This window comes from Eurosta solidaginis, chromosome 2 (genome assembly GCF_040869045.1).
Source record: "Eurosta solidaginis isolate ZX-2024a chromosome 2, ASM4086904v1, whole genome shotgun sequence".
NCBI lineage: Eukaryota > Metazoa > Arthropoda > Insecta > Diptera > Tephritidae > Eurosta > Eurosta solidaginis.
Genome location: NC_090320.1, coordinates 240,358 through 312,446, shown reverse-complemented (window position 1 = coordinate 312,446; position 72,089 = coordinate 240,358). Strand labels below are relative to the sequence as shown.

Below are 72,089 nucleotides of genomic sequence, written 5' to 3'. Positions count from 1 at the left end.
GTATTTAGTAAAAATTTATGACTTATTTCAAAAATTAATTTCTCAAAAAATGTTATTTTCTTGTTGTTTAAACTTTTTCTATATTGACAAGACACCCGGTCCGCGCAGGACATAATTTTTGATTTCGATGAAATTTTAGTATGTTGTTCTTTGGTCAAAATAATGAAACACGTGTTTTTTTTGCCTCAAAAAACATTTTTTTTCGGATTTATCGGCAATTGAATTCCATAAAATGCAATCGGTATTTTATTTACCTATTTTTTCAATGTCAATAACTTTGTCAAAAATTAACCGATTCTCATGATTTTTTCTTTGAAATGTTCGTTATTATATTTACTTTTATATAACTATATAAACAATAGCATATAGGTCAAAAAAAATTGTTTAGTATTTAGTAAAAATTTATGACTTATTTCAAAAATTAATTTCTCAAAAAATGTTATTTTCTTGTTGTTTAAACTTTTTCTATATTGAGTGAACAGTTCATATTTCTACTTGGCTAAATGCCCATTAGCCAAAACTCGTTGTTTTCGAGATATGAATTTTTGAATATTAAACATTTTGTCCCCCATTTATTGATGCAATCTGTAATGCATACAATAACTTTGTCAAAAATTAACCGATTCTCATGATTTTTTCTTTGAAATGTTCGTTATAACTTTTAATTTTATATAAATTTATAAACACTTGCATATTGTTACAAAAAAATTATTTTTTTAGTATTTAGTAAAAATGTATGACTTTTTTTCAAAAATTAATATTTCCAATAACGGTTATTGTTTTTTGTTTAAACTTTTTCTATATCGAGTTAGCAGTTTATGTTTCAACTGGGGTAAATATCCATTGGCCAACGTTCGTTGTTTTCGAAATATACATTTTTGAATATTAATCTTACTGAATAACCAGGCTTTTTGTGTTTTACAAAATGTTATATATATAAACAAGTAAGAATGGGACTGTCTTCGGCTGTGCCGAAGACTTCATACCTTTCATGAATGGGGCTGAACAATAATCTTATCCCGTTCGTAATCTCCGAATAATCGGATGTATAAGATAAGAAATATATAGTGAACAGATCTACATACCTTAAAGATTTTTAAGATAAATATAAAATAAAAAACGGGTAGGTACTTTGTGTGAGGATGCAAAGTTTCAGGTTTTTTGTGGTCTGCGTGTAAAAACTATGACTACGAATCACGTATTTCAAAAATATATGACGAAAACGTAACTATTTGATGAAATTTGATGAATTTTGAAGATTCTAGCCGTAAAAAAGGGGTCAAAATGACAGTTTATATGAAGTATATAATATATATACGACCGATCTCTATGATTTTTTCAGACAACAATATATGCTATATACGTAAGCAGTTGGTGAAATTTGAAGCTTCTAGCTGTTAAAATGGGGTAGAAATTGCAAAAAGTTTCTTATCTGAACAATCGGTTGTATGAGATATATACTATATATAGAACCGATCTCTATGATTTTTTCAGACAACAATATATGCTATATACGTAAGCAATCGGTGAAATTTGAAGCTTATAGCTGTTAAAATGGGGTAGAAATTGCGAAAAGTTTCTTATCTGAACAATCGGTTGTATGAGATATATACTATATATACAACCGATCTCTATGATTTTTTCAGACAACAATATATGCTATATAAGTAAATATTCGGTGAAGTTTGAAGCTTCTAGCTGTTAAAATGGGGCTAAAATTTGCGAAAATATATATATATATACTATATATATATACTATATATACCACCATATATATACTATATATACGACCGATCTCATAAATTTTTTCAGGCAACAATATGTTCAATATACGAAAGTATATGGTGAAGTTTGAAGCTTCAATCTGTTAAATTGGGTAAGATATTACAAAAATCCTCTTTTTTCTGAAAAATCGGTTGTATGGAGGATATATGCTATAGTGGTCCGATCCGGTCGGTTCCGACAAATGTCTAATCGGACACCCAAATACACCTGCTCACCAAATTTTATCAAGATATCTCAAAAATTGAGGGACTAGTTTGCATACAAACAGACAGACGGACAGACGGACAGACGGACATGGCTAAAACAACTCAGCTCTTCAACCTGATTATTTCGGTATACTTAATGGTGGGTCTATCTATTTTCCTTTAAGGACTTACAATTTTCGGTTTCGTGACGAAATTAATATACCATTTCATTTTCATGAAAGGTATAAAAACAGGTAGGTACTTTGTGTGAGGATGCAAAGTTTCAGGTTTTTTGTGGTCTGCGTGTAAAAACTATGACTACGAATCACGTATTTCAAAAATATATGACGAAAACGTAACTATTTGATGAAATTTGATGAATTTTGAAGATTCTAGCCGTAAAAAAGGGGTCAAAATGACAGTTTATATGAAGTATATAATATATATACGACCGATCTCTATGATTTTTTCAGACAACAATATATGCTATATACGTAAGCATTTTGTGAAATTTGAAGCTTCTAACTGTTAAAACGGGGCAGAAATTGCGCAAAGTTTCTTATCTGAACAATCGGTTGTATGAGATATATACTATGTGTACCACCGATCTCAATGATTTTTCCAGACATCAATATATGCTATACACGTAAGCAGTTGGTGAAATTTGAAGCTTCTAGCTGTTAAAATGGGGCCGAAATCGTAAAAAAAATATATATATACTATATATATATACTATATATACCATCATATATATATTATATATATCACCGATCTCTATGATTTTTTGACACAACAATACATACTATATACGTAAGCAATCGGTGAAACTTGAAGCTTATAACTGTTAAAATGGGGAAGAAATTGCGCAAAGTTTCTTATCTGAACAATCGGTTGTATGGGATATATACTATATATACCACCGGTATCTATGATTTTCTCAGACAGCAATATATGCTATACACGTAAGCATTTGGTGAAATTTGAACATATCTAAACGATTTTTAAGATAAATATAAAATAAAAAATAGGTAGGTCATCTGTGTGAGGATGCAAAGCTTCACGTTTTTTGTGGTCTGCATGTAAAAACTATGGCTACGAATCACGTATTTCAAAAATATATGACGTAAACGTAACTACTTGAAGAAAATTTGATGAATCTTGAAGCTTCTAGCCGTAAAAAAGGGGTCAATATGACAGTTTATATGAAGTATATAATATATATACCACCGATCTCTATGATTTTTTCAGACAACAATATATGCTATATACGAAAGCATTTTGTGAAATTTGAAGCTTCTAACTGTTAAAACGGGGCAGAAATTGCGCAAAGTTTCTTATCTGAACAATCGGTTGTATGAGATATATACTATGTATATCACCGATCTCAATGATTTTTTCAGACATCAATATATGCTATACACGTAAGCAGTTGGTGAAATTTGAAGCTTCTAGCTGTTAAAATGGGGTAGAAATTGCAAAAAGTTTCTTATCTGAACAATCGGTTGTATGAGATATATACTATATATAGAACCGATCTCTATGATTTTTTCAGACAACAATATATGCTATATACCTAAGCAATCAGTGAAATTTGAAGCTTATAGCTGTTAAAATGGGGTAGAAATTGCGAAAAGTTTCTTATCTGAACAATCGGTTGTATGAGATATATACTATATATACAACCGATCTCTACGATTTTTTCAGACAACAATATATGCTATATACGTAAGCAATCGGTGAAATTTGAAGCTTATAGCTGTTAAAATGGGGTAGAAATTGCGAAAAGTTTCTTATCTGAACAATCGGTTGTATGAGATATATACTATATATACAACCGATCTCTATGATTTTTTCAGACAACAATATATGCTATATAAGTAAATATTCGGTGAAGTTTGAAGCTTCTAGCTGTTAAAATGGGGCTAAAATTTGCGAAAATATATATATATATACTATATATATATACTATATATACCACCATATATATACTATATATACGACCGATCTCATAAATTTTTTCAGGCAACAATATGTTCAATATACGAAAGTATATGGTGAAGTTTGAAGCTTCAATCTGTTAAATTGGGTAAGATATTACAAAAATCCTCTTTTTCTGAAAAATCGGTTGTATGGAGGATATATGCTATAGTGGTCCGATCCGGTCGGTTCCGACAAATGTCTAATCGGACACCGAAATACACCTGCTCACCAAATTTTATCAAGATATCTCAAAAATTGAGGGACTAGTTTGCATACAAACAGACAGACGGACAGACGGACAGACGGACATGGCTAAAACAACTCAGCTCTTCAACCTGATTATTTCGGTATACTTAATGGTGGGTCTATCTATTTTCCTTTAAGGACTTACAATTTTCGGTTTCGTGACGAAATTAATATACCATTTCATTTTCATGAAAGGTATAAAAACAGGTAGGTACTTTGTGTGAGGATGCAAAGTTTCAGGTTTTTTGTGGTCTGCGTGTAAAAACTATGACTACGAATCACGTATTTCAAAAATATATGACGAAAACGTAACTATTTGATGAAATTTGATGAATTTTGAAGATTCTAGCCGTAAAAAAGGGGTCAAAATGACAGTTTATATGAAGTATATAATATATATACGACCGATCTCTATGATTTTTTCAGACAACAATATATGCTATATACGTAAGCATTTTGTGAAATTTGAAGCTTCTAACTGTTAAAACGGGGCAGAAATTGCGCAAAGTTTCTTATCTGAACAATCGGTTGTATGAGATATATACTATGTGTACCACCGATCTCAATGATTTTTTCAGACATCAATATATGCTATACACGTAAACAGTTGGTGAAATTTGAAGCTTCTAGCTGTTAAAATGGGGCCGAAATCGTAAAAAAAATATATATGTACTATATATATATACTATAAGGTAATCTGTGTGAGGATGCAAAGCTTCACGTTTTTTGTGGTCTGCATGTAAAAACTATGGCTACGAATCACGTATTTCAAAAATATATGACGTAAACGTAACTATTTGATGAAATTTGATGAATCTTGAAGCTTCTAGCCGTAAAAAAGGGGTCAATATGACAGTTTATATGAAGTATATAATATATATACCACCGATCTCTATGATTTTTTCAGACAACAATATATGCTATATACGAAAGCATTTTGTGAAATTTGAAGCTTCTAACTGTTAAAACGGGGCAGAAATTGCGCAAAGTTTCTTATCTGAACAATCGGTTGTATGAGATATATACTATGTATATCACCGATCTCAATGATTTTTTCAGACATCAATATATGCTATACACGTAAGCAGTTGGTGAAATTTGAAGCTTCTAGCTGTTAAAATGGGGTAGAAATTGCGAAAAGTATCTTATCTGAACAATCGGTTTTATGAGATATATACTATATATAGAACCGATCTCTATGATTTTTTCAGACAACAATATATGCTATATACGTAAGCAATCAGTGAAATTTGAAGCTTATAGCTGTTAAAATGGGGTAGAAATTGCGAAAAGTTTCTTATCTGAACAATCGGTTGTATGAGATATATACTATATATACAACCTATCTCTATGATTTTTTCAGACAACAATATATGCTATATACGTAAGCAATCGGTGAAATTTGAAGCTTATAGCTGTTAAAATGGAGTAGAAATTGCGAAAAGTTTCTTATCTGAACAATCGGTTGTATGAGATATATACTATATATACAACCGATCTCTATGATTTTTTCAGACAACAATATATGCTATATAAGTAAATATTCGGTGAAATTTGAAGCTTCTATCTGTTAAAATGGGGCTAAAATTTGCGAAAATATATATATATATACTATATATATACTATATATACCACCATATATATACTATATATACCACCGATCTTTATGATTTTTTCAGACAACAATATATGCTATATACGTAAGCATTCGCTGAAATTTGAAGCCTCTAGCTCTTAAAATAGGGCAGTAATTACGAAAAGTTCCTTATCTGAACAATCGGTTGTGGGGGATATATACTATATATACGACCGATCTCATAAATTTTTTCAGGCAACAATATGTTCAATATACGAAAGTATATGGTGAAGTTTGAAGCTTCAATCTGTTAAATTGGGTAAGATATTACAAAAATCCTCTTTTTCTGAAAAATCGGTTGTATGGAGGATATATGCTATAGTGGTCCGATCCGGTCGGTTCCGACAAATGTCTAATCGGACACCCAAATACACCTGCTCACCAAATTTTATCAAGATATCTCAAAAATTGAGGGACTAGTTTGCATACAAACAGACAGACGGACAGACGGACAGACGGACATGGCTAAAACAACTCAGCTCTTCAACCTGATTATTTCGGTATACTTAATGGTGGGTCTATCTATTTTCCTTTAAGGACTTACAATTTTCGGTTTCGTGACGAAATTAATATACCATTTCATTTTCATGAAAGGTATAAAAATGGGCGTGGTTATCATCCGATTTCGCTCATTTTCAATACCATTATATTCTGGGTCCAGATAAGCTCGTGTACCAAATTTGTTGAAGATATCTCAATTATATTTACTCAAGTTATCGTGTTACGGACAGACGGACGGACGGAAGGACATGGCTCAATCAATTTTTTTTTCGACACTGATGATTTTGATATATGGAAGTCTGTATCTATCCCGATTCCTTTATACCTGTACAACCAACCGTTATCCAATCAAAGTTAATATACTCTCTGTGCGAAGCACGCTGAGTGTAAAAACAATTATTTTAAATGTTTAAAGAATTTTGATGGTCCACTTAATGAAAAAATGTTGAGTTAAAATATTTCTCAGTGCTACAATATTTTTGAAAAATTTTTTTGTGTCAATTTGTTAGTGTAAATTGGAATATCATACCGAAGTGCCTTGGCTTCATATGGAAGTGCTTTTCTTTGCACTTTCATATGAAATTCAGGCACTTTAATATGAATCGAATTTCTGTATATGTGAGGACATATGTAATATGAACATTTTTTTATATTCAAAATGTGAATTTGTATCTGTGCCTATTCTTCATGGTAAAACAAAAACAAAAGTACTATAAGTGTATAGGGGTTGAGCACCTCTGCCCATGTAGGTGCGTAAAATCGCCGTTGCGGTAGAATCCGCTGAATGGGCTGTAATGAGAGTCCCATTTTCACTTGGTATTACTATTTCTATATTAATTAGAGTATTCGGTCGAATAAGCGGTTGTCATATAAAACCAGCTGTTTCATTAGCTTACTTCATGGTGGGTGAAATGAAAACATAACGGCTTTTTTGTTACGTCGCTGTGCAAATTATGGGTGCCGTAGGTGCTGCATTTTTAACGCGCTTAAATTAGATTCAGTATGCTTGTTTGTAACTCTCTAGGCTAGTTTTTGAAGAGGTTAAATACCTCGCTACAAAACGAGTTGTACTTAATAGCGGAGACACGAACCTCTGCGCTACGGTGCTATCAACATCAAATATCTAAGTCGATTGTAGATACTAAAACGGCACAATATTTCCTTTTTTTTAGTTTTTATACTCAGTTGAGCAGAGCTCACAGAGTATATTAAGTTTGATTGGATAACGGTTGGTTGTACATATATAAAGGAATCGAGATAGATATAGACTTCCATATATCAAAATAATCAGGATCGAAAAAAAATTTGATTGAGCCATGTCCGTCCGTCCGTCCGTCCGTCCGTCCGTTAACACGATAACTTGAGTAAATTTTGAGGTATCTTGATGAAATTTGGTATGTGGATTCCTGGGCACTCACCTCAGATCGCTATTTAAAATGAACGATATCGGACTATAACCACGCCCACTTTTTCGATATCGAAAATTTCGAAAAACCGAAAAAATGCGATAATTCATTGCCAAAGGCGGTTAAAGCGATGAAACTTGGCAGATGGGTTGAAGTTATGACGCAGAATAGAAAATTAGTAAGATTTTGGACAATGGGCGTGGCACCGCCCACTTTTACAAGAAGGTAATTTAAAAGTTTTGCAATCTGTAATTTGGCAGTCGTTGAAGATATCATGATGAAATTTGGCAGGAACGCTACTACTATTACTATATATGTGCTAAATAAAAATTATCAAAATTGGATGAAGAACACGCCCACTTTTTAAAAAAAAATTTTTTTAAATTCAAATTTTAACAAAAAATTTAATATCTTTACTGTATATAAGTAAATTAAGTCAAAATTCAACTCCTGTAATGATATGATGCAACAAAATACAAAAATAAAAGAAAATTTCAAAATGGGCGTGGCTCCGCCCATTTTCATTTAGTTTGTCTAGAATACTTTTAATGCCATAAGTCGAACAAAAATTTACCAATCCTTCTCAAATTTGGTACGGACATAGACTCTATGACGGTAACTGTTCTCTGTGAAAATGGACGAAATCGGTGGAAGCCACGCCCAGTTTTTATACACAGTCCACCGTCTGTCCTTCCGCTCGGCCGTTAACACAATAACTTGAGCAAAAACCGATATATCTTTACTAAACTTAGCCCACCTACTTATCTGAACTCACTTTATCATGGTATAAAAAATGGCCGAAATCCGACCATAACCACGCCCACTTTATCTATATCGAAAATTACGAAAAATGAAAAAAATGCCATAATTCTATACCAAATACGAAAAAAGGGATGAAACATGGTAACTGGATTGGTTTATTGACGCAAAATATAACTTTGGAAAAAACTTTGTAAAATGGGTGTGACACCTATCATATTAAGTAGAAGAAAATGAAAAAGTTCTACAAGGCGAAATCAACAGCCCTTGGAATCTTGGCAGGAATACTGTTAGTGGTATTGCATATATAAATAAATTAGCAGTACCCGACAGATGATTTTCTGGATCACCTGGTCCACATTTTGGTCGATATCGCGAGAACACCTTCACATATACATCTAAGGGCCACTCGCTTTTAAAAGCCTCATTAATACCTTTAATTTGATATCCATATCGTACAAACACATTCTATAGTCACCCCTGGCCCACCCTAATGACGATATCTCGAAAAGGCGTCCACCTATAGACCTAATGCCCACTCCCTCTTAAAATGCTCAGTAACACATGTCGTTTGATACCCATATCGTACAAACATTCTAGAGTCATCCCTGGCCGACCCTAATGACGATATCTCGAAAAGGCGTCCACCTATAGACCTAATGCCCACACCCTCTTAAAATGCTCAGTAACACCTTTCGTTTGATACCCATAACATACAAACACATTCTAGCGTCACCCCTGGCCCAGCCTAATGGCGATATCTCGAAAAGGCGTCCACCTATAGACCTAATGCCCACTCCCTCTTAAAATGCTCAGTAACACCTTTCGTTTGATACCCATATCGTACAAACACATTCTAGCGTCACCCTGGCCCAGCCTAATGGCGATATCTCGAAAAGGTCTATAGAACTAAGGATTACTCCCTTACTCACCCATATCGTAAAAACATTCTAGAGTCACCCTTGGTCCACCTTTATGGCGATATTTCGAAAAGGCGTCCACCTATAGAACTAAGGATTACTCCCATTTAAAATACTCATTACCACCTTTCTTTTGATACCCATATCGTACAAACACATTCTAGAGTCACCCCTGGCCCACCCTAATGGCGATATCTCGAAAATGCGTCCACCTATAGACCTAATGCCCACTCCCTCTTAAAATGCTCAGTAACACCTTTCGTTTGATACCCATATCGTACAAACACATTCTAGCGTCACCCTGGCCAACCCTAATGGCGATATCTCGAAAAGGCCTATAGAACTAAGGATTACTCCCTTTTAAAATACTCATTACCACCTTTCGTTTGATACCCATATCGTACAAACACATTCTAGAGTCACCCCTGGCCCACCCTAATGACGATATCTCGAAAAGGCGTCCACTTATAGACCTAATGCCCACTCCCTCTTAAAATGCTCAATAACACCTTTCGTTTGATACCCATATCGTACAAACATTCTAGAGTCACCCCTGGCCCACCCTAATGGCAATATCTCGAAAAGGCGTCCACCTATAGACCTAATGCCCACTCCCTCTTAAAATGCTCAGTAACACCTTTCATTTGTTTCCCATATCGTACAAACACATTCTAGAGACACCCCTGGTCCACCTTTATGACGATATCTCGAAACGGCGTCCACCTATGGAACTAAGGATCACTCCTTTTCAAAATACTCATTAACAGCTTTCATTTGATACCCATATCGTACAAACATATTCTAGAGTCACCCCTGGTCCACCTTTATGACGATTTCTCGAAAAGGCGTTCACCTATAGAACTAAAGCCCATTCCCTTTTAAAATACTCATTACCACCTTTCATTTGATACCCATATCGTACAAACACATTCTAGAGTCACCCCTGGCCCACCTTAATGGCGACATCTCGAAAAGGCGTCCACCGATAGACCTAAGGCCCACTCCCTCTTAAAATGCTCAGTAACACCTTTCATTTGATACCCATATCGTACAAACAAATTCTAGAGTCAGCCCTGGTCCACCTTTATGGCGATATCCCTAAATGGCGTCCATCCATAGAACTATGGCCTACTCTCTCTTAAAATACTCTTTAATACCTTCCATTTGATACACATGTCATATAACCACATTCCAGGGTTAGGTTAGGTTAGGTTGGGGTGGCTGCCCGAGGGCACACTTAGGCCAGTAGTACTAGGCCCGTTGTGATACCACGAAAAACACCGTTACCTCTCCTCTTCGAACCATTTTGAGGACCTGATGAAATCTACCAGGTCCTTGACGTCATGCTCCACAACCTGACTCATAGTATCAAGAAATGGAGCTCCCAGAAAGCGCTGCCGTGCTCCGCTTAGCGCTGGGCAGTTGCAAATGAGGTGAACCACCGTTTCCTCCTCCTCATCTTCTTTACAACTCCTACAGCACCGACGATAAGGCGCTCCTAGCCTTTCTGCATGCCTACCTATGAGGCAATGACCCGTTAGTGCCCCTACAAGTGTGGAAATTGTATCCCTTCTTAGGTTGTAAACGTGACGGGACCTTTTAGGATCCCATTTAGGCCAGGTTTCTTTCGACGTTCGACATCCCGGTGTTTGTAGCCATCTTTCGTCGGCTTGACGGTAGATGTGCTCTTTTAGCATTAGCTTGCATGTGGACAGGGGCATACCTAAGCGTTCTTGTCCAGGAAGAACCTGCTTGGTTGTACCCTGCCTAGCGAGTTCATCTGCAATACAGTTTCCCTCGATATCCCTATGTCCAGGGACCCATGTGAGGTGTACACGGTTCTGTTGAGCCATCTCTTGAAGAGATCGGCGACAGTTTAGTGCTAGTTCAGAATTGAACGAGTGGGAGCCCAGGGATTTTATGGCAGCTTGGCTGTCGCTGAAGATAAAAATTTCTTTGCCGACAATGTATGTCCCTATCCTAGCTGCGGCTTCCATTATGGCTGCAACTTCTGCCTGGAATACACTGCAGTGGTCGGGTAGTCTGAATGAGAGCTGGAGGTCAAGGTCCCTTGAGTATACTCCACCCCCAACTCTCCCGTTTAGCTTGGAGCCGTCCGTGTATATGGAAATGCTGTTGCCCATAGCAAGGCACTTGTCCGACTCCGTCCAGTCATCCCTGCTGGGTATGTTTATCTTAAAGTTGGTTTCCGCAACTGTTGTGGTCGCACAGCGATCCGTGCTAGGAGGGAGAAAACTGTATTTGTTTAGTATACTTGAGTGTCCTGTGGTACTGTTGTTCCAGCACGACAACTCCCTTAGACGCAGGGCTGACGTTGCCGCTGCTCGATGACCAGCCAGATCCAGTGGAAAGATGTCAACATTCCAGGGTTACCCTAGGTTCATTTTCCTACATGGTGATTTTCCTTATTTTGTCTCCATAGCTCTCAACTGAGTATGTAATGTTCGGTTACACCCGAACTTAGCCTTCCTTACTTGTTTGAACTATATTTATATTATTTTACAATGCCCATACATTTGCTCTGTCTAGTGGTGAAGAAACTTTGTGACCTCTTTTCCCTTAGAACCAAGCATGCATAAACAAACTTTAAATTAATGCAATGTATTTATTAAATAAAATCAATAAGACTTCATTCTTCAGAATAACGCGGTACACCTATGCATGTTTCGAACAAGAAAACTATTTGCTTGTTTAAGTACAAATTTATAGTAAATACTCGACAGAAATATCCTTATTTTAAATCAAAACTAAAGCATACAAGCTATTTGCATTGTATTTAGCCCATAAGGACAATTGCTTTGTTCATCAGCAAAGGCAAAATGTTGAGTTATATTCGAACGAAATATTCGTTAAACGGAGAGATGAGACTTATCAAGAAAGAAATGTGGTTGCATTCTTATGATATATTTTGAACTAAGGTTTTCACTTTTAACGATTTGGTTCATCACGAATAACTCAACCCTTTCAGAAGCCTTGCTCGAAGTCTAAATATATACAAATTTCGATGTATAACACACTACTGCTTCAATTCAGTTTATTACTTTCCGCAATAATAAAAACCATAATGAGCTCATTGCCATCTTGCCCTAATCTGATTACTAAATGTCCAGCAAATTATTTTTATTACTGGCGGAAATTTCACGTTTGCAGTCGTCATGGTGTCTCCCAATGCTGCTGTTCAGAATCTAATCGAAGAGACCTATGGACATAAATTGCTTGATTCGTTTTTATATTGCCCATTTGTTTATTTCTTCCCTTCTGTATCGTCAAATTGGCCGCTAAATTGGCGCTAAAACTTACTCAAACAATTTTTGTGTCACATTAAGTGCAACTTGTTGTTGTGTCTGTTTACAGACTTAAGGATTATGTATCTACTCGCATACACAAACAAATCTATTTATTTTTCTAATTTCAGCAAGAACTTGTTGGGATGTCAGTCCATATGACAAGGCCCGACGGCAGGGGGGATTCCCTGAGCCCATGGTTTCTCAGGGGGGCCGCGATTTAGATGTACTAAGACAGTTTTTTTATTAGTTCAGGATAGTCTTTAGTTGTTCCATGTGCAAATTTTAAGCCGAATTTCAAAAGCAACGAATATTGATAGTGATTTTTTGCCTGAGCCTTCGAACAGTGAGGACACAATAAAAGCATCAAACAAAAAATTATGTTTACATGAATCCGAAATCGTAAAGTTTTCGTGGTGACACCGATGAAGGTTCATCTTCAAAAAGTCTTCCAACAATATTACAGACTTAAGGATTATGTATCTACTCGCATACATAAACAAATCTATATATTTTTCTAATTTCAGCAAGAACTTGTTGGGATGTCAGTCTATATGACCAGGCCAGACGGGAGGGAGGGATTCGCCGAGCCCGGGTTTCTCAGGGGGCCCGCGATTTAGATGTACTAAGACATTTTTTTTATTAATTCAGGAGAGTCTTTAGTTGTTCCATGTGCAAATTTTAAGCCGAATTGCAAAAGCAACGAATATTGATAATGATTTTTTGCCTGGGCCTTCGAACAGTGAGGAGACAATAAAAACATCAAACAAAATTGTATGTTTACATGAGTCCGAAATCGTAAAGTTTTCGTGGTGACACTGATGAAGGTTCATCTTCAAAAAGTCTTCCAACAATACCACCAACTCTGGTATCAAAGCCAGATTATTCAAACGACTTTGATATCGGTATCGTGATTAATGAGTTTTTGTGATCTGAAGAAGTCAACGAAATAATTCGTCGAGGTCATCAAAAGTGTCCTGTTATTCTTCCACGAGATTGTCAATACGAGGCATTTTCTACCTCGTTTTTAGACAGAATCTTGCCAAATGGAGAGAAAGTGGAGCGTGACTGGTTGGTGTGGAGTGCCAGTAGTAATACTTTTCATTGCCTACCATATCGTTTGTTAAGCACCAATACTTTAAATCGACCTAAAATTTGTTGTTTTAGCAGATATTCGAAATTGCAGGTGTGGAAGAAGCTTTACGATAAACTGCCATCACACGAAAATACTCAAGATCACATTAAATATTATGTTCAATTACAATGTTTACAAAATCAAACGGAGGCTACAATTGATACACTTATCAATGAACAGCTAATCACTGAAACTCAAAAGTGGAAAAAATTTTATATTTTTGGTGAAAGAGGCCTAGCTTTCAAAGGCGAAAGTATATATCTTGGTGAACGAAAAAATTGACATTTTTTGGGCTTCTAAGATCTCATAAGCCATTATAATCTGATACTTAGAGATCATTTGCGCTAATTCCATTTCAATTCGAAAGCAACAAATTTTACAATTCAAGAACGGTTTTTGGCTTTCGTGAATTGTAACCAAAAAACTGGTCAGAAAATCGCTGATCTAATTTGCCATACTCTAGGTAAACATGAAATCCCATTAAAAGATTGTCATGCACAAGAGTACGATAACGGCGCCAATATGAAAGGAGTTTACAACGGAGCACTACGTCACATTCTCGACAAAAACTCGAATGCTGATTACTCGCCTTGTGCAACCCACAGCCTCAATGTATGTGGTGTTGATGCTGCAGAATGTTGAACGGCTGCAATTACTTTCTTCGGAGTTGTATAAAAATGTTTTACAATTTTCAGCAGCACTCCACAACGATGGGACATCCTCAAAAAAAAAATGTACTTCATAGTCTTTCAGACAAAAGCCAAATTTGACTGCGCAAGCAAACGGAGATGTTACCGGCATTGTCAAGTACATCAACAAGTTCGAAAGTATCTTGCTGTCCTCAATTTGATTCAAAATACTGACTACCATTAATGAAAGAAACGTGGTCCTCCAAGATAGAGACACCACCATAGATGTTGAGATCCGACATCTAGATGCCTTATTAGCTGATTTGAAATTGATCAGGAACCAATGGGAAACAATTTTAAACGAATGCAAAACAGTTGCTATTCAATTGAACATCTCGTCAAAATTTGCGGACATTCGAAAGAGGAACCCCAAAAGAATTTCTGAAGATAATTTAAATGAGATTATTACGGATGATTCAGTGTCTGATTTTTAAAAATATACATTCTTGGTGATTGTTGTTTCGGTAATCACCTGCATTACTGAGCGATTTGCAGCTATGAGAAATTTTTGAGCGAGACGTTTTCGTTTTTGTGGCAATTTGAAGACATGGATGAAACTACGGTTCGGGCGAGCGCAGCAAAATTTGTCGAAAAATACAAGTTGGTCATTTCTTAAAGCTTAGAATGCGAAATAATTCACTTGAAACACATTTACGAAGCAAATTTTGATAAAGGTCTGTCACCATTGGAATTGCTAAATGCCATCTACATATCAGGTGTATGCATATGAAACGGGTATTGGCGTCTAGCGGTCAGTAGGCACAATTGTAGGAACAGTCAAAACTTACCATTGGCGCTAGTTCTTCTTATGATCTGTCAACAATATCCAATACCAAACATTTCAAGTTTCATACAACATCGTGTTTTTTTTCGCTCTTGAAGATGCGAAATACGTGCCTTCAAACAACGATTTGCGGGGAGCATTAATTTTCTGCTTCCATTTGGGTAAATCGGCGATAGAATCACATCGATGCTTGTTGTCGTACGCAGTATAATGAGTGGTTCAACAAGTTTAAAAGTGGTAATTTTGATATGAGAAACGCTGACTGCGACAAACCACCGAAATTGTTCGAGGACGTCAAATTGCAGGCTTTGCTGGGTGAAGACGATAGTCAGACGCAAAAACAGCTCGCATAACAACTAAATATGTCCCAGACAACTATTTTCAGACGTTTGAAATCCATGGGAAAGATCATGAAAACGGGAATGTGTGTGCGACATGAGCTGAACGACAGACAGCAGGAAAACCGGAAAACAACATGTGAAATGTTGCTCGCCAGACAAAAAGAAAGTCGTTTTTGCATCGGATCGTTACTGACGATAAAAGTGGATTTATTTCGTGAATCCCAAACGCAAGAGATTGTATGTGGACCCTGGCCAACCAGCACGATCGTCTCCAAGACCAAATCGCTTCGGAAAAAGACAATTCTCTGTGTTTTCTGGGATCAGCGTGGTGTAATCTGGTATGAGCTTCTAAAACCAGGCGAAACTGTTAATGGTGAACGCTACCAACACCAATTGGCCAATTTGAACCGTGCTCTGCGCAAAAAACGCCCAGAATATGAAATTAGGCATGACAAAGTGATTTTTCTCGATGACAATGCACCATCACACCGAACAAAACAGAATCGGGAATTGGTTGAGTCGTACAGCTGGCAACCGCTACCCCACCCCGCTTACTCAACATACTTGGCTCCATCCGACTTTCACTTATTTGCATCGATGGGGAACGCACTTAGCGAACAGCGCTTAACTTCTTACGAAAATGTTGGAAAATGACTGGTATGTTTCAAAAAACCAATACTTTTTTCGGCGAAGTATCCATAAATTGCCTGAGAGGTGTTTAAAATATGTAGCTAGCTAGGGCGCTTACTTTGAATAAGATATTCGTTAACATTCTCTTGAAATAAATGTGTTTTTTTTTAATAAAAAATACCGGTTTCACCTGATATGTTTAAAATCTGTATAGAATTTTCCCCAACATTTGTGTTGCTTTACGTATCTTTTGCACTATACCTGTTACTGTAGCTAGTGCAGGACGTTCCTTCAGGGTCATTTCAAGAATCAAAAACTTTCATAGATCGTGTTCGTCTCAAGAGCGAGTTTCAGGACTTGCCCCGCTTTGTGTTGAGTCCGTTTTGGCAAGACAGTTAAATTTTGATATTATTATAAACAATTTTGGTGCGAAAAAAGCAACCGAACCTTCTATATCGAATAATTAAAATTTATAATAATAATTAAATTTATCTGAAATGTATTAAAATGTTACCAAATAACTAAACCAGTTTATTTGAAACAATATTTGGCTGTTAAAAGAGAATTTTATTTCTACGTTACAATAAAATAGGATAAATAGTAAATATTCTGTGTTTATTTTATTTTCAGCTCTTAGTCCCAAAATCATTTAGTTGATGTAACAAACATTTTTTCTGATGTAATCCATCAATAATGATTCATGAATGAGACGTCATCAATTCAAATTAATCAAATGTATTAGTGGATTTTTTATAGGGGGCCCGTTAATCCCGGGCCCGGATTTTCTCTCTACGGCCCTGCATATGACTATATTGTAACGAATTTTCTGCAAATCCTCTTATTTGCCCTTTTACTATGTTCGTATCGCTAAACTGTTGAATAAATAAATCCAATATTGAATAATGGAAAAATGACCTTTATTAAAATACTTCACAATAACACTCAAACTGTGCAACGAAACCAAACTGATAGCTTAAATGAAACTGACTTTCAAAATAATACTGCTATTGCTCGCTAGATATCGTCTTAGTCGTAACTGCTTGACAACTCAAATCAAACTGAATTACAGCGCCTCTACATCTGTCGCCTTTTAGACTCTTTGGTTTCCTCGTATGCTTTTTTCTAGAATCTACTAGCATTGTCCATGAGCTCTCAAACTGCTCAGCTATAACTAAAATTGCACAATTTTATACATCTTTTAGGCGCTTCCAGAATCTACTAGTCCAGTAGCTCTCAAACTTCCCAGATATATGCATGTGTTAGTGCATTGACTCTCCGCTGCTCGTATACGTACATGGTACATATATGTAGACGCAGTTATTGTTTCGTTTATGTAGATACATAATGATTGAATTATTGATGTGCATTCACGTCACTGCTTAGCATCGGCTTAGAGACGATAGCTTCGCTCAGTGCTGCTAACATTCGTTACACTGCCCTCCACCTAAGTCTGATCGTCCCGACCAGACAAATCTTTCGATCTAAACGCTGCTAGTCTCTCCAAATGAACCACTTTCATTTTGGTTCGTGGTTTGCCAATGGTTTTTATGCGGTACACTACATCGTTGATCCGCTTTACAACTTTGTATGGGCCTTCCCAGTTACACTGCAATTTCGTTGTGGGTTGTATAGCAGCACCAAATCTCCTTCCTGAAACCCTTCCGAATTAATTGCTTTATCGTACCTCGCTTTCATCTTGTCACTTATAATCTTTGCTCGTTGCCTTACCAGATCGTGTATCTCTCTCAGCTCTTCTTCGAAGACACCAGTGGATTTCTTGACATTGCTCTCCGCATCGGCATCTATCCCATACTTCAAATCAGCTGGTAGTCGAAGTACTTAGGCGGTTTTTATGTACTACTTTTACTTTGTTTTTAACTTCATCGAAAATAGTTACGTTAGGTTCTTTAATTTTAGTTATAATAAACGGACCTTGATAAATATTTTCGTGTTTATGATGTGGTTCTTTCTGTAAAAGTACTTTATCTTCAATTTTGACAACTAAAGGACGTGCCGTTTTATCATACAGGTTTTTACTTTGTAACTTATTTTTATTTATTAGATTTTGTGCGTTTTCTGCATCCTAAACTTAACTTCTTTGGCATAGTTTTCGACATTATAAATTGGGTAAATTTTTTCTTTTGTCAATTCGTTAGGCAAAGTTGCCTTTTTCCCAAAGACTAACTCGAAAGGCGAAAACTGATTGTCAAAAACTGTGCTACTCGTAGTATTGTGTAGGAAAGTAAAGTATTTTAAATAAACATCCCAATCAGAAAAAGTATCTTTTAAATATGCACGTAAGTATTCATTAAAAACTCTATGATTACGTTCAATCATGCCAACAGTTTCGTGATGGTATGCAGTTTAAAAATTATGATCAATATTTAGAAGTTTAGTTAATTCTTCAAATAATTCATTTTTAAATTCAGTACCTAAATCTGATTTTATGGCATTCATTGTGCCGTAAGTTAAAATAAATCCATCAAAAACTGCTGAAGCGATTGTTTTTGCCGATTTGTCTGGCACATCGACTGTTACCAGGTATTTAGTCATGTCGCAAATCATGGTAAGTGCGAACTTGTTACCATATTTGGACTCAGGTAGGGGTCCTATTGTGTCAATTACTAGTATATTAAATGGTTTACAAGGAGTTGGTGTTAAAACAAGTTTTTTTTTTTGTTTTAGTTTTAACCTTGTTTAAAAGACAATCATTACAATTTTTGATATATTTCGATATATCACGAGTCATATCTTTCCAATAAAATTTTTTTCGCAGTTTTTCGTAAAGTCTTCATTCCGCAATGTCCACCAGAAATGGGATCATTATGGTGATTTTAAAATTTTATTTCAAATATTTTTGAAATTTGTAATGGTATAATGTTCGAACAAAATATCGTTTTTAGGCCATTCAATCTGCTTAATTTTGCGTTAGCCGGCTTTTGATTTAAGCCTCGAAAGTAATTTCTCTAAAGTCATTATTTCGTTAACAAGCTCAAAACTAAGTAACTCGAGTTTCTTATGTTTAATATGCGCAAAAATTCTTAAATTTGTTGTTTTGTTATTTTTATCGTACGTAATTTCAGATCTTATTCGTGGAATCTTTTTTGAAAAATTAAATGAAAATTTGTCGTAGACATGTAAAGTAACTTGTTTTTCGTCGTTTTTGTCTGTTTTCCTAGGAAGGTTATTGTCGTTTTGCCGTTCTGTCATTGATCTTGTCTGTACTGCTAAAATTTGTTTGTTCGATTCCTTAATCTCATCGATTGTAATACGCGATAGTGCATCAGCACCAACGTTTGATTTACCCTTTATGTAAACTATAGTGAAGTTATATTCTGCTAATTCTAACCTAATTCTCGAAAGTTTTGAAGAGGGGCTTTCATATTGAATAGGTATACTAGAGGTCTATGGTCTGATTTTACAATGAAATGGGTGCCATAAACGTATGGTCGAAATTGCTTGATTGCAATGTAAATAGCTAACAGTTCCAATTCTATAATTGGTTTTTTCTGCTCTGCTTTATTAAATGCTTTAGAAGCGAAACAAATTGGTAAATCACTACCTTGCTGTTCTTGACTTAAAAAAGCGCCACATCCAGTTGTGGGGGCATCAATGGTAATAATGAATTGTTTAAAAAAATCTGGATATTGAAGTAATTTTGGTGAAAGTAACGCTGCTTTCAAAGATAAAAATGCTTTTTCGCACTCAAAATCCCATACAAATTTAACTCTTTTTCTACTTAATCGATTTAGAGGCGCTGTCAGAGACGCAAAATTTGGTATAAGCCTTCTGCAATAGTTTCCAAACGCGACGAATCGTCGTACCGCGTCTTTATCAGTTGGCTTTGTACACTTTTTAATTGCGTTTATTTTGGAGTCGTCTGGCAACAAACCTTTGACTGAACATTTATGACCTAAAAATGTAACTTCTGGTCGTAAAAAGTTGCATTTATTTGGGTTAAGTTTGAGATTGAAAGACCTACAAGTATCGAAAACTTTTGAAAGATTTTTAATGTGGTGTGCTTCACTACAACCTATGACGATAATATCGTCGACGTATAAAAATGTGACATTGGGTGGTATACCCGAAAAAGCTATTGTCATCATTCGTGAGAATGAATTTGGTGCTATATTTAAACCGAATGGAAGCACTTTTCATCTAAATGCACCTCGGTCAGTGCTGAAGGAAGTAATGTCACGTGAGTCAGGATGCAAGGGGATTTGATGAAGTCTAAAAAAAGATCCAATGTTGAAAAATACTTTGCTCTACCGAGATTATCTAGAATATCGTCAACTCTAGCTAGTGGAAATTTATCAGCAATGAGTTTTTTGTTTACTGCGCGAAAATCTACGCACATACGATAAGCTTTTTGACCATTTGCCAGCTGTAAGATCGGAATTCGACAAAAAATATATATATTACGATGGAATAAGAGAATACAACGAGCTACCAAATGATATAAAACAATGTCGAAATAGCAATCAATTTAAGAAATTATTGTACAACTACTGCAAATCAATGCCTTTTAGATAATTCAATGATGTAAACACAAAAATCAATTGCAATTACAGAAAGAGATCTCATAGATGAAATTTTAGAAATTTAAGAAATTAAGTCTACAAGACTGTAAATAAATAAAATTAAAAAAAATAAAAAAAAAAAATAGTATCTTTCTTTGGGACTACAATCAAAGAACTATTGTAATTCGAAAAACTGGGTTCAATCAGATCGTTGTCTAACAATTTATTTACTTAGCGATTTATTTCTTCGCGTTGAGAGTATGGCAATCGATAATTTTTAACATATACCGGATCGTTGTCTGTCAATCTTAGTTTTTGCTCGTAGAAGTTGTTTAAAGTCATTTTGTCCATGTCGAGAGCGAAAATTTCGGCATAATCTATGCAAAGGTCAATTAATTTACTTTGAGCATGTTGAGGTATTTGATTTTTTCAAATTGAAATTAGTTTTTTCGTACGTTTGTCTTCTGTTTCAGTCTTGTTAATTGTATAAACGTTATAATTTGAAAGTTTTTCTGTCCGAATGCTGTTTCTTTTCACATACTTTACATCATCCTTGGTGTTAATGACTTTAAAATTTGGGTTACTGGAATTAACAATGCACCTAGCTGTGAAAACACCTTTTTCAATTTCCTTCGGTTAGTATTCGCTCCTGAGGGGCACTCGCGTTTAAAGCGCGAACGTTTGCGTTTCTATCTCTACTGTTGGATGATCTAGAATTGGTACCTCTATTGTTACTGCTATTTGTATTTGAATTGGAATTTGGACGTATATTATTATTGTTGTTATTTTGGTATCTATTTCTGTTATCATATCGATATCTCTGATTATTGCTACCGTTATAGTTACTATTGTATGAAAATGAACTATTATTTCTATAACCAGTATAGCCGCTTGTTGTTACCACGTGATCGAAAAGCTAAAACCTGACGCTCAGTTACTTCGTTGTTTTGTTCTACAATTAATTTTGTTACCACGTCTTTCATAACTATAAATGCCGTTGAGGCTAAAATGGTTTTTACTAAATTGGATTTTGCGTTTAAACGACACACGTTAACAGTTTGTTCGACTGCCATTTCATGAGCTTTCGCTTGAGTGATCCCTTCAATAATAAGAGACCGCTCAAGTGAGTCAGCTAAATCTTCAACTTTTTTGGCAAAATCTGTATAATTGTTACCATTAACGTGCAACGCTGCAATTCTCCCTGCTACAACTTTCGAGTTGTCTGGTTTGATCCTGCTACGAGTGTTTTAGTCGAAAAATTGACCCTTTCGCCATTTTTTTTCGCAGGCTCCAAAATGATTTTTGTGGGTATGCGTAGTGGAACTTTTTTTCCTGAGCCCAAATCCTATCGAAAAATCGATGGCGCGATATCGGTTAAGTTTCGTCCATACAAATCGATCCAGGTTAATGTATGTACATATTTTTCACATTTAATTTGAATATTAATCAGCTGTGATATTGCAAAATTCTTCTTAACATGATATGATTATTATTAAACACTTTTTAAATACCGCTTTAAATAAATTTTCGCTGTTTCACCACTGTTTAAATTGTTTATCGCTTAATCTTCCTAGTGGCTCAGAAATCAAAGCTATTGACTTTCACAGATTAAACATAAATTTACGAGCGCTTCATATCTCGCAAAAGCCTCATAGAGGCACGCAATGGTGTCACTGCTTGATAGTACGTGTGTGTCAGGGATGCACCTTAACGTTAAGCTAATCGTTTATCAAAAAATTTCCACCGTTTCCGCTGAAACACTTCGAAATATTATCGATAAAGAAATTATCAAGATAAATTGTATCTCGTTTTTAACCGAAACGAAAAGCTTTCGTTAACGTTAAAAACGTTAACAAAAACGTGATACTTTATGTTTGAATTGTGCTGGCAATGCTATAGCCATGGTGAAGCCGTAAGGTGGTAACAGCGAGCGGACATACACACACAAACTCCATGTAGTTTGTTTGTGTAATTCGTTGGTGGTAATGTCAAAAATACTCTGAGAAATGTTCGTACTGTCAAAATTCATAAGAAAAGTTAGTCAGCTTGGCTATTGCTTTCACCTTTAATGACTCTGCCACCAATCAGCTTTGCCAGCATAGTTTGAAATTAATAATCAACATAAACGATTTGATTTCGTTTTGATATGGCAGAAAACGAAACGAAATCATTTCGTTAATTTGACGTTCTTAACGTTAATAAACGAAACGAAATGACTTTGTTTCGTTTATTAACGTTAATTATCGTAACGAAATGATATCGGTTCGTTGGTTAAGCATGTCTGGTGTGTGTGTGTGTCAGTGACCATGTCGTCACCCAGTAATTACTTTTATATTATTTAAACAATTTAAAGTAGTTTGAAATTAATTATAACTAACTCGTAGCTTGTCAACCGACATAAACTTTGTGCAACTTCAAAGGCGTTGCAAGTGTCATAATTTTATAGAACTTTTTGTTAGTACCTGAAGGTGAAAGTGTATGTATGCTTGTACATATGTATGCAGTTGGCAGTGCTTGTTCAACCCTCACAAAATTGTGCGACTTATCTTTAAAGAGAAAATAGAAGCACACAAAAGTAATAGTCGGCATTTTAGCAAAGAACAATGCACTAACCACTGAAAATGTTTCTTGGCATACAGATTAATAGCTCATTTAATTCTAGTGTAAACAATTTTAAGTTTTCATTATTGGCTAAATATCAAGGCTGATTTTTAATTTCTTTTTAAAACGTTTTGTGCTGTGAGTTTTTTATGTGACATTTACCTTAGTCACCGGTTGAACTTTTAAAAAATTACTTTCGATTCGTGATGAGCGACCTCAAAAGAGACCACCCTGCAGAGGAAATGGGAGATAGTCACGGAAAGAACCAGTTTCACATTACATTTTGAACGACCACCTCCGAACTGTTGCTAATCGGAAGCAGAGCCAGACAGTTATTAAGCACACTTGTAATAACAATTTTGTATAGCTGAAAGTAATATTTATGAAGGTGAATACTAATTTTAACTTAGCATGTGACGTTGTTTTGCTATTTCTCCTTGAGGGCTCTTAAAAACCCATAAATTTAAGGAAATCTTTGGTAGAACGTTTTAGCATGGATATATGAAGCTTAATAAGAAATTATATTAATTTATATCCTCATAAACAGAAATGGAGAAGAGTAACCCCATACTCGCAATAGGTACTCCCATTCTATTGAAACATTGATATTTTTTTACTGGGATCTTCGGTACGAATGTCTTTTATGATTGAATGTTTACATGAGCATATTATACTAGGTTCAAACACACACCAAATTGGCAATTTATACTATTTGGGCAATTTATTACGCAATTTGTCATATAATAAATTGTAATAATAAATTGCCAATTTAAAAAAAATTGCGTAATAAATTGCTTCAAACTGCAAATGCAACATTGTAAAGTGTGTTTATTGAGTATATTAAAAGTCAGTTTCGCATGGCTGAACTATATGGTTGGTTCATCTCATCAGCTGATTTTATGTCTTTCATTTCACTGGAGTAGGGACTGTCAAAAGAAGATGGCAAAATCAAAATGAAGCCAAAACCTTGAACACATTTTCTTACAACACACATACATTTCAAAGTTTTATGTTTTCATTTCATTCCATGCACCTAATACCAACACGCACATTTTGACAGTCTCAACAAAGATATGTTCTTACTGTATAGATGAGCCAACCAGCTATCAAATTACTATTGTGTAAGCTAAATAGAGTTGTATGAACACCACTCAAGTTAAATCGAAATAGCCTCAATTTATTTTTCTGTTTGAACATAGTATTAGCCGAGTTACTCAATTTAATGTCAGGTAGCCTCTCGAATGGATTAATCTTATCTGTAAAAGCGAAAACGAAATCTGTTGGTAACTTCATAACTCCAGAAAATTAAAGCAGCGTTGGTTTCGTAGGGATGGTGAGTGGGCTTAAGTTCCATATGTGGACCCATTTCCGAGATAATGTGGACAGGGAGATCCCAGAATGTGTTTTCACAATATGGGTATCAAAGGAAGTGTAAATGACGTTTTGGCAAGGGGTGGTGGTTACGAAGAATACGTGAGATGGGGAGGGAGAGGAAAGATAGTGGGAGTAGGAAATGAAGAAAGTGCGGGGAGAAGATTGGAAGGAGAGGAACTTAGATAAGGTAAAGCGAAGAAGAAAAATAGAGATGGTTGAGGGAAAGGAGGGAGTTGAAGAGAGAAAATTCGAGAAAGTGAAAGGGGAAGATACGAAGGAGAGAGGGTAATCAAGCATGGAGAAGATAGGAAGAGGAGAGAATATACAAGTTTTTTTTAGTATTGGGAGTGGAAGTAGAAGTGTGAGGTGGAAGTGGTAGTGGCAATGGGAGCGGTAGTTGGAGTTTGAATGGGTTCGGGAGTGAGAGGAAGATAAATGGAATAAGAGATGTACTAGTATAAAACGAAAAATGAAAGATAAAAAAACTTTTAAAATGGAGGCAAACTAATGTTCGAGCAGATCAAAGTCCGCCGACTGTTTTTAAGCTTTTGTGTAATATAGTTCTTAAAAATCAAAAGGATTTTTAACAATTAGCAAAATAAAATATTCAAATTTAGATTTTTTTTAGAAAAAACATAAACATTGTTAGTTATGATGCAATGCAGAAATTTAAAATTTTTTTCAATGCGCAAAAACGTCAGTAATGTCTTAAAGGTAAAATATCTTGTGAGTATTTTTAGCAAGGCGGCCGCAGTGATGTGGTTGTAGCGAGCTACGCGTGCCGTATCGCCGGTCCTAGGTTTAATTCCGGGCACAGAAAAAAATGAAGAAAAAAATTTCAGTTGGAAGAAAGTTTTTCTAAGCCCTCGGTAATGGTTTGGCAAACACTCCGATTGTATTGGCATGGAAAGCTTATCAGTGAAAATGCATTTGCCTCTCGGAATCGGCATAAAACGTGTAGGTCCCGTACCACCAATTTGTAGAAAAAATTAAAAGGAGCACGACGCAAATTGGAAGAGAAGCTCGTCCTAAAATCTCTTCGGAGGTTATAGCTACCTTGTACCCTAAATTTTTGGTAAACATGTCTCATCTCCTTTCAGGCTTCGACAATAATTCGTTTAATTTCTAGACATAATAATAATAACTTGGCACAACGCAAATTGGAAGAAAATCTCCGCCTTGATCTCCGGAGAAGTAAATTACGCCAAAATTTTAAGTAGAAAATTGTCTTAGCAAAGCAAATATGACGTTTCGAGATTATTAAGGGAAATAAAGTAATGAACTAACAAGTAAGGAAGTCTAAGTTCGGTTGAAATCGAACACTAAATACCCAGCTGTACACTTGAAAAGCTGTTGTTGTTTGTTTTGTGTGCTTATAGTGTTACAAGGCTGCACAATAATACATATACATATGGTGCCACGCCCATTTTTACAAAGTCTATCCTATTTATTGTTATAAATCCACTTGGGAAATTAAATACCATTGCTATAAAGCTCTTTTTTGCTTTCTTTATTCGTCCAAAACCCTTTTAGAAATCTTTTATATAAAAGTGGGCGTGGGCCTTAAGCGATTTCGTTAATTTTTCTTCAAAGCATTCCTTATAGTAAAGACAACCTCTCTGCCGTTATGATAGGTTTAACGATTTTGATTTATGATTAATAATATTTGTAAAATTGATTTTATCACAAGTCGATCTCGCTCATTTTTAATACCAATCTATTATGGGTCCAGATAAGATCGTGTAGCAAATTTGGTGAAGATATCTCCATATTTACTCAAGTTATCATGTTAACGGACAGACGGATGGACGGACGGACATGGCTCAATCATATTTTTATTTCGATACTGATGATTTTTATATATGGAAGTCTATATCTATCTCGATTCCTTTATACCTGTACAACCAAACGTTATCCAATCAAAGTTATAATACCCTATGTACAAGTACAGCTGGGTATAAAAAGATCAACCAATGCAAATATTATACATCGTCTTGCGATTACTGTTACATATGTATGTATATGTTTAAATCCAGTTTTGTGAATAGGTTGAAATAGTTTTTTTAATGGGTTAAGATCGAAGTACGCCATAGATCCTAAAGTAGTCGAATATATGTACATATGTCAAAACGTTGAATAAATTGCTTACTGTTTTTAAAGGATGAAAAGTCTTTCGTATTTGTGTTGCCGGCGAATTTTTTTGTATATTGCAGAACACTTTGCTAAAATATTTACGATTTTACGCATAGAAGCGAATGGAAAATTAAAATAAAAGAAACAAGTAAGGGGGCTGAATTCGGGTGTAATCGAACATTACATACTCAGCTGAGAGCTTTGGAGACAAAATAAGGGAAAACCAACATGCAGGAAAATTAACCTGGGTTAACCCTGGAATGTGCTTGTATGAAATGAGTATCAAATGGAAGGTATTAAACAGTATTTTAAAAGCAAGTGGGTCATAGTTGTATAGATGGACGCCATTTCGGGATATCGCATAAAGGTGGACCAGGGGTGACTCTAGAATGTGTTGGTACGATATGGGTATCAAATGAAAGATTTTAATAAGTATTTTAAAAGGGAGTGGGCCTTAGTTCTATAGGTGGACGCCTTTTCGAGATATCGCCATAAAGGTGGACCAGGGGATGACTCTAGAATGCGTTTGTACGATATGGGTATCAAACGAAAGGTGTTAATTAGTATTTTAAAAGGGAGCGGGCCTTAGTTCCATAGGTGGACGTCTTTTCGAGATATCGATAGAGGTGGACCAGGGGTGACTCTAGAATATGTTTGTACGATATGGGTATCAAATGAAGGGACTTAATGAGTATTTTAAAAGGGCGTGGGCTGAGTTCTATAGGTGGACGCCTTTTCGAGATATCGCCATAAAGGTGGACCAGGGGGTGACTCTAGAATGCGTTTGTACGATATGGGTATCAAACGAAAGGTGGTAATTAGTATTTTAAAAGGGAGCGGGCCTTAGTTCCATAGGTGGACGTCTTTTCGAGAAATCGATAAAGGTGGACCAGGGGTGACTCTAGAATGTGTTTGTACGATATGGGTATCAAATGAAGGATCTTAATGGGTATTTTAAAAGAGCGTGGGCCTTAGTTCTATAGGTGGACGCCTTTTCGAGATATCGCCTTAAAGGTGGACCAGGGGTGACTCTAGAATTAGTTTGTACGATATTGGTATCAAATGAAAGGTGTTAATGAGTATTTTTAAAGGGAGTGGTGGTAATTGTATATGTGAAAGCGTTTTCGAGATATTGACCAAAATGTGGACCAGGGTGACCCACAGCATCATCTGTCGGGTACCGCTAATTTATTTATATATGTAATACCACGGACAGCATTCCTGCCAAGATTCCAAGGGCTTTTGATTTCGCCCTGCAGAACTTTTTCATTTTCTTTTACTTAATATGGTAGCTGTCAGACCGATTTTACAAAGTTTTATCTAAAGTTGTATTTTGCGTCAGTAAACCAATCCAATTACCATGTTTCATCCCTTTTTTCGTATTTGGTAGAGAATTATTGCATTTTTTTATTTTTTGTAATTTTCGATATCGAAAAAGTGGCCGTGGTCATAGTCGGATTTCTACCATTTTTTATACCAAGATAAAGTGAGTTCAGATAAGTACGCGAACTAAGTTTAGTAAAGATATATCGAATTTTGCTGCAGTTATCGTGTTAACGGCCGGACGGAAGAACAGACGGTGGACTGTGTATAAAAACTGTGCCTGGCTTCCACGGATTTCGCCCATTTTCACAGAGAACAGTTACCGTCATAGAATCTATGCCCCTACCAAATTTGAGAAGGATTGGTAAATTTTTGTTCGACTTATGGCATTAAAAGTATTCTAGACAAATTAACTGAAAAAGGGCGGAGCCACGCCCATTTTGAATTTTTTTTTTTATTTTCGTATCTTGTTGCACCATATCATTACTTACTTAATGAGTATTTTAAAAGGGCGTGGGCTGAGTTCTATAGGTGGACGCCTTTTCGAGATATCGCCATAAAGGTGGACCAGGGGGTGACTCTAGAATGCGTTTGTACGATATGGGTATCAAACGAAAGGTGGTAATTAGTATTTTAAAAGGGAGCGGGCCTTAGTTCCATAGGTGGACGTCTTTTCGAGAAATCGATAAAGGTGGACCAGGGGTGACTCTAGAATGTGTTTGTACGATATGGGTATCAAATGAAGGATCTTAATGAGTATTTTAAAAGAGCGTGGGCCTTAGTTCTATAGGTGGACGCCTTTTCGAGATATCGCCTTAAAGGTGGACCAGGGGTGACTCTAGAATTAGTTTGTACGATATTGGTATCAAATGAAAGGTGTTAATGAGTATTTTTAAAGGGAGTGGTGGTAATTGTATATGTGAAAGCGTTTTCGAGATATTGACCAAAATGTGGACCAGGGTGACCCACAACATCATCTGTCGGGTACCGCTAATTTATTTATATATGTAATACCACGGACAGCATTCCTGCCAAGATTCCAAGGGCTTTTGATTTCGCCCTGCAGAACTTTTTCATTTTCTTTTACTTAATATGGTAGCTGTCAGACCGATTTTACAAAGTTTTTTCTAAAGTTGTATTTTGCGTCAGTAAACCAATCCAATTACCATGTTTCATCCCTTTTTTCGTATTTGGTAGAGAATTATTGCATTTTTTTATTTTTTGTAATTTTCGATATCGAAAAAGTGGCCGTGGTCATAGTCGGATTTCTACCATTTTTTATACCAAGATAAAGTGAGTTCAGATAAGTACGCGAACTAAGTTTAGTAAAGATTTATCGAATTTTGCTGCAGTTATCGTGTTAACGGCCGAACGGAAGGACAGACGGTGGACTGTGTATAAAAACTGTGCCTGGCTTCCACGGATTTCGCCCATTTTCACAGAGAACAGTTACCGTCATAGAATCTATGCCCCTACCAAATTTGAGAAGGATTGGTAAATTTTTGTTCGACTTATGGCATTAAAAGTATTCTAGACAAATTAACTGAAAAAGGGCGGAGCCACGCCCATTTTGAATTTTTTATTTTTTTTTTTCTAATCTTGTTGCACCATATCATTACTGGAGTTGAATGTTGACATAATTTACTTATATACTGTAGACATATTAAATTTTTTGTAAAAATTTGACTTTTAAAAAATCCGATTTTGCAAATTTTTATTAAGCTCACATATAGTAATAGGAGTAACGTTCCTGCCAAATTTCATCATAATATCTTCAAGGATTGCCAAATTACAGTTTGCAAAACTTTTAAATTACCTTCTTTTAAAAGTGGGCGGTGCCACGACCATTGTCCAAAATTTTACAAATTTTCTATTTTGCGCCATAAGGTGAACCCACCTACCAAGTTTCATCGCTTTATCCGTCTTTGCTAATGAATTATCACACTTTGCCGGTTTTTCGAAATTTTCGATATCGAAAAAGTGGGTGTTTAGGCCCAATGCCTAACTTTTATCTGATTGACGGCGCCCCTCCCTAGCGTTTTAATAATATTTCCAGCCACCCACACTCACGCCGCATTTGTGTGCATGCATGCACATGCATGCGTTGTCAGTACCCATGCACGCGGCTTAGCGGTTGTCCTCAACGGGATAACCGGTCTCTTTTTCGATTGACCGCCAACCAGCACACATCGCCCAAGATCGCCATCGTCACGTTCAACACCAAGGTAATATTGTATCCACTCTATATTTCCTAACACTCTTAATAAAACATTATTATAACGAGGAAATCCTCTTTGCGTTTTGTTTCTTTTATCTCTTTTGAGCGAACCATCCACTCCAAGATCGACCCGTGTGCGCCTACCCACTGCCGGTTTACGACGCACTCAGGCCGAACATTGGTCCTTACTCCCCGCAAAAGGAACTAAAAGCACCTACAAATTACAGTCCACAACGCAGCACAATTTTGCCTACTAGACAATTTGCCGAAGGATTTTGCCTAAAAAAATTTATTTGCCACCAATTGCTGACAAGGAAAAACTTGGAGCCTTTATATTAGACAAATACCAGAGCCACAGCACATTTTGCCTACAAAAATTTGTTTGCCACAACACATATTAGCAGAGCCACCGGAGCCACAGCACAAAGAGAAGTAAGTTTATATTTCTTGCCACTTTTTTTTTGAGTGTTGTTTTTTTTTTTTGCAAAATAAAGAAAAAAAACCCCGTGCAGTGCGCGAAAAATTGAAAGTAAAAGTGATAACAGTGAAGTGATTTAGTGAGCCCCACTTTATTTTTCTAATTTAAAGGTTAAATCACTCGGTTTGTTAGCCTTTATTTTCAGTCCTTGTGATTATCTGGTCTATCCCCCCACCAGTGGTAAGGTTTTCCAGACACAACACAAGGAAGAGGGCAACCTAACCTCACTTTCCGCACCATACTAAATAGGTTTTTGTTGTTTTTTTTGTACTTCACAAACACTAAATTAAGTTCACTTTAATTAATTAATCCGGTGCTCACTTCACTTTTTAAACACTTTTTACACTTTTTTGGCGCTTGTTTTGCAATATCGCACGCATTTTTTCACGTTCACCAAAATACACCCATTATTTGTGGAGGTGGCGAGTGGTCCCCTTTTTTGTTGTTGCCGCTGAGACAAAAAGTCTGTAAATTAAACCTTTTTTCTGGTGTCGCTGCTGTGACAAAAAGTCCATAAAATAAACCCTTTTCGTTGTCGCAACCAAGAAAAAAGTCTGCAATAAACAAAATAAATAATAAACTCGAAGTTCAATAGTCTTTATTTAGGGCTGGGCAGGCATATTAACTCAAAAGAGTTCTATTTTTCTAATCGGAAATTTTCTCGTTAATAAACGTAAATAAAACAATGGAAACCTACATCCGTTTAGCAGAATCAATCGCAGAGTTTGATAAAGATTACAGCCTTATTCCGGAGAGCGACCATAGCAAACACACCCTTGCAATACAGCAGGAAGAGTTGCGGCTCTTGTGGAAGAAGGTAAAGTCTGCGTTTGATTCGCTATTGGGATCTGATGAGGTGTCAGCGGATGACGTTATGGCGATCAGGAAGAAGCAAAAGGCAGCATACGCAATCTACGTGCGATGTTCAGCGTCTATATCTGCTGAGGCAGAAAAATACAAGAAGGATGAAAAGAACGCCAACCCTGAGCAAGAACCTCATGCGCATAAAATTCGCCTCCCTGCTTGCGACACGGAAGTTTTTAAAGGGGATTATCTGTCTTGGCCAACTTTTCGCGACCTTTTCACGGCAATTTATATAAACAATTCCAGCTTGAAAGGGGTGGAAAAGTTATTCCATCTCAACAACAAAACGCAGGGCGAAGCAAAAGATATCGTTAAAAAATGCCCCCTCACAAATGAAGGTTTCGAGATGGCCTGGAAAAACTTGTGTGAAAGATACGAAAACAAACGTATCTTAGTTAACACACAACTACAAATTTTATTTAACTTAAAAAAGGTAGAAAGTGAGTGTGGCAGTTCAATAAAAAAGCTGCAAAATGATATAAATAATTGCATTTCGTCCCTCAAATGCCACAAAATTGACACTTCCAATTGGGCTGCAATCCTGACCTATCTATGCTCAACCAAGTTACCAGAGAGCACGCTGGCGCAGTAGAAAGGATTAAATTTATAAAATCCACAAGTGGCTGCCTGAATTGCTTATCCCCAGGACACACCGTGACGAAGTGCACCAGTTCCTACAACTGTTCCAAATGCCACTCTCGTCACCACACGCTCCTGCATGCGGATACATCTCAGCACACGGCTGTACGCAATCCTTTCAAAGATGCGGATAATAGCCCAACAACACAGGCGCGACAATCTGCGAACCAGAATGTAAAATCCTGTCTTGCCAATTCCAGCACAGGCGTGCTATTAGGAACTGCTCGCGTACACATTCGCCATAATGGTACCGACTTCTCCGCACGGGCATTAATTGATTCAGGGTATGAATGTTCCTTTATAACTGAAAGACTGAAACGCAGAATCAATTTGCCAGCGAGAAAAATGCATGCCCAAGTTTCAGGCATCACAAATTCGGTGTCAGCCCAGGTGAAAGAAGCATCCAAAATTGAATTACGTTCACCAGTGGATGCCTGCTTCAGCCTGACTACACCCGTTCTAGTCCTAGCCAAACTCACTGGGAATCTTCCATCCTGCCATATCAACGTCATGACTATGCAGGCATTCCCAGACTTGGTTTTGGCAGACAAGAGGTTCTACATCAACGAAGATGTAGACCTCATACTTGGAGGAGACATATATCCCCAAATTATACTGAGTGGTCTGAAAAAGAATGTACTAAATACACTTTTGGCCCAAGAGACAGTGTTCGGTTGGATACTAACCGGTCGCATCGAAGCACCGAGTCCAACGAAGAGCATCATGTCATTCTACAACGAGGTTGCGTTGGACAACCAATTAAAAGCTTTCTGGGAGGTAGAAAATGTTCCCAAAAACAAAATGCTTAATGAAGAAGAAAAGTATTGTGAACAATTATTTAAGGACACAACAAAACGTGATGAAAGTGGAAGATATACAGTCTGGCTACCATTCAGGCAGGATTACCCTGAGAAGATTGCATTAGGACCGTCTCTAAAGCGCGCATGTTCACAATTCTTCAGAAATGAGGGGCGATTACTGAAAAACCAAGAGTTAGGGAAAGAGTATGTTCGGGTGTTATCCGAATACGAAACGTTTGGACATATGAGAAAAATTAAAAATAATGTACCATCCGACGATTCGGATAATTATTTCCTGCCCCACCACGCCGTTGTAAAGGCGGAAAGTACCACTACCAAGGTGCGCGTCGTCTTCAACGCGTCAAGTCCGACAGCAAATGGCATTAGTCTAAACGACATACTCCACCCAGGTCCAGTACTCCAAGCAGACTTGCCTATTTTTATTTTACGTTGGCGACTGTATCGCTTTGTCTTTAATAGTGACATAGAAAAGATGTATAGGCAAATTTGGGTGACCGATAATCACGCCAAATTTCAAAGAATTGTCCATCGAACATCCCCCAACGAACCCATCAGTCTTTACGAACTAAAGACTGTCACATTTGGTGTAAACTGCGCCCCCTACCTCGCGATACGGTCACTTCTACAATTGGCTAATGATGTAGAAAATACCCACCCAATAGCATCGGGTATATTACGCGAAAGTATGTATGTCGACGACGTTTTATCTGGAGGGCATACAATAGCGTCAACTATCAAAGCAAGGAACGAGATTCGCGAAGCATTACACTCAGCTGGCTTTCCATTGCGCAAGTGGACATCCAATTGTGAGGAAGTCCTTCAGGACATCCCCAAAACGGATTTGCTCAGCGAGGACTTCCTAGCGTTTGAAGAGGCTAGCTCGGTGAAGGCACTCGGAATACGATGGAACGCGCATTCAGACATGTTTTACTTCACCGCAGGAGTTTTAGAGAAGGGCGAGAACATCACCAAACGCGCAATCCTATCCGCGATAGCCAAACTTTTCGACCCTTTAGGCTGGCTTGCACCAATGGTCATAGTAGCAAAAATATTAATGCAGAATATTTGGTTAGAAGGCACCGGATGGGATGAGCCTGTCTCGCCAAATACATTAGAACGGTGGAAAACCTTCACCCAACACTATGGCGAAATAGATAACATACGGATACCGCGGTGGGTAAATTTTTCCCCGGAAGGCGAAATAGAAATCCACGGCTTCTGTGACGCTTCCGAGAAAGCATATGCTGCAGCGATATATATGCGCGTAAAAAGAGACGATCAGGTTTTCATTCACTTACTCTTAGCAAAAACCAGAGTAGCTCCAGTGAAAACCATCTCGCTACCACGTTTAGAACTCTGCGGCGCCGTGCTTCTCGCAGAAATGATGGAATCAATATTCCGAAATATTCATTTGGGACCCGTAAAAGTTCACCTCTGGACGGATTCAACCATCGTACTTGCATGGATAAGAAAGCCGCCCTGTTCCTGGTCAACCTTCGTCGCACACCGAATCACTAAGATCATCGATATGGTCGGTAGCAAGGACTGGCTTCACGTGGACTCGGAATCTAATCCAGCGGATCTAGGAAGCAGAGGACTGCTGGCATCAGAGTTGACCAACAATTCGTTGTGGTGGCAGGGACCTTCTTGGCTGCAAGAAGACAATTCCCACTGGCCAGCACAAGAGACCGAATACAAAACGTCCGTTGAGGAAAAGAGGGCACAAACATATGCCACGACAAGGGTAGATCATGTAGATATTCTCGATCGTTTTTCAAATTTACCCAGGGCTTTGAAGGTTCTATCCTATGTTAGGAGATTTTATAAGCGAACTCACCCAAAAACTAAAGCAATGTTCCCCGAAAGGTCGTGCATAATCTCAGCCGATGAGATTAAGGCAACGACTCAAGCATTAATACGAGTCTGCCAGAAACAATTTTACGGTACAGAATATTTAAAATTAAAAAATAGGGAACCTATTGATCGGAAGAGTGAAATCCTGTCACTCAACCCATACATCGACATAGATGATATTATCAGAACAGGAGGGCGTCTAGGGGCTTCAAAGACATGTCATACAACGAGCGGCATCCGATCATCTTGCCTTACAATTGTAGGCTGTCTCGCCTTACAGTTATGATGGCTCATCATGACTCCCTTCATGGCGAGAACCAGCTCATGCTCCGTCTTATCCGAACCCAATACTGGATACCGAATGTCAAGACCATGATCAGAGCCATCATCCACAATTGCAAAACCTGCATTATTCATCGAAAGCAGGCGGAGTCCCAACTTATGGGTACCCTTCCCTGCGAACGGACTACTTTTACCCGCGCGTTCACCAATACCGGGGTAGACTTTGCGGGGCCTTTCGACATCAAAAGCTACCGCGGTAGGGGATGTCGACTGTCAAAAGGCTACGTATGCCTTTTCGTCTGTTTTTCCACTAAGGCCATCCACTTAGAAGCCACTAGTGACCTTAGTACCCCAGGCTTCCTCGCGGCTTTTTCGCGTTTTATCGCGAGAAGAGGATGTCCGAAGAACATCTACTCCGACAATGGTACGAACTTTGTCGGAGCTTCCAGATCTCTACGATCGGAATTCAAAGCCTTCCTGGCCGAAAGCCGAGACAAAACAGTCTCCAAGTATAGCCATCAAGCATTAACTTGGCATTTTATTCCCGCTGGCGCTCCACATATGGGCGGCTTGTGGGAGGCGGGAGTGAAGAGCTTCAAAAGCCACTTCAAAAAGATCGCATCTCCCCATAAGTACACCATGGAGGAGTTCCAAACCATTTTGTGCAGGATTGAGGCGTGCCTCAACTCGCGCCCACTCAGTCCAGGGTCGAATGACCCAACGGATCTGGAACCACTAACCCCAGGACATTTCCTAACGGGCAGCCACCTACTGGCTCCGCCAGAACCAGATGCTAGTGAGAGCTCTGCCTCGATGACAAATCGGTGGCAGAAACTCAAAGCCCTCCATCATACTTTCTGCAAGCGATGGAAGGTGGAATATCTATCCGAACTTCAAAAAAGAGTGAAGTGGAAGCATCCCAAAGAAAATATAAAAGTGGGAGACCTCGCTGTCCTCAAAGAGGACAACTTATCTCCCAACGAATGGAGGTTAGGTAGAGTCGTCAACGTGCACCCCGGCGAAGATAACCGAGTACGTGTAGTCGACCTCATGACCGAGAAGGGTCAAGTCAGACGACCTTTGGTCAAACTGATCCTTCTTCCTACGGAGATAGATTGTGAGAGGACGACGAGTTCCTCTTAACAGTCCTTCCGCTCCTCCACATCCCTCCGTTCAAAAAATCAACCCCAGCTCTCGTTCACCCGGAACGAGGCCAACCAAAAACCCTAAGGCAGATCCGCATCTGCCACCGAAACTAAAGGCATTCTCCGGCCCATTCAATTTCTAACTTTCAAAAAAAAAAAAATCTCCCCACTCCCTCGTTCTCACATAACGAGGATACCAGAAAAGCCCTAACGCAGATCCGCATCTGCCACAGAAAACAAAGGGACTCTGCCCATTCTATTTTTATTTCATACCAATCCAACCCAAAAATTCACTCGCTCACCCCGAGCGAGGACACCAGAACCCTAATGCAGACTCACGGTCTGCCACAGAACTCTTTATAAATAAATACTTCCTTTACTTATCTCTCCAAATTTAGAAGGTCAAGAACGTTATTTTACTCGTAAAAGGAATTGATCGGGTCTTATCCTAATTAGAGGATTTAGCATGGCCTTATGTACACAAAATTCTTCTCGTAATTGAACCATTACTTATAGATGAACACTATTCAGCACGCGTCGAATGACGTGAAATTATATCTCGTCTTGATTCAAAACATGAATACGTGTGAAGAATTCACAGTATAAGTGGACTAAAATCAAAATTCTTGTTTGGGAAACTTGAAATATATCTTAGAAATTATATTTATATAATTCCGTATAATTACAAAATCTTTATTTTAAAAAGCAGCAACACATATTTTAAAAATTGCTGAAGTCATATATGAGTTCAAAGAAATGATTGTAGCCATGATACAACATGCCTGAATCGGCGCGTTTACTTTTAACGTTTAGCAGATCAAAAATTGTTTCTATACGCGATATGCGCCTGATATGCTTACGCGTCATATGAGTCATTTATGACTCTCACATGACTCATACATGTACAAATCTTTGTAAAGAGATTAAATTTTTCCGTCTGCGATGGTTGTCTGATATGAGTCTAAATATGTACGACATATGAGTCGTTTCTGCCTCGGAGTGCTCTTGTTCGTGTGAATTTTGAACTCGTTAACAGACACATTTCAATTTATATTCTGAATAGTAAAGAATATATTAAACCAGTAACTAAAGATTTAAAAACGATTTTTCATACAAGTTTGCAAGGTTTACAGAGGTTACGCACCTGGCAAACATTAAGGTACATTTCTTCGTATTAAGTTTATACGTTTCCTCATTGAAGTCTTGTGACGCACGCATTATAAGGGAATAAGATCTAGGTGCCAGCCCTTTATGATCATACATATGTTTTAACTGGCAAGGCTAAGATGGTCGACTTATAAGCGGGCTGCTTACTATCTGAGCACTCATTTACATGTATACGAAATTTGAAACTAGCGGTAGAGTTGATCCCAGGTCCATTGGGCTTTGTGGTTATTCTTATGATATCCCGTAGCCCGTCTATATACACCTCAGAGCGGGGCAAATAGTATGAAAAAAAAAAAAAAACAAAACTTCAGACTTCAAGCTTTCACATCGATTTCTAAGATTCTAACCGCTCTCAATATGCTTGATAGTTTCAGTAGAATTTAATTTTTTTTAACTAGACAATATCTGAAAGCTGCAGTTCAGATATTTGTGGTTAGTACGCGGTATATCAGATTGCCTTACGCTCTCTAATTTTCACTATTAAAGCTGGGCTCAAGACTGGGTCGAAATAAGTTACAAAAGCCCGCCCCTAGATTTGAAGCTTATATTCCGAGGGTGTCGGAAATTGCTTTATAAATTTGTTTGATCCGTGCAAATTTGAGCGAATAGGTTATTTCTATACATGAAAAATAATATATTTATATTAGTGCTACGAATATTATATTTGTTGAACTGAGCTTCGTCAAACTTTCTTTATTCACTGAAGCTTCAAAAGATAAGTAAGATTTGTTACATTGCTATATACGTACACATAGTTATATGTATTTTTTTTTGTCAACGTTACAAATTTAAACAGATATTGTGTGAGATCTAAGCAGGTAAAGGTGCCAAGTTTGAGCCTCTTACTAAACTACCGTGATTTCGTTCAACCAACTCCTTCATACCATTGTACCATTTGCCTATTTTAGTATTTTCCATGCAAACCTTAAAAGCTTGACATCCTTCCATACTATTAAGTACCCCAAATACGGATAAATCAGCTAAATTCGGTCGATCGCCACTCACACATTTTGTTTACTTTTTCCAGCTCTTTCGTCCACTTATCAAGCGCTGCATAAATGCGAGATCGCACATCATCGGTACGAGTATGTTGGCGTTGCAACATCTTACTTATACCCACAGGGCAACAGTGCCCACATTTGCCATTAAATCGCGTTCCCATTTCGGGGAATACATATCCCACTCGTATGCCTTCGCAAACCGTTCAAATGTTTCACGTGATTCACCCAATGTACGATAGCAATTGGGTGACATGAGATGCATAAGATGCACATTTACGCTCTTTTTCTTGCATCTCTTTTAGTTAGATTTTTTGGCGATTTTTCTAGTCAGGGGAAGTATTTATTTAGTCAGCCGGTATTAAGTAACACATTTTATCTCATTCGTGAAATCAAACTACTTGAAAATGACAACTTTACGAGTTGCATTATGTCGGTGCTTTGTGGCTCACAAAGAGCTTCGTCGTTTGCTTTACTTTAACTTCGAAAATCATGGCATAATGAATTGTATCCATGCCCATATACTATACAATGCAGAATTGCATGAGTAAACATTGCTAGAATAATTAAGTAATAAGCGCAAAATATTCCAAACCTAAGCCTAATAGGGACCGCAAATATCGTTAAATATTTTGAAGCTGTGGATTAAAGACAGCCGAGGGATTTCACAAAGCTTAAGTCAAAATTATTACGTCTTAGACGATAAAGCCTACGCCGAAGATGACCTTCCCGTTTATACTGTCACTGCATATCGACTGCATGGCAAAGTCACTGAAACAAATTATCAAATACTTTAAATAATTTGGTGAGGTATGCAAAGTGTATTTAATGCGCGATAAATATGCGACAGGCACGTCAGAACCACCAACTGGTGTAATAGATTTCGCGCAACCAGTAGCTGCAGCAAGAGCTCTACAACGTTCAAGTCATGAGTTGCAGGAAAGCGTTTCTTTGTGAGTGCCTGCGAGAGTTAACAACAAACTGAAGCATAAAAAAAAAAGTAGCGTTGATTTCAATGCACGTATTGCTACACTGAACCTGAATGGCGATTCGATTGATCTCCATTCACCTATGTGTACAAATATTTTGTAATGGAAGGCATATGTTTGCACTTACCCTTACGCGATCAGATATGCTTCGCGGGTATGCCGACGTCTTCGTAATATCTTCAAGCATATCTGCAAGTATGCATCCGAAACCTTCAAAATGAACCACTTGACTGGTATGACTCTGTGGGATATATCTACGAGAATTTTTTTTGAAATGACTGGTGCTAATATATAGGAATTAATTGGTGCGTTGCCTTACAACTATCAAGATCGCATGAATGTCATTAGCGAGTTTAGTTTACGAATACGGCTTGTTAACCTCAATTGTAATAATGTTGAATCCGCTGGCCTATTGCGTTTGTTGGAATGTTTTCATGCTGTCACCCATGTGAAATTGCACAACTTGCGTTGAACGGCAGTGCTGTATTGGCCTTTAAAAGGAAAAAATTGCCTAACTTACGCGTACTGGTGCCAGGCCAGATTTGTGAGTTGTCAGGAGAAGACTTTTTGACCACAATTGTTCCAAATTAATTTTTTACGAATTATCACAAATAGGTGTAGGCCAGTCCACGCCGTAGTAAAGAATGAAAGAACGGAAAATCACTTGATACATTTCCCGTTGTTTCAATTCATAGGAATTTTACATTCTATACACGGGCATGTATGAATGTGCGTTTTTTTTTTTTGTTTCTGTCGTTGGTTTGCGGGTACCAGTGAGCGAACTTCTAAAATGGGAATGGTGGCAGACGAAAAAATGAAAATAGTACTTGTGGGTGGATTTTGTCCAAGAAAACAACAACTACAGTTTATACTTGGACAACACAATTCATGACTTATTGTAAAATACATAAAGAACATCTCACGGAAATAACACTACCAACAAAACCATGTAAACAAAACCAAAACTCCATGTAAATTTGTATATGCACAACTTATGCCTTAGGATACTCACTATCTCCTGAAATATACAAACAAAAAATTAACGAAACGTCTAATTCCAACAATAGTTTCCCTAAGTCCCAAAATACTGCCGCCAAATAACCAAGTTCAGCATGTTATAGTTTACGTAAAACTTATTGTCGTTCAAATTATGCAAAAAAAGAAAAAAAACTGAGAAAATTAGTGTAGAAAATATTCGCGTACTCAGTCATTATATTTCTCTACTCAAAAATCTATTTCCTGTTTAAGTTCTTCACAAATTTTTCAAAATTTACTGATTTGGTCAGTATCGCCTCCTAATGTTAGTTGGGTGGGCTCTGCAATTCAATACTTTAAAATTATCGCAGTAGACGTTTTCAGTGCGAAAATACTGAAATATTGGTAGATTCTAAGTTTTGGTAGCAGAAGTAGTAGAAAATGAAAAATGGGTCAAAAAGGTTGGTCCAACTACCAATGCGGTAAAGTCCGTGCACTGACTGCCCATATACTTATACCAACGTATGTACATATGTATGCCGAGTTTTAAATGTACATTATATTAGGGATGCATAAAACGATGCAAACGGGTACCCAAAAACCCGTTTCCGGAAAAATCGGTACCGGAGCCAAATACCCTTCGGGAACCGTGGCGTTTGCTAAAGGCCATCAATGAAACAGGACTATAAGCGTACTTGGGGAAAAGTTGAAGAAATAAGCGAAGGGTAATAAAAAAAAAAAAAATGATTCATTCTACAAATTTTTCTCTTCGTCCAAAACGAAGATCTTTTTATTTTTTCTTTACATAGCATACAATTTGCTGTCCAAACATTTTTTTGTGGCGGGCAGGGAAGTTGTTGGTTTTTAGCATCAACAACACAAATAACAGCGACTCAAAAGAACCCACGCTACACACTTTCTACCCGGTTCGGTACCAGAATGTGCGAACCGAAAATCCTAAATGCTAATTTTTCTGCAGCATTAGTGTGCCCGTGGCTAACTAAAACGCTACCGGGTGACACAAAATAAACAAAATAAGGCAATAAAGACCCAGGCACATAACGTGCGGGGAAAGAGGCCATGCGCATAATGCACGCCACATATGAATATTTTTTTTATGCAGCGACAGATGTTTCCCCTTATGCGCGCGCTAATAAAATTTCCCAAATCCCCAATAATACAACGAGGGACCACTCGCCCCCGCATTTTCGAGAATGACTCGACCCAGTCAAACATATTGCATTTCTTTCAGAAAAATGGGTCGCTTTGCCGCTATGCAACGAAGCGCTGCCAAGAACGTCATGCGTTATACGTCGGAATGCCGCGCTTGTTTTAAGCAACATCCCCTACGCCTGTGCCCCATCTTTCGGGCCAAAAAACCCGAGGAGCGCCTTTACTTAGCGATCCGCGGGAGCTGCTGTGGAAATTGCTTGGCTCTAGACCACCGCTCGAACGCGTGCCCAAGCCAAGGCCGATGTAAAAAATGCGGCGAAAAACATCACACGATGCTTCACATCTCCTCGATTGATGAAGAGGAACAGCTACTCCACGAAGCCCGTTCCAAGCCATGGAGTGTACAAGTTGAGGAGGAGCTGGAATCACCCCGTGAGCGGATTGACGACTCCATCTCGTTATATGCGTCAGATGCTGGAACGGAGACTGGGCCTCTTCGTCCAGCTCGAATCCACCGAACCGGAGCGGAGACTCGGTCTCTTCGCCCGAACACAACACCAGCAGCCAAATCGTATCGACCGCTTTTGCAGCACGAAAGGAAGCGGCTCCAGCACAACCCATCTACAGTCCAGCGCCATGTTCGTGACGGCCGAGCGGAGACTCGGTCTCTTCGCCGGCAAACTAAGGACCCTCAACGAAGACAACCACCGCGCGATCGCAGAGCGGAGACAAGGCCTCTTCGCCTGCAACAACGACATCACACCCATCATCAACCACGAGATCGCAGTCACGGATCCAACTCGCTGCAGCTCACCACCGTGTCCGCCTTCCGGGCAGGGCTCCTAGCCCCGCATTCAGCTGCCACCGCCACCATGATACCGACGGTAGCGATCACCCCCACCGCGGTCGTGAAAATAGAAGCAGGGGGGCGGCTACACCTCGTTCGCGCCTTAATCGACGGATGCTCCCCCACCACAGTGATTGCAGATGAGCTCGCCCAGGAGCTCCAACTTCCTACCAGCAACATTGGCGGGCAAGCAGGATGTCTGCTGCGTATCCGAGGAAGACACGGACAGAACAGAAGGATTGCGACCCATGCTGCGGTCGTAGCCAATTTTCGGCGCACGACACCCACAACCAGCATCGACAGTGCCATCGCAGCCCCATACGCACATCTTCGTCTGGCGGATCCGCAGTTCTACTCATCCGCCCCGATCCGCCTCGTCCTAGGCACAGATGTATATGCCGAGATAATACTCCCAGGGATTCTGCCCACCACGTTTGGCCCTTTGTTAGCTCAGAGTACCATCTTCGGTTGGGTACTCTCGGGCACAGCGAAGGCCTAACAGCAAAATGTTCGGTAACGACCGAAATACATGAATTTTTACACTTTTTATCCTTTTTTATTTTATTGAATTTCTGTTGTACACAGTCGCAAGAGGTGTGCATTGTGAGTTCGTACAAGTGAAAAATCTTTCTATCCCTCCATTGCCATGCCTACGTGTCAAATCATAGCTGACAGGGAGAACGGCTGTCGCGAAGGGCCAGAGAATGGAAGAAAGGTTTCCGTTTCTTGTGTTCGCCGTTATTAAATTGAAGTGCCATGAATTGCACATTTGTTTCAAATCAGACTACAGATTAATACTCACTCGCTGTTCACTATTGTGAACGTTTTATCAAAAATTCGCCACTTGTATGAATTCACAATGGAGGTGTGCGTTTATACATTACAATAAGTTATTTTTTATTGAATTTTCTTCATACAAAATTCTATGCTTGTTCATTTCCAATGAATTTGTAATAAACGGCAAGAAATATGAACATATATATCTTCTTACTTCTTTTCGCAATCCCTAGCTCTAGGCAAACCTGGCTCACGCCTTACACCATAACGGGAAAATTGGTGAATGACCGAGGCAGCAGCAACCAAGCTCCCACACTGCGCAAACCATTTTGCGTGCCGCCAAGCCGGCGGACTGTCCGGCATTATGTTAAGTTAGATATAATTAATTATAAGTTTTTTATTTTTTTTCTCTTCTTCACGGTCGGTGATCCTTGGCGGACTGTGATGTTGCGTACCGCAAGGGGGGCGGCATGTTTAGGCCCAATGCCTAACTTTTATCTGATTGACGGCGCCCCTCCCTAGCGTTTTAATAATATTTCCAGCCACCCACACTCACGCCGCATTTGTGTGCATGCATGCACATGCATGCGTTTCATACGCATGCACGTGTGTGTGCGGGTTGTCAGCACCCATGCACGTATATGTGGGGGTTGTTGTGTGTGTGGCTTTTTTTCCCCTCCTTAATACCAGAGGACTTTTTCGCGGCTTAGCGGTTGTCCTCAACGGGATAACCGGTCTCTTTTTCGATTGACCGCCAACCAGCACACATCGCCCAAGATCGCCATCGTCACGTTCAACACCAAGGTAATATTGTATCCACTCTATATTTCCTAACACTCTTAATAAAACATTATTATAACGAGGAAATCCTCTTTGCGTTTTGTTTCTTTTATCTCTTTTGAGCGAACCATCCACTCCAAGATCGACCCGTGTGCGCCTACCCACTGCCGGTTTACGACGCACTCAGGCCGAACAGTGGGCGTGGTTGTAGTCCGATTTCCTTCATTTTAAATGGCGATCTGAGATGAGTGCCCAGGATGAGGAACCTACATACCAAATTTCATCAAGATACCTCAAAATTTACTCAAGTTATTGTGTTAACGGACAGACGGACGGACGGACGGGCGTACGGACGGACATGGCTCAATCAAATTTTTTTTCGATGCTGTTGATTTTGATATATGGAAGTCCATATCTATCTCGATTCCTTTATACCTGTACAACCAACCGTTATCCAATCAAAGTTAATATACTCTGTGTGCAAAGCACGCTGAGTATAAAAATAAAATGTAAACGCAGTAAAGAGAAACAAAAGTTAAATAAAATTCATATCTGCCACTGAATAAACTGATTGTAAATAACACTTAACAAATGAAAGAACGAACAAAACGTAAAGTATAAAGTTGATTAGAGTTTTTATAGTGACCGCAACAATCGACGTGCACTTGGCTGCAATGCCCACAATAAGCTGATTCCGTTATTTTTTCTTTACCTATAACTTATTTTTTTCTTATATTATGAATAAGTATTATGTTACTTATTAGTTGGAGTTGCAAAGACTTCGCCCAAAACGGTTGGTTGCTGCTACTTGTATGTATACTGCTTTATTAAATTTTATTATTTCTAAGTCCAAATTGAACTATTCAAACGGAATGAGAAATGGTGTACTTATAACAAATTTTATTAAGATAGGTATTTTTATTGCAATAATCACCAAATCTATACGCCGCCTACCACACCGAAGATCCAGCGTGCACGCCCCGGGCAAAGCAATGTTAAAAATTTAAAAACAAGTTTCTCCAATTAGAAAAAAGTTTTCTATGCATCGGCAGTGATTTGGCAAACATTTTGAGTGTATTACTGCAATGAAAAGCTTCTCAGTGAAAACTCATCTGCCTTGCGGATGCCGTTCGGAGTCGGCGTAAAACATGTAGGCTCCGTCCCGCCAATTTGAAAAATTAAAAGGAGCACGACGCAAATTGGAAGAGAAGCTCTGCCTAAAACCACTTCGGAGGATATCGCACCTTGCATTTATTTATTTTTCACCGAGATGGCTCATTTCGATATATGCTTGGGAAGATAATTCTAGCAGCAGAACTAAACCGTGACAATACGTATTAATAGCTTACAATAGCTGGCGTAAGCTGATGACATTGATATCATTGACCTTAACAAACGCGCCGTGAGTTCTGCCTTCTCCCTTGAATGGCTTCAGTTATCGCGAAACAGGGATAACTTACGTGACTTATTAGGAAACGAAAAAAATCGCTTAAGCGGTTAAGTGCCAATTAATGCTGATGATAAGTCAATAAAACTGATAAACTTTCGAAATTACACCAGAAGCCATCACTAGTATTTAACCGATATAGCTACATTAAAAACAACATCAAAAGCTTTGTATGTATGTACACTATAAGGTTACCAATTAACGTTGTCTTTGGCATAACAATTGAACATGTATCTTACGAGCTTATAGGTATGTATATAAACCTAAAATTTATAGATATTGTAACGAATTTTGGGCAATTCCTCTTATTTTACACCTTCTACTAACGTTCGTATCGCTAAATTATTGAATAAATAACTCCAATATCCAATAATACAAAATGTCTTTATTAGAATACTTCACAATAACATTTATACTTCGCAACCAATAGCGTGCTTAAATCAAACTGATTGCCTCATGCCTCAGCTGGTGCTGCTTTTATACTCTTCGGTTTCCTCGTTCGCATACTTCTAGATGTTTCTTCTTCTAGAATTTACTACTTGTTTACCAGCTATAACTACAGATGCACGTTTATAGCTTCTCATATGCCCGTGTATATATGAGTGATACTTCGACCGATGATTGCATACTTTTGTGAGTATCTCTCCGCTGCTGCATGTACATATGTGTAGCCATAATGATTGATTTGTTTATATAGATACAAGTGACTGCTTAGTATCGGCTTAGAGATGATAGTATCCCTTAGTGTTGCTAATATTGGTCACACTGCCTTCCACCTAAGCCTGATCGTCCTGACAAATTTCATGATCTAAACGCCGCCAGCCTTTCCAGATGAACACCTTTCATTTTGGTTCGTGGTTTACCAATGGTGTTTATGCGGCAAACTACATCGTTGATCCGTTTTACAACTTTGTATTTGCCTTCCCAGTTACACTGCAATTTCGGGGACAAACCTTTTTTCCGTTGTGGGTTGTATAACAGCACCAAATCTCCTTCCTGAAAACCTTCCGTATTAACTGCTTTATCGTATCTGGCTTTCATCTTGTCACTCTTGTCTTGTGTATTTCTCTCCGCTCTTCTTCCAAAACACCAGTGGATTTCTTGACATTTTTCTCCGCAACGGCATCTATCCCAAACTTCAAATCAGTTCAGCTGGCAGTCGAAGGTCATTGCCAAAAATTGCTTTTGCAGGGGTTTGGCCCGTTGTCTCATGCACTGCTGCTCGGTAAGCCATCAAGAATAATGGTATGCGGGTATCCCACTCTTTATGGAATTTGTCCACTACTTTCCTTAAGTACTCCTCCAATGTTCTATTGAATCGTTCCACCATACCATCGGACTGAGGATGCAATTCAGTTGTCCGTGTTTTTCGAATACCCAATGATTTACACATTTCCTGGAACATAGCTGTTTCAAAATTCCTGCCTTGGTCAGAATGTAACTCCATTGGTACACCATACCTTGCAACCCGATTGTTTATAAACACTTCTGCTACTGTTTCCGCTTCTTGATTTGGGATTGGGTATACCTCTGACCATTTGCTGAAATAATCCATAACCACCTATACATATTTGTTTCCGCAGTTGCTAGTAGGAAATGAACCTGCGACATTCGTAGCGATCCTTTCAAATCGCGCACCTAAGTTATATTGCTTCATCTGGCCATGACTTCGGGTTTTGGGCCCTTTCGCTCTGCTGCAAACCTCGCAGTTCGCAATCCACCCAGTGACCGACCGACGGCAACCAACCCAATAGAATATCCGTTTAATCTTCTGGAGCGTCTTCGTGATTCCAAGATGACCTCCGTTTGGACCATTATGCGGCTCGCTGAGCACGTCAGGAATCCTCTTTCCGGGAATAACTATCAGTTTCTTCTTGCATTGACCACTCTTCCATACTCGATGCTAGCAACCGGATATCAATTCTAAACTGTTCCACTGTGCCCAATATGACTTCGCAATGGGATTCTCTGCTGACATCTCCTCTCTATTTGGTCTTTCGTTTCGTTCGAGCCCTTGCATAACATGTGACAGATCAGTATCTTCTAGCTGACACTACCTTAGTTGTTCCTTGTCCCATTCATCCGTACATGTTATAGTCATTAGGCGGACAACTATAATGTCTTCTTTAGCCTCGGCCTTTGAACAGTGCTTGCATTCCAAACTACATGGTCTTCGTGACATTGAATCAGCATTTCCATGGGTACTACCTTTCCGATGCTCAATGGAAAAGTAATAGCTTTGTAGTCGCTCGATCCACCGTGCCAATTGTCCTTCTGGATTACGGAGCTGCAAGAGCCATTTTAACGCTGCGTGATCTGCCCTGACGCGAAATCGCTGCCGTAGAGGTATTTCTGAAAATGTTTAATGCACTCTACCAATGCCAAAAGCTCTCTCTGTGTAACGCAGTAGTTCCTCTCTGGTTTTCCAATTGATCGGCTGTAATAGGCAACTACTTTCCCCTGCCCATCGACCAGTCCGCTCGCATCTGTATCTAGAATAAACGTTGCTCCTGGAATCGGATATGCCAACATTGGGGCAGTGCACAAACGCTCTTTCTATGTTTGGAAAGCCAGTTCTTGCTCCTTCTTCCATTCAAAAGCTTTACTTTTCCTTGTAAGCTCGTGGAGGCTATGTGCTACGCCGGCAAAGTTTGGTACAAACCGGCGGTAATATGTGCACAGCCCAAGGAAACTTCTTAATTCATGCAAGTTCTGTGGTCTTGGCCAATCTTTTACAGCTTCTATCTTTTTATTCGCAGTGCATATGCTCTCCGTTGTTACTTTAGGACCCAAGTAACTAACTTACTTCTTGAACAGAGAACACTTTTTGTTACTAAGTTTCAGACCAGCACCAGCTATTCTTTGGAAAACCTCCTATAAGTTCTTCAGATGTTCTTCGAAGTTCTTTCCCAATACGGTGATGTCGTCTAGGTACACTAAGCATGTTTTCCAATGTAGTCGTTTCAGTACCTGATCCATGAGTCTTTCAAAAGTAGCTGGTGTATTACATAATCCAAAAGGCATTACTGTAAATTGCCATAGACCATCACCGACACACTGAAGGCTATTTTCTCTTTGTCTGGCTCCTTCGCTTCCACTTGCCAGCAGCCGCTTTTCAAGTCCAGTGTGGAACACCATTTCGTACCTTGGCAATGGCTATCTATCCTTTTTCGTGACGTCGTTCAGCTTGCGGTAGTCCACGCAAAACCTCATTTTCCCATCCTTCTTCTTCGCAAGTACCACCGGTGAGCTCCATGGACTAGCTGATGGTCCGATTACGTCGCTGTCACTCATTTCTTGTACGATTTGACTCAACACTTCCCGCTTCGCCAGTGGAACACTACGAGGAGCTTGACGGTACGGCCTCGCATCTCCAGTGTCAATTTGATGTTTCATAACTTTGGTGCGGCCTGGTTTGGAACCATCCTGGTCAAATATGTTCGCGTATTTTATGAGCAGTTGTTTTGCCTTACTCTGATAGGCTTCCACTAGCACATGCGTCCATGCTGTGATATCATTTGAAAGATCAGTATTACTAGATGAAACGTGTTCCTGGAGCTGTTCGCAGTTAATAACTACTTCGGCCTCTTGGCATCTTCCCAAAATAGCTCCTTTGGTCAAATTGAATGGTGACTTGAACTCATTGAGTACTCTTACCGGAATACGTCCATCTTGTTTTGTCATAGCCAGGGTTTTCCTACCAGTATGTTCGGTGCTGATTTGTTTGCTGCTTCGACAAACTACAATTTGTTTGTCCCACAATATCCATCAGCCTTTGCCCAGATGACTGCTTCTGATTTTTGTGGTATTTGCTGACCCTCTTCAACCAGCACTCGTTTACTGCTGTAACCTCTCTCGTAGCCGAAATTAAGTGGTACATCCATGTTCTTATATCGCATCGTCTTGCTTTGCATGTCGATCTTGATGCCCTGGTCGATTAAGAAGTCCACTCCAATTATGATTTCATCAACAATCTCTGCCACTATAAAATTATGTAGTACCGTGATGTTCCCAATTGCTACTTCTCCAATTACCTGGGTGTCCTCTCCCGTGGCTGTACGTAATCTTGCTCCAAGCAATGGTCTTATTTTCTTGTTGACTAAATCTTATCGAATGATGGAATGAGATGTACCCGTATCTACAGTCAGTAAACGTTCCTTTCCATCCACATGTCCTCCGACAGTAAGATTGACTGACCATCTTCCAATTTGCGAGATAGAGATTATGGGGCATTCAATTGCGGGAGCCACCAATCGCTCCTTGTGGCTGACTCTCTTTAGTTTAACAATTGCGTGGTCTTGGATATTTGATCATCTACTTCAGCTCAAAGTCTCGTAAGCTTTTTGGTACCGGTTTTGCAATTCTATTTGGTAGATCTGTTTCCTGTGTTCGCTTCCGTACCTTCGTTCTACAGCGGCCATCAATGCTTCATAACTGTTACGTTCGTACTCTGGGATGGTCTGTAGTATCTCATCAGCTGGTGCTTTTAAAGCCACGAAAAATGCAGCAACTTTATCTTCGGCATTCCAGTTGTTCGCTGCTGACGTCTTCTCAAATTGGAACTTAAATACCTGGAAAGGAACAGAACCACCAAACGTTGGGACTTTACCTTCAGAGTAGACGCTGAAGTGATTGGACTGTTCAATTGTAACTCCTGAATCCGATCTTTCAAATCATCCATCACGGCCTCCATTTTATCTTGTCTTTTTTTTTTTTATTTTTTTTTTTTTATTCACTAAAAACCTCCAACTGTGATGAGAATTTTGTTTCCTGTGCCTCCAGCTGCGTGGATATGCGATCCTCTTGTGCTTTCAACTGCTCAGCCAACTGAGATGTCATATATTCTTCTGTTCTTCCAGTTCTGATGCCACCTATGTCTTCTGTTCTTCCAGTTGGGATGACATATGCGACATTTTTGGAATGCGTGCCTTCTGTGCTTCCATCTTGGATGTTATATATGTTTCCTGTGATTCCATCTTGGATGTTATACGGTTCTCCTGCGATTCCAGTTGAGATGACACTGTCGATGTTTGAGCAGATATTGCAGCCAAAATCGTGTTCACGTCTGTGCTCGTAACTGTCTGCGATGTTTCGTTTTTCTATTCAATTTTTGTTGTTATCTCGTCACCATCAGGATAAAAGACATCATCGTCCACATTAATTCCTTCCGACTCCATAGCCTCTCGTAGTCGTGCCTGAGGTTCGAGTTTATTGCCGGTTGTATTGAATCCACGGCTCTCCAACTCCTTCTTCAGTTGCTGGATCCTCAATTCACTCAACTTTGCCATGTCCAAGTTGTGCTCGCAATCTTCGGAATTTATTCAACAATTCCTCTTCTGGCACCAATTGTAACGAATTTTGGGCAATTCCTCTCATTTTACACTTTCTACTAACGTTCGTATCGCTAAATTGTTGAATAAATAACTGTAATATTCAATAATGCAAAATGCCTTTATTAGAATACTTCACAATAACACTTATGCTTCGCAACCAATAGCGTGCTTAAATCAAACTGATTGCTCATGCCTCAGCTGGTGTTGCTTTTATTCTCTTCGGTTTCCTCGTTCGCATACTTCTAGGCGTTTCTTCTTCTAGAATTTTTATTTACCAGCTATAAACTCACCAGCTATAACTACAGATGCACGTTTATAGCTTCTCATATGCGCGTGGGTGATGCTTCGACCGATGATTGCATACTTTTGTGAGCATCTCAGGTATATGCATGTGTATGTGTGAGAACTACTTTGCTGATGATTGCATACTTTTATGAGTATCTCTCTGCTGCTGTATGTACATATGTATGTGTAGACTTAATGATTGATTTGTTTATGTAGATACCAGTGACTGCTTAGTATCAGCTTAGAGATGATAGTATCCCTTAGTGTTGCTAATATTCGTCACAATATATAAACTTTTAAGTAATCAATAAAACTAATAAATGTTGAAAAATGTATCTGGGATTATGAACTTTTGAACTGATATGCGTAAGAAAACATAAGGCTATACAATCCCTGTCCTAAATAATATATGTATAAGTGTTGTCTTAATGTAAAAGTATGGTTAAATGAGCAGGACACAGCGTATTAAGGGCAACATATATATTGCATACGTTGTGAGCACGTAAATCAACGCAATTTTCACTTCATAATTGGCGCTTGTACAACAAACATACAACAGTTTTAACCAAAAGAACTTGTGCATACTATATATCGTACACATATGTAAAAAAGTCCGCCCCAAAATTTTAAGTCTTTGTTGAGAGAGTCTCGGACAACTTTTTGTAAATGTTTTTTTTTTATCTTTGCAAATTATCCGAAATAATTTTTTGTTGGTTATTTAACATTCGATTTTCAAATTCGATACGTCTTTATTTTTTTCTTGAGAACAACTATAATTCATAATAATATCCTATTGAGCTTGCCTGCTAAACCACTTGTAGCCCCTTAAAGTATGATTTCCTTTTCACTTCACAATGAAAAAAACGACTATGTGAAAACTGCTGCAGAAATCAAGGACATGAGAAGGATTTTTAGAGGTTCTCAAGGCATAGGTTATGACATATTAATTTAAAAAATCGGATGCCAAATAACCAAGTTACAATGACAACACAATATCGGGTACATTTGCAAGGATCAAAATAATTTTTTTAATATTCCGATATTCTCTCAAACTAAACTTAAAATTCGGGGACGCACCTTTCCACCTTTTTTATTTGGTATGGGGAAAAGCCAGTCTAATGTATACATGCATCCATATGTGTACATGGTAACGTAAGCGTACATTGGATCATTCGCTTGCTTCGTTATGTAGAATACATATAATTTTTTTGTAGCGACTACAGTTTTATAAAGAAATATTTATGAAGGTTTCTTGTTATATTGATACTTATCTATACTAACATACTATTTACATATGCATGTAAAACGATGAAATATGTTCTCGTCTATTTACACAAGAGGACAGTGTACCCTTATTCAAAAGTGTTCTATCATATACATATGTATTTATATGTACAAACTTCTACATTTGTTGTTATTGTTGTTGTAGCGATAAAGACGCTCGCCGAAGATTTTGGTGAGCGTTATCGGGCGGCCACCGTGGTGTGATGGTAGCGTGCTCCGCCTATCACACCGTATGCCCTGGGTTCAACTCCCGGGCAAAGCAACATCAAAATTTTAGAAATAAGATTTTTCAATTAGAAGAAAATTTTTCTAAGCGGGGTCGCCCCTCGGCAGTGTCTGGCAAGCGCTCCGATTGTATTTCTGCCATGAAAAGCTCTCAGTGAAAACTCATCTGCCTTGCAGATGCCGTTCGGAGTCGGCATAAAACATGTAGGTCCCGTCCGGCCAATTTGTAGGGAAAAATCAAGAGGAGCACGACGCAAATTGGAAGAGAAGCTCGGCCTTAGATCTCTTCAGAGGTTATCGCGCCTTACATTTATTTTATTTATCGTTGTTTATTTGCCTGAAATGGAACCGGTGCGCTCCGGTAAGAAGCGCCATTAATAATACCAAAATGAGTGACTAATCTTGTTTGGTTGATTTTCCGACAGCGTGGATAAATGATATATATTGGAACGATTTTCCGTCATCCCTTGTCAAATTTGGTTTTGAGACAAACCGGTTTCGGCGTTGTGCCATCGTCAGTGTCGATTTTCGTTCTGATCTGTTGTTGTCGTTTGTCCTGTATTTATAGTTCGTAGGTATATGAGCAGGTATTGTCAAATTGATGCTTGTGTATATTTAGTTACGTGTATGTGCTGTGTGTTCATTCAGAACCGAGGGTGGTTTACTAATCGATTTGTGTGGCTGACTGGGGTAGGTAGAAATCTGTGATTTTAGTCGTTTGACCTTCTTTGTCGGTTTTTTGTTTTGGTGTGTTAATTGTTTTGTGTTTATTTGTTGTTGTATGTTTGTCTGTTGTACCTGTGTGATTAAGTTGTTTCCTGTAAACAAGTTTTAAAGGCTCGAATATTGTGTCAGAAATTGTGTTTATCTGTTCGTTTGTTATTCTACCGTCGAATGTTTTCTGTTTGTAGATTTCCATGTTTTCGAGTACGTTGAGACGTCGGCCCTTTTCCTGTATGTGAAGAACCCTAACTGTTTTATTGATGTTTGCTGGGGAACATTCATTCTCGACCATGTGATTCGCGAAGTTAGACTCGGGTATAATGTTTGGATTCCGTGTTTTTTTGTTGTAATCTCTAATATGTTCTCTGAACCTCGTTCTTATTTGCCGTCCCGTTTGTCCTATGTAACTATGCTGGCATCCGCAGGTAAGCTTGTATACGCCGTGGCTGCTAAACGGATTCTCTGAGTTAATGTTAGTTCTTAGTTTTCGTCCTAGATTGTTCGATGCTTTGAATGCTGTGTTAATGTTGTATTTTTTAAAGAAGTTTGCCAATTTATATGTTGCTTTCCAGTATATGTCATAGTCGTCCAGCTATTATTTTCCTTTTCATTATTTTTTTTTTGGTTCTCCATTTGTCCTTCTGAGCTTATCTACTAGTGCTTTTTTATATCCTTTGTTTGCAGCGATATTATATATGACCTCAAGTTCTCTCTTATATGCCTCTTGTGTAAGCGGTTTTCTTTAAAGTCTATGTACCAAGTGCCTTAATGCTGCATTTTTATGCTGTTGAGGGAGATTTGAGGTATTGTGTATTATTGTATCGGTGGCCGTTGACTTTCTATATATGTCATAGTTAAATCTTTTAGCTTATTTATCAATATTTATCGTGAGGTCTAGATAGTTGATTCCTCCGTCTTTTTCGGTTTCCATTGTAAATTTTATATTTCCGTGCTGCTTGTTGAGGTACTCCAGTACAAGCTCTTCGTTATTAGTAGTTAAAACGCATATTATGTCATCCACGTATCTAGCATAAAATGACACGCCTAATTTGGACTTCAGCTCCTGTATGTACTTTTCTTCCAGATTTTGCATGAACACTTCCATAAGAATTGCTGATGGTGGGCTTCCCATTCCAAGACCGCTTGTTTGTCTATATATTTTATTGTTGAATTGAAAATAGTTTTGACGTAAAGTGGTTCTTAGCGTATTTGTGATTTGCATACTTTTCACTTTGTTTTTTGTGTTATGAACTATTGTTGAGCTAACTATGTTCAAAGTCTCCGATAGTGGTATATCTTTTATGTCAAAAGATACCAATTTGCTGTTTCTTGTTAACTCTACGGTCTCGAGTCTCTCTATTAGTTCTGTTGTGTTAGCTATTGCATATTCGTTCCTTAGCTCCAGAGTATCTATCAATATCGTTTTTAAATATTTGGACAGTTTGTAACATGGTGCCGATTTAAAATTAATGATGGGCCTCAATGGCGTGTCCGACTTGTGGATTTTTGGTAGCGCAACCAGTGGAGGAGCCGAAGGGTTCATTTGGACCAATCTATGTGCCATGTTAGAATCTACTATATTGGTTGCATTCTTTATAGCAACTTTGATTTGTTTTTGGTATTCATCTGTGGGATCCTCTCTCATTCTCCGACATTTCATTTCCTCTATGAGATCCTCGGTTTTGGATATATATTGCTCTTTTTCGATTAGCACAGTGGTGTTTCCTTTGTCCGCTTTCGTTGTGACAATATTGTTTTTCCTTAGTTTATGCCGTAGATTCTTTATTGTTTTCTCTTCTGTATTCGATTTTTGTCCTTCCTGCGCTTTCACCTCCTTTTTTATGATTTCCCTGCACATGTGTCTTGCGTGCTCCTGTTCTTCCTGTGGTATCAATGATATTGCGATCTCCGCATCTACAATCGCTTGCTCCGTTTTTCTTACTGTATTCTGGTCCATGATATTGTGCTTCAGGCCCTTTTCGAGAAGTTGTGCCTCTTCCTTGGTAATGGCCACTGTTGTGAGGTTAACGAACTTGTCATGAAACTGGTGAGTGTTTTGGTTTTGGTTACCTTCTCGTCATCCTGCCAGCTTGTCCAATTTTCGGTTCAGCGACCTGTATTTTTGTTGTAGTTCCTGATCGACCTCTATCTTAATGCGGTCGAAAAATTCCATTAATGCAGTCGTAGGCAGTTGTTCTGCCAATCTTAAATGGATAGATAATAACTCGGCATTTATCTCATCCTTCTTCGAGTACAAGCTTTCCAACTCATATTTTAATAAATCCTTTTCCGCTTTCTAACTGTTTTCCTGCTAGATTTGGTATTTGCCTTTATTGTTATTTTTGCGAATTTCGGAGTAACATTCAATTCCAAGCTTTGTTTTTGAACCAAATGCTCGCCTTTGCTTTATATATTTTCAGTAGGCGTCGCTTGTAAATTGTTAGCAGTCCGTTCGCGTTCAAGTTAAAAGCCGGACAAGCAATAACTGACTTATCTTATTTGGTTGATTTTCCGACAGGGTGGATAAATGATATATATTGGAACGATTTTCCGTAATCCCCTGTCAAATTTGGTTTTGAGACAAACCGGTTTCGGCGTTGTGCCATCGTCAGTGTCGATTTTCGTTCTGATCTGTTGTTGTCGTTTGTCCTGTATTTATAGTTCGTAGGTATATGAGCAGGTATTGTCAAATTGATGCTTGTGTATATTTAGTTATGTGTATGTGCTGTGTGTTCATTCAGAACCGAGGGTGGTTTACTAATCGATTTGTTTGGCTGACTGGGGTAGGTAGAAATCTGTGATTTTAGTCGTTTGACCTTCTTTGTCGGTTTTTTGTTTTGGTGTGTTAATTGTTTTGTGTTTATTTGTTGTTGTGTGTTTGTCTGTTGTACCTGTGTGATTAAGTTGTTTCCTGTAAACAAATTTGTGTTTATCTGTTCGTTTATTATTCTACCGCCGAATAAGTCTAACTTCGCGAATCACATGGTCGAGAATGAATGTTCCCCAGCAAACATCAATAAAACAGTTAGGGTTCTTCACATACAGGAAAAGGGCCGACGTCTCAACGTACTCGAAAACATGGAAATCTACAAACAGAAAACATTCGACGGTAGAATAATAAACGAACAGATAAACACAATTTCTGACACAATATTCGAGCCTTTAAAACTTGTTTACAGGAAACAACTTAATCACACAGGTACAACAGACAAACACACAACAATTAACACACCAAAACAAAAAACCGACAAAGAAGGTCAAACGACTAAAATCACAGATTTCTACCTACCCCAGCCAGCCACACAAATCGATTAGTAAACCACCCTCGGTTCTGAATGAACACACAGCACATACACATAACTAAATATACACAAGCATCAATTTGACAATACCTGCTCATATACCTACGAACTATAAATACAGGACAAACGACAACAACAGATCAGAACGAAAATCGACACTGACGATGGCACAACGCCGAAACCGGTTTGTCTCAAAACCAAATTTGACAAGGGGTGACGGAAAATCGTTCCAATATATATCATTTAACCACCCTGTCGGAAAATCAACCAAACAAGATAAGTCAGTTATTGCTTGTCAGGCTTTTAACTTGAACGCGAACGGACTACTAACAATTTACAAGCGACGCCTACTGAAAATATATAAAGCAAAGGCGAGCATTTGGTTCAACAAACAATGCTTGGAATTGAATGTTACTCCGAAATTCGCAAAAATAACAATAAAGGCAAATACCAAATCTAGCAGGAAAACAGTTAGAAAAGCGGAAAAGGATTGTTTAAAATATGAGTTGGAAAGCTTGTACTCGAAGAAGGATGAGATAAATGCCGAGTTATTATCTATCCATTTAAGATTGGCAGAACAACTACCTACGACTGCATTAATGGAATGTTTCGACCGCATTAAGATAGAGGTCGATCAGTAACTACAACAAAAATACAGGTCGCTGAACCGAAAATTGGACAAGCTGGCAGGACGACGAGAAGGTAACCAAAACCAAAACACTCACCAGTTTCATGACAAGTTCGTTAACCTCACAACAGTGGCCATTACCAAGGAAGAGGCACAACTTCTCGAAAAGGGCCTGAAGCACAATATCATGGACCAGAATACAGTAAGAAAAACGGAGCAAGCGATTGTAGATGCGGAGATTGAAATATCATTGATACCACAGGAAGGACAGGAGCACGCAAGACACATGTGCAGGGAAATCATAAAAAAGGAGGTGAAAGCGCAGGAAGGACAAAAATCTAATACAGAAGAGAAAACAATAAAGAATCTACGACATAAACTAAGGAAAAACAATATTGTCACAACGAAAGCGGACAAAGGAAACACCACTGTGCTAATCGAAAAAGAGCAATATATATCCAAAACCGACGATCTCATAGAGGAAATGAAATGTTGTAGAATGAGCGAAGATCCCACAGATGAATACCAAAAACAAATCAAAGTTGCTATAAAGAACGCAACCAATATAGTAGATTCTAACATGGCATATAGATTGGTCCAAACGAACCCTTCGGCTCCTCCACTGGTTGCGCTACCAAAAATGCACAAGCCGGACACGCCAATGAGGCCCATCATTAATTTTAAATCGGCACCATGTTACAAACTGTCCAAATATTTAAAAACGATATTGATAGATACTCTGGAGCTAAGGAACGAATATGCAATAGCTAACACAACAGAACTAATAGAGAGACTCGAGACCGTAGAGCTAACAAGAAACAGCAAATTGGTATCTTTTGACATAAAAGATATACCACTATCGGAGACTTTGAACATAGTTAGCTCAACAATAGTTCATAACACAAAAAACAAAGCGAAAAGTATGCAAATCACAAATACGCTAAGAACCACTTTACGTCAAAACTATTTTCAATTCAACAATAAAATATATAGACAAACAAACGGTCTTGGAATGGGAAGCCCACCATCAGCAATTCTTATGGAAGTGTTCATGCAAAATCTGGAAGAAAAGTACATACAGGAGCTGAAGTCCAAATTAGGCGTGTCATTTTATGCTAGATACGTGGATGACATAATATGCGTTTTAACTACTAATAGCGAAGAGCTTGTACTGGAGTACCTCAACAAGCAGCACGGAAATATAAAATTTACAATGGAAACCGAAAAAGACGGAGGAATCAACTATCTAGACCTCACGATAAATATTGATAAATAAGCTAAAAGATTTAACTATGACATATATAGAAAGTCAACGGCCACCGATACAATAATACACAATACCTCAAATCACCCTCAACAGCATAAAAATGCAGCATTAAGGCACTTGGTACATAGACTTTAAAGAACACCGCTTACACAAGAGGCATATAAGAGAGAACTTGAGGTCATATATAATATCGCTGCAAACAACGGATATAAAAAAGCACTAGTAGATAAGCTCAGAAGGACAAATGGAGAACCAAAAAGAAATAATGAAAAGGAAAATAATAGCTGGACGACTATGACATATACTGGAAAGCAACATATAAATTGGCAAACTTCTTTAAAAAATACAACATTAACACAGCATTCAAAACATCGAACAATCTAGGACGAAAACTAAGAACTAACATTAACTCTGAGAATCCGTTTAGCAGCCACGGCGTATACAAGCTTACCTGCGGATGCCAGCATAGTTACATAGGACAAACAGGACGGCAAATAAGAACGAGGTTCAGAGAACATATTAGAGATTACAACAAAAAAACACGGAATCCAAACATTATACCCGAGTCTAACTTCGCGAATCACATGGTCGAGAATGAATGTTCCCCAGCAAATATCAATAAAACAGTTAGGGTTCTTCACATACAGGAAAAGGACCGACGTCTCAACGTACTCGAAAACATGGGAACCTACAAACAGAAAACATTCGACGGTAGAATAATAAACGAACAGATAAACACAATTTCTGACACAATATTCGAGCCTTTAAAACTTGTTTACAGGAAACAACTTAATCACAAAGGTACAACAGACAAACACACACCAACAAATAAACACAAAACAATTAACACACCAAAACAAAAAACCGACAAAGAAGGTCAAACGACTAAAATCACAGATTTCTACCTACCCCAGTCAGCCACACAAATCGATTAGTAAACCACCCTTGGTTCTGAATGAACACACAGCACATACACATAACTAAATATACACAAGCATCAATTTGACAATACCTGCTCATATACCTACGAACTATAAATACAGGACAAACGACAACAACAGATCAGAACGAAAATCGACACTGACGATGGCACAACGCCGAAACCGGTTTGTCTCAAAACCAAATTTGACAAGGGATGACGGAAAACGTTCCAATATATATCACCAAAATGAGTCTTCTACTGAATGGATCGAAATTGAAATTCTAGTGGCTTTGGAGATACATTTTAATATACACAAGTAATGCAGGGAAATATGTTGGCTGCAGTCAGTTTTTGTTGCAATCTGAAAATGAATGTTTATATTGATCATAAAGCAAAATCCAGACATAACACCTTGGCTTAAATGACCTCACCGCTATTCATCGCACTTGCGTCGAAATATATATGTATACATTTTTTTATACGCTGTGCAGAGTTCCATTAAAGATGCTATAAAAACTTAAATGAGCGTTTATATTTATGCTTGAACAGCATTAATACTAAATTTTCCACGCTTAAGATTCGTGATGGCGAGAGATCGCAAATTTATGTTCCTTTGCTCAAGTTGGAAATAAGAAAAGTTTTTATAAGCGGTGTCGCCGCTCAGCAGGCGTTTAGCAATCACTCCGAATGTATTCTTGCATGAAAAGCCTCAGTGAAAACGCATGTGCCTTGCAGGCGCTTTCGGATTCGGCATAAAACATGAAGTTACCGTCCCACCAACTCGTAGGGGAAATTGAAAAAGAGCACGACGAAAATTGGAAGACAATCTCGTCCTAAATCTCCTCGGAAGCAAATAGCGCCAGGTATTATTTATTACAAATGAGTATAAATATGGGGCAACTTGAGGGCAACTGTGGCCACAGTTTTTTTTGGCTGTCATCTTTACTGAAACTGGTAAAGTTGCGAGATTTTCATCCCAACAATTTTTAAGATGCAATTATTTTGAAGTGTTTTACACATTTGCTAAAATTTTCAATATCAGGCTATAAACATAAACGGTAATAGTGAATATCGTCTTTGGTAAAGGTTTCCACTGGAATTTATTTAATAGTCTTTCCGCCGCTAGGATTTGCATAATTTTTTTAACTATCGTCACAATTACAAATGTAGCAAAGAGTAGCGGTGTTCAGGTCCTCTCGGTTAAAGGAAGCTACCTGCTAGTTGATCAACCATTTTTCAATTACCCTTCTCATATATCTAAATCTCACGGTATATGACAGAGTAACCACTCATTGTGGACCATTTTCTCGCGAGTGTCGGCCTGAAAAATTATTTTTCCACCCAGACCTTTGTAAACAACTAGCCTGAAGCAGTTAAATCGAATTTTTAATCGCTTATGTAGGCATATAATGTAACATGGCCTATCTAGCGCACTCGCTGCGTATTAATTCGCTGGACTATGTTTATGTCTGCGTATAGCTCATACAGCTCATCGTTAAATCTTCTTCGGTACTCCCCATCTCCAACGCGTAGAGGTCCATAAATCTTTCGAAGAACTTGTCTCTCGATTTACTTTGGATGTTATTTGGATGGATACGACCCTGCGTTCGTCGACATGGTAACTTGCACACTGCCCGCTCGGTAAATACATATGTAAATTTAAATATGTTTGAGTCAGTTCGTATTTTATTAATTAGAGAAAATGGCGCCATAGTCGAAGCAGCCAGATGTTCTGGAAACAATATTTTGGTCATGGCTTCCAAAAGTTTGAAAACCACTGAAAAAAGAAAAAACTATTTAGTCGATGTCTATCTCGATTAGTTTATGCCATTACAAGCTACCTTTATGCGGACACAACTAATATATTCTGTGAACTGTGCTCAGCTGAGTATAAAAATACTTAATCACACCCACAAGTACGAACGCACTCATGTAAACTATCATTGAAAAAAGAGACCTGACGTATTGTTTAAATAATTGAAGATAGATGTACACCTTCTTAAATGAAGCATAACTGCCATGAAATCATCGCTTGACTTGCCGTGCAACGTATCAGTGCAGGCAATTCATAGTTGTAAGTTTGTACCACAGGCAACCGCACATCAATGAGGATAGAATCTGGAGTTCCTCATAGATCTAGGATGTGGGAGGGCGGGATGGCCTAGAAGGTTTCATGTGGTCATACCAAATTGTTCCCGATATGGTCGGGCTAGTCGCTTATTGGTGCTTGTTACCGGAACGTACCGGGTCTGCATCCGTCAAAGGACCATCAACATCGATAACACTTCCCAAGGCCTTCGGAGAGTGTTCTTATCGCTACAACAACAGTCGCAAATTTGTGGGCGTATTATACTAATATGTTTACAGATTCAACCATGTCAATGAAATGGGATTTGTAAATACATACATAAATAATTCCACCAAAAAATTGGAGTTGCATAATACTTACTATTTTATAATATGTAAATATTAATTTCGTTTATTGAGCTGCGCTAGGTTGAAATATTTCACGTATGTAATTGTATTTCGTCTCATGTTCAAAATTAAATAATACCAAATTTCACAAGCTTAATCGAATAACACCGGCCACCGTGGTGTGATGGTAACGTGCTCCGCCTATCACACCGTATGCCCTGGGTTCAACTCCCGTGCAAAGCAACATCAAAATTTTAGAAATAATGTTTTTCAATTATAAGAAAATTTTTCTAAGCGGGGTCGCCCCTCGGCAGTGTTTGGCAAGCGCTCCGGGTGTATTTCTGCCATGAAAAGCTCTCAGTGAAAACTCATCTGTCTTGCAGATGCCGTTCGGAGTCGGCATAAAACATGTAGGTCCCGTCCGGCCAATTTGTAGGGAAAATCAAGAGGAGCACGACGCAAATTGGAAGAGAAGCTCGGCCTTAGATCTCTTCGGAGGTTATCGCGCCTTACATTTATTTTTATTAATCGAATAACAGTTTTGTTTGTTTCCTCCTTAACTATTAAGGCAATCAAAATAAAATGCATGCGCAACTACTCATAGATGTTGCACTAAACAATATGTATTGTAACGAATTTAGTGTAATTCCGCTTATTTCCAACCTTATACTAACGTTCGAATCGCTAAACTGTTTAATAAATAACTCCAATTTTGTAAAATGCAAAAATGGTTTTTATTAGACTAATTGAAAATCGCAACTGATAGCTTGCTTAAATCAAACTGATTTGTCGTGCCTCAACTGTTGCCGCTTTTATACTATCCGGTTTCCTCGCCGTTGTATTTGTAGGCGCTTCTATTTCCAGAATTTACTAGTAAGTTATCAGCTATAAATTTCTCATCTATAACTACAGATGCACGATTTTATAGCTTCTCTCATACCCCATGCGCTTGTATATGTGAGTGATACTTCCACAATTATTGCATACTTTCGGGAGTATCTCAGATATATGCATGTGGTTGTGCGTTGCTTCTCCGCTGCGTGTATGTACATATGTGTAGACATAATGATTGATTCGTTTATGTAGATACAAGTGACTGCCTGCATTATTGTTGTTGTGGCTTCATTTACTTAGCATCAGACTAGTGATGTGAGTATCACTTAGTGTCACTAATATTCGTCACAATATGTATGTGCCTATTTTTGAAAAAGTCATATTATATTTTTATCTGGAAATGCAGCGCAAATATAATTTTAAATTTTTTTGGTCTTTTTCCATTTTTCGTAAAATATTGAAAGTAATTTATTTTTGATTGTCATTTGTTGCATTGACAATAAAATTCTGCCCATCAAGCAAAACTTACTAGATTTTTGAGTCCAATAGGCATTCAAAAAAGCTTTAGTGAGTGAAATAGGTACAATAGAGCAATCTACATAGATCACAAATTTCTGCACCAATTTTTTTTTGTTAGAGCAGAGAACAAATTGTCAGTTGTCTAAACCAAAATGTAATTTATAAATTCAAAATTAAAATATATCAAATAAAAATACATACGTGAGTGTCACCTTATATGATGCAACCACAAAAATAACATTTAAACGCCCAAAACTTTTGAACTAAAGAAGATATTTGTAAAAATCAATAGGCTTAACAAAACTAGCATTGTTTTCTACTTAAAAACATTTCATTATTAAAAATTTCTCATTTAATCCTTTCAAACCAATAAAAAATTAAAAACCAGTATATTTCGTATGAGCAGTTTATTTGATGCACTCAGCATTTAATGGTAGCGATCACGTTACTTTGACCTTTTTGGGTAAAAAAAAATTTCTCTGTCCCTAAACGTATTGTTTTTCAATTGAATTAGTACATTTTTTAAGAACAAACTAATTTAAAAAAAATGGGACGATGCGCCAGTGTATATCAACGAGAGTTGGTAATTCACCACTTTAAGAACTGGAAAAGTCAGTGCTCAATAGCTGAATGGTAAATATACCATCGTCTACAGTTCAGCACATAATCTAACGGGTTTTAAAAGAAAATCGTGTAAAAAAAGGGTAGAAAAGCCATTAAAATATTTACACAAACTGACGACCGATATCTCGTTATAAAAATTTGTGAAAATCCCAAATTGTCGGCACAAAAATTGACTAATCAAATGAGAAACGTCCTTGGGAAGGAATGTAGTGCATCAACAATCCGCAGTATCTCACGGTCACATGATTTAGAGTCGAGTTTCTATCAAAAAGCCGTTAATTAATTAAAAAAAATAAGGCTGGTCGTTTGAAATTCGCCAAAAAAGACCTTTTGAAGGATTCGACATTTTGGATAACTGTAATATTTTCTTACGAGTCCAAGTTTAATATATTTGGGTCGGACGGAAGGTCGACGGTTTGGTGTAGGCTCAACAAACCACTTGATACGAAGAATTTACGTGCGTCTGTGAAACACGGCGGTGGGAGTGTTATGGTTTGGGCATGGCTGCTTTGGGCGTTGGAAATTTTGTTTTTATTGATGGAATAATGGATAAGAACACGTGTCTTAACGTTCTAAAAGAAAAATAGTTTCAAAGTGCTGAAAAACTGGGTATGTGGAGCAACTTTAGATTTTATCAAGACAATGACCCGAAGCATAAATCAGGAATTTTGGTTGATATGGAATTGTCCCCACGTAATGGAACCCCCAGCGCAGTCTCCCGACTTAAATGTTATTGAGGATTTATGGTCCTTACTAGAAAAAAAATATCCGAAAACGCCATATTTCTAGCAAAGAAAACACTCAAAGCAGCACTTCTCGAGAATGGTCAAAAATTCCACCGGAGTTAACCGAAAAACTTGTCAGTTCAATGAAGGATCGTCTAAAATCGGTTATCTCACAAAACGGTTACCAGACAAAGTACTGAGTTTACTTATAAATTCAAGAATTCGTTTTCATTTCACTCTAATAAAAAAAATAAAACTGCATCATATAAGCTGCTCATGTGAAATATACGGCTTTTTCATAAATTTTTTGTTTATAAGGACTAAATAAGGAACATCTAGTATTTGAAATAATTTTTTAAATAAAAAACAATGCTAATATTACTATGCCTTTACATTTTTTTGAATAACTTATTTTAATCAAAAGATATGGGCTTTGATATATTATTTTTGTGACTGCATCAAATAAGATGACACTCACGTAAATCAAATAGAAAATTTTAAAAGTAAAAATGTATTTTTTCAATAGGTAGCCATTTATTTTTTATTAACAATAATTTTTTTTTTTCATAAATAAAAAATATTTATAACAAACAAATTTTTATTATAATCCAAAAGTTTAAGAAAAAATGCATAATGTGAAGAACCAAAAAGTAAGAACATGAAAAGCTTGAATTAAGTCCATATTTTATAACGGCGGTTTTCTCTGAGTGTATACGTTTTTCTGAGTGAGGTCACCCCTCGGCAGTGGTCTGGCCCATTTACCGAGTTTCGGTTTTTTGGAAATGGAGTATTAGTTTGAAAGACTTTGTATTATGCGTTTCTTGATGACAGGAAATTGAGCGAAAGGGGGGGCCTATTCCAAGCGCTTACTCTCCACGTCTGTTGGGTCGACCACTGCTCCCAAAAGTTTCACAAGTCTTAGTGCTGTATGGTGCTGGGAGAATGAATTTCTTTTCTCATCGTTGTAATATTTGAAAGTTCATTTTAATTTCGATGAGTTTGCGTTACTAGCTGCCGTTAAATAAAAAATAAATACAAGGGCGACATATGTACCTCCAAAGAGATTTTAGGCCGATGTTATCTTCCAAAAATTTTTAGCTTTGCTGAACTGAGTAAATCACGACCGACACAACAATTTGTGAAGCTCAAACTGCCAGATGGTTTGGTGGCTCCTCTATCAATTGGAAATTAAGTTAGTAGCTGTTTTTTCGCCATTAATTGTTTGTGAATTATCTGCGAAACGCTTTACGAGTCGTCTCCTGGCAGCACATTCACACCCACCCATAAACAAACTCCCACAGAAATAAAGTCCATTTTGTTCGCACAAATTTTCTACCTGCCAATGCTTCGTTGAGGTTGCGCTTGACTGCTGATTTTGTCCTTGCATGCCGCATTTGTCTCCACCGCTCACCGGCAGCCATGTTATCTCAGCTGCCAAATTTTCGACCAGCAAAATAATAGATATGTATGCAGTGGTGCCTTTAAGGCCGCGGCACAATGCCATTTTTCATAAAGATGCGTTAAACATAAGCTTATGCATTCCAATAAGATCGCCACAATCAACCGAGATGTTGCGTTTGTAAACATGAAGGAACTTCAGACTTTGTAATTGAAGTTTATTTCGCCTTGCCCATTCACTTACAAAATTTTGCGAAGCACTCGTATAAACATTCTCCCTGTGCAACAAAAATACTTGCTAACACATTTTGTGTCGTATTCATTTGTTATATTGCAGTTTTTACTTGCGAAAAATGTTATAAAACTTGCAAAGTGTGCCAACACCCTTAGCCAAAGCAAATTCTCCTTCTTATGCTTTCCTTGTAACAAAATTTGGGAGTTGGCTACTTTTCCATGTCAGATGGCGCCAGTGTCGCTCAATCTACCGTTCTCCATAAAAGTACGTGGAATCTACTCATAATTCATACGATTGAGTAGAACGCATCTATATGAATATCTGCTTACATATGTGTCGGTGCTTTTATAACGCAATTGTGACTGCAGTGTGAGCAGTGGATGGAGAGTGAAAAACATTTAGCGAACACTTCGTGGAAGCAACAATTTGTAAGGCAAACAACTTTTTTTAAACAGTTTAGCGTATTTAGTTTCTTCTAGATTATGCGCTGTGAGTGTGTTTGTATTATAGGTGTGAGCACGTTCACTTGTTGGATCGTTAAGGCTCCATTACTGATACTTAGCATAGACTTGACTTGGCTTGCGAACTGTCACTTACAGTTCTGTTAAATGAACATTGCATGTTACTGATTACTCAAAACTTAACTTGACTTAGAAGTCTGTTGAATTTTGATTTTCTATGTAAGTTCTAAGTGACGTTTACATTTTGAGATGCCATTTGTTTGCTTCCATTTCATTTTGACATTTTGTCATACAAATTGACATTTATTTAAAAATAAATTTCAACGCTGATTATGATGCCAGATTTTATGCGCCAAGTGGAGTATAATCGTGTCTAAGTTGCCAAGTTTACGACAAGTCAAGTCAAGTCTATGCTAAGTATCAGTAATGGGGGCTTTAGGCGCCGTTTGTCGTTAGCGAAAGTGGTAACGACCGCCACGGTCGTTTGAGGTTTGTTAACAAAGGAGTGTGGCGAGAATAGGAAAAATAACTAAAACTTTACTCACATCTTTTATCACAAACTTAAAGTTTTAAACCGATTTTGCCTAAATAATGAAGCCGGTAAATTGAATAAGTAGCCTAGCAGCCAAAAACTTGACTCAATTTTGAACCTACTAAAAATCTTGATTCAATCCAAAGTTTGGTTGAATCACAGGGGTTTGGGCATGATTAATACAAATCTGTGTGGGTTAATTGAACTTGCTTTAAGCATTTTAAAATTTCCTTTTTAACACGCTTTTATTAGCTTGGCCTGTATCTATGTAACGGAATCTTTGAGCTAATTTTCACCGGTTTCTAGAAGTCTGATTAATTTGAAACTTTGCACACGTATCAAGGCTCGATGACAAAATGCATTAATGTGATGGTGTGGTGACATAAGGTCAACGGCCATAAAGTCAATTGGCCTTATTATCACTTTGAATGGCCATAAGTTTGATTGAAACTTTGCACACGTATCAAGGCTTGCTGACAATGCATTAATGTGATGGCGCGGTGACATAAGGTCAACGGCCATAAGGTCAATTGGCCTTATTACCACTTTGAATGGCCATGAGTTTGATTGAAACTTTGCACACGTATCAAGGCTCGATGACAATGCATTAATGTGATGGTGCTGTGACATAAGGTCAAATTAGCCATAAGTTTGATTGAAACTTTGCACACTTATCAAGGCTCGATGACAATGCATTAATGTGATGGTGTGGACACATAAGGTCAACGGCCATAAGGTCAATTGGCCTTATTATCACTTTGAATGGCCATGAGGTTGATTGAAATTTGCACACGTATCAAGCCTCGATGAAAATGCATTAATGTGAAGGTGCGGTGACAGAAGGTCAATTTGCCTTATTACCATTTTGAATGGTCATAAGTTTGACTGAAACTTTGCACATGTATCAAGGCTCAATGACAATGCATTAATGTGATGGTGGGGTGACATAAGGTTAACGGACATAAGGTCAATTGGCCTTATTACCACTTAACTTATGACCACCCCAAATGGCCATAGATTTGAAACCTTGCACATAATGCGAAGAACACATTCCTTTATTAACGATAGAAGGGGATGCATGGCACATTTACGAAAGAGCATACTGGAGCCCTTTTTAACACGCTTTTATTAGCTTGGCCTGTATCTATCTATGTATCTATGTATCCATGTATGTATGTAACGGAATCTGGAGTGCACCTTTTGAAGCATTTTAAGATAGGTACTTTTAGCTAGTGCAGGCCACCAGACCAAGGCACCATAAAGAAGAATCGGGCGCACAATGGCTGTGTAAATCCAGTAGGTCACCTTAGGGGAGAATCCCCAGGAGGTGCAAATTGCTCTCTTGCAGGTGAACAGCTCTGCTGCTGCCTTCTTGGATCGACCACTATATGGTCACTCCATAATAGCTTCCTATCCAGAATGACTCCCAAATACTTGACTTGATCGCTAAACGCTAAGAACGTACCCCCAAATCTTGGCGGTGTAAGATTTGGTACTTTGCACCTCCTCGTGAAGAGGACAAGCTCCGTTTTATCCGGGTTGACTTCAAAAACTTGTGGCGGGTTGTACTCCTGGAGCAGCTCCAGGATGTCAGCTGGGTCCGTTGGCGTGACTGGAACCCAGGCTCTAGCCTTTGGTCGTGAGGGGATATCACGCGCCTTCACTAACTTGAGGCGCGCGCCCGGATATACCACCCCTATCAGCGTGACGGCGGCCCTATAGAGGTTTACCGACCTGGCGTCGTCACAGGCAATTAGCTTGACAATGCCCTGGAACCACCCTGCATTGGTGTAAGATGGCGGTGGACCAGGGTTATTTTTCTTAATCTTAACGGCCAGCGTAGCGAGCGCGGCCTCGATCCACTTCCACTGTTGTTTCGGGATCCTGCCATCTTCGCTGCTCTCGTCTATAATGCCAATGATCTGCCGACCCTTGGCAATTTCAGCGAAAGAAAGCGTCCAGCCCCCCTGCGTCTTGGCCCTTTTCGGTGCCGTGGGGTTGGATTCATCCATGGACCGCTGGCGTTTCGAGGTTTCATCACTCTCGACTAAAACTTTTAAAATTACTTGAACTAAAAAATTAAGAATAAATAATAGTTTAAAAAACTAAAAAAACACGCTTTTATAGCTAACCGAACTCAAAAATAGAAAATAGTTTTCAATTAAAAAGAATTTATATAACAGTAGTAGAAGGTTAAACAATCATTTATAGTTAATCACCTCAAAATAAAATTATAATAAAATTTAGGCTATTAACAGAATAATTTAATTCACAGTAAAAATAGTGGGGTGCTTGATATTGAATGTTACAATCATTCTATTGGCAACTATCTGAGAGGAAAGATATGAAATGTAGTCAAATGCACCCCACGCTTTTTAATGTGAATTAAATTATTTTGTTAATAACTTAAATTTTATTATAATTAAATTAAATTTATTATAATAATTATATATAATTCGGTTAGCTATAAAAGCGTGTTTTTTAGTTTTTTTAAACTATTATTTATTTTCTATTAAAAAGAGTTAATATAATAGTAGTAGAACGTTAAACAATCATTTATAATTAATCACCTCAAAATAAAATTATAATAAAATTTAAGTTATTAACAGAATAATTTAATTCACAGTAAAAAGCGTGGGGTGCTTGATATTGAATGTTACAATTATTCTATTGGCAACTATCTGAGAGGAAAGATATGAAATGTAGTCAAATGCACCCCACGCTTTTTAATGTGAATTATATTATTCTTTTAATAACTTAAATTTGATTATAATTTTATTTTGAGGTGATTAACTATAAATGATTTTTCAACCTTCTACTACTGTTATATAAACTCTTTCTAATTGAAAATTATTTTCTATATTTTAGTTCGGTTAGCTATAAAAGCGTGTTTTTTTAGTATTTTAAACTATTATTTATTTATAGTTTTATTCTTATCCCACTTAAACCTTGAGACCATCTGGATAGTTGGTAAAGTATCGAGGTACAGTATCGTGGCAAAGTATCGAAACTTTCTCAGTACTTGCTAAAAAGTACCGATTTCTAAATAATCGATTTTTTCCTAAAAGTATCGATACTGCTCACTCATTCACGTATCGTCCTATCACTATGCACTAACCTGGGTCGATTTGTATGGACGAAAGTTAACCGATATCGCGCCATCTATTCTATAGGATTTGGGCTCAGGAAAAAAAATTCCACTACGCATACCCAAAAAAATAATTTACGAGCCTGCAAAAACAGTGACGAAAAAAACGAATAAAATACTCCCCAAAACCCAAAAAATATTTGTTTTCTTCAAAAAACTGTTGTAAAAACGTTGGCGATAACAGTTTTTTTAAAATATATTTTTTGGGTTTTGGGGAGTGTTTTGGTCGAAAAATTTACCCTTTCGTCATTTTTTTTTTTTTGCAGTTTCGAAAATTATTTTTTTGACTATGCGTAGTGGAACATTTTTTCTTGAGCCCAAATGCTATCGAAAAATCAATGGCGCGATATCGGTTAATAAATCGACCCAGTCTACTATGCACTAGTGATAGGCCTAATAATAACAATAAACGACACAGATAAGGTTTTCTTGTGTTTTTTCTTGGCTTAGAGCAAAAAAATGATTGAATTTCTCATCTAACTGAAGATAGGTCAATAGCTTCCTACGACTTAACAAAAGAAATGTGCCTACCCTGCAGCGAAAATAGGAGACAGTCACGCAAAGCACCAGTTTCGCACTACAGGTTTTATGACTACCCCCGAACTGGTGACAAGTGGATGCAGAGCGGGAAGTTGGTAGCCACACTCGTACCAACAGAGTTCAAGTTTGAGCTATATTAATTTAAGTAAACTACTCAAAGGCAGGTTCTATTTCAGAACCATCTACGACTGAACCAGTTAAGAACAGGTCTGCAAAGAGCGAAAATTGCCATTTTGTAGAACATTATAAAAGTGTCAGTTGAAAGCAGTGCGGTTCAGAATTATAATTAAAAACGTCTCTTAATGAGATAATTTTAGGCTACTCGGAACTAGTACGTTTAGCTGCAAAGTTAAACATAAAAACTGCCAGCAGCGAAGGTAAAGTTTTTGGTACTATTTTACTACTTTTTTACTACCTTAGTAATGTAATGGGGACATGAAGAAAAGAAAGGAGGAAACAGATGAAATGGGAAGAAAACGTAGTTGAAGGGAAGTAAGAGAAGTAAAGATGGAAAGTGAGAGTAAAAGTAAGAATAAGGGTAATGGTTCGGAACTCCGCCAATGGAGGTAGAAGAAGAGGGCGGTCCTACTCCGCTAGAAGGATCAGTTTGAAAACGAATTAACTTCCCTTTATGTTACCTAGTGGCGCTAGTTAGCAAAGCAATGAAGTTATAACCATTTATATGGTTAAGCGCCAATTAAGTAAGTAATGGTTTGAGAAAAAGAAGTCAAAAAAAGTGAACAGGAAAATTAAGAATAAGGATAAAACCAAGAGTAATAATGAGAGCTGGATAAGAGATAGATCGGGAAGAGTAAACTCAGAGGTATGAGCAAATATGAGAGAAAGGGGGTGATACAGAGGAGAAGCAGGTGGAAAGATAGAGAAAGTCCAAACAATATCTGTCGGGTTTAATCATAGAAGTATTTCATGTTTGTTTAAACGTTTCCAGGGCTAACAATTAATTTTTACACCCGCCACCTCT

General features: G+C 38.0%; 1 pseudogene; it reads left to right on the top strand.

Annotated features, from left to right (window-relative positions):
• Positions 1-18,593: 18,593 nt before the first annotated feature.
• On the top strand, positions 18,594-40,299 carry LOC137241912 (uncharacterized; annotated as a pseudogene).
• The last annotated feature ends 31,790 nt before the right edge of the window (positions 40,300-72,089 follow it).